At 40.8% G+C, this 72,089-nt stretch overlaps 1 protein-coding gene across 2 annotated transcripts; it reads left to right on the top strand.

The window, feature by feature from the left end:
• Positions 1-21,768: 21,768 nt before the first annotated feature.
• On the top strand, positions 21,769-69,685 carry Dipk2b (divergent protein kinase domain 2B). 2 transcript variants are annotated; one of them, XM_047535910.1, is made up of 5 exons: positions 21,769-22,101; positions 29,868-30,132; positions 60,431-60,604; positions 63,102-63,390; positions 64,599-69,685. In XM_047535910.1, exons 1-5 carry the CDS (start codon positions 21,866-21,868, stop codon positions 64,937-64,939), a joined length of 1,305 nt encoding a protein of 434 aa, XP_047391866.1. In that variant the 5' UTR covers positions 21,769-21,865; the 3' UTR covers positions 64,940-69,685. The 2 variants fall into 2 exon arrangements, with proteins under 2 accessions (XP_047391866.1, XP_047391867.1); XM_047535911.1 differs by having other exon boundaries at positions 64,603-64,935.
• Positions 69,686-72,089: the final 2,404 nt, after the last annotated feature.

Below are 72,089 nucleotides of genomic sequence, written 5' to 3'. Positions count from 1 at the left end.
AGGGATGACTGTTCCTCACTTCAAGTCTATGAAAGGTTTTCAGTGGGACTGCTTGAAATATTTGTTCCCCAGAACTTGGAGAAGAAACAATGGTCTTATGTCTAGTTCATGCCAAAGAATTCTCACAGAAAATAGGTGATAAGAGTTTACTGTTTTGGGTGCACCTCACACTCTCGAGTCTATGGGAACAGAAGATGGCATTGGAGACACAGCTGACACAAACCCATTAAATCTTGCTCAAGAGGACCCCTAAAAGGAGCAATAAAACCCCTACAGAGAGAATTTTAGTTTACTAAATTGAAGGTTGTGTTAGTCAGTTTTGTGTTACTATAATGAAATACTTGATACGATTAACTCATGAAGAGAAAAGGTTTATTTTAGCTCATACTTTTGGAGTTTCCAGTTCATGATAAGCCACTTCAGTTTGGATCTGTGGTGAGGCAGCATATCATGGCAGGACACATGGTGAAGCAAAACCATTCACCTCATGGCCAGGAAACAAAAGACAAAGAGGAAGGGACTGGCATCCCACAATCCCCTTTGAGGACATGTCCCCAGTGACGTAAGCACCTCCCACTAGGCCCTACCTAATAAACGTTATGACACCTCCCAATAACACCACCCTGAGGACCAAACCTTTAACACACAGGCCTTTGGGAAAGACTCAAACTCCTAACTATAGCAGGGGTAGAGAAAAATGTAGGGACTAAGGAAAATGTTACTCACTAACAGAAAGTACTAGTAACTGTGGGCATGGGACCTCCAAAGAGTTTCCCCTCCACCAACCAATGAATCAGCTTAAAAACCACCAGGCGAGTTTGGGAGACCTTAGTTAAAAGCCCCAGTGATTTAGAAAGGGACCAACTGAAAGGGAATTTTACATGTGTGTTTCTGTTTGCTGCCATCTCTACACTCCACTTAGGTGGTGTACCTTTTTATTAGGATCTCATCAACACAGAACATCTGCATTTAAGCACTTAGAAAAAAAATCACATTTTCAAAGGACGACCAGAGGTTGCCTGGGACTCATTCTGTTTTACAAGTACCTAGAAGGTAGGTAGAGCAGTCAGGGGGAGAGAAAACACAGACCTTTTCCTGGTGCTATCAGTATCCCTGCTGTTTATTCTCCAAAGCTCTTTGGTCAAGTTGGTGAAATCTCTCCACAAATGTAACTGAAAATCACTACTCCTAATGAAACCTACCTGCATTTCACCCAGATTGGAGTTTGGGGATATGTGAAGAACATTTTTCTACTGAAAAACATATATCCTCCTCTCTATATTCCCTCTTTTCACACAGTTCTGGAAGCTAGAAGTCCAAGATCAAGGTGTCAACAGGGTTGATTTCTTCTGAGGCCTCTTTCCTTAGCTTGTATATTGTAGTATTCTCACTGTGTCTTCACAGAGAAAGCCTATTCATTTCTCTTCAAGTTCATGGTCCATGACTAATAGAAATGCCATGGAGTGTGAAAGTTTTTTTTTTCAAATTATAGTATTGGCTAAACCTACAGGTGATAATAAGCCATGTCAGAAACATGTACTTATGACCATTAACCAGGGGAGTACCATGTTGTTTGTGTATCTGATAGTTTGGACCTGTAAGAAGCTGGTTGTGCAGTCCAATTTGCTCAACTTTTTCTCTTCCAGCAAAGGATCAAGATCAAGAACTCAGATTTGCTCCTCCTCAGCAAAAAACTGCCTCTCTTGATGACCTTACAAGCAAGGAAAAGAAAGTGCAGTTTAAAAATGTTTTGGAGCCAGGTGCTGTGGTGCCTGCCTGTTATACATTTATTTGCTAGTTTAAGGACAGCCTGGGCAACTTAATGAGATCCTATCTCGAAATAAAATTTTTAAAGGGCTAGGGGTGTGGTTCAGTACTAGAATATTTGTCTAGCATAAGCAAGTATCTGGGTTTAATTCCCAATCCTCCAAAAAAATTGCTTTGGGAATAAGAAGACTTCTGAAGAAAGCACGGAGGACACCCATCTAGGCTGACAACCTGCCCCTGAGGATTATATTCTAACCATCCTTGACAATTGTGCAGGGAGTGTACCTGTTGGCATTCATCTTTTTTGCCCAGTGAATGACCTTGCAACTAGAAAGCACTAATTGATCCATCTCATGTAGACCACAGAAAACTTTTTCCAGCCATGAGCAAAATATGAAAGTTCTTCCCTAGAGAGAAGCAGCCTGGTGCTATGAGACGTCACTAGAATTAGAACCCAGAGCCCTGGTTCAAATGCAGGTCAGGAACTTCAGAAGAAACCCAAAGCCCTGTAAACATTAAATGTTCCACCTCATATATACCGGTTAAAAAATAAATTGAACCCCAAATTGTAAAATAAAGAAAGAAGGATAACAAAATTCTAAATGATTTCACAATGACAACACCAACATTTTAAATATCAAATATCAAATTCTGCCCCAAAAGTTAACATGCCTGCTTTGCTGGTGCCATAAGCATATGTTTGGTCTGTTTTGGGTTACTAGTCTTACCAGTACTTATATCCCAGGATTTGTCATTCATTAATTCCAAATTCATCAACTCAGTTTTTTGGCCTCAGTTAAAATAGAAAAGGAAATTAAAATAACCTAGATACTTGCTAAGGTTTTTTCCAGCTCTAAAGTTCTTTAACTTCTCCTCTTGCATTAACTAGTCCTTTGTCTTTGGCCTGACACTGGAGGGTTTTCCAGGTATCTATTGTAGTACACACTATTGGCTTCTCACCTAAGCAGGCACTGTGGATGCCCACTGACTTGGCCCTTTATTCCCATGACTTGTCATAACTGATGACTTCCTACTTCAAACATGATAACACTTTGCCTGAGGTCTTCCTCTCTCCATCAGAGCTTTCTCAGCCTGCATTAAGTAGGCTAAAACTGCCATGGGGTTAATATCCCCAAGAGCAGCCCTCAACCAATGACTGGTGAGAGTTGACATAAATCAATATCCACATTTCTGGCCCTAGGTCAGGATAGCCCTGAAGTGTGTGCGCTACACTGGCTCCAGAATTCTCTAGTGTGATTGGACCCCAGTTGTCCACACTAGTAACTGACTTCCACAATTCACCATTTATTGGCTCCTTCCACTGCCCATCTCAGGTCCCTCTTCCCTTATCAGTATTTCCCAGATCACCTCTTAAATAATCTACCTTTATTCAAATCCTTGTTTCTGAATTTCTTCCTGGGAAACCCCAACCATAACACTAAACATTCCTTCATTACCCCTACTTTCTTCCTTCATAACCATACCTTGTTTTGAATTAACTAATCACCCTGCATTCTATCCCTTCCTCTAAGGATAAGGTCAAACCAACCACAGTAATCTCACTCTTCTTCCCAGTGATGGGATAGAATTTGATCCAACTCTAGCCTATGAGACCTAAAGGCAGGATTCTGGAAAATCAGTTTTTGTTCCAAAATAAAGACACAAAAATAAAGATGCTTCTTATTCTTCCACTGGAAATTTACATGTCTCAATAGAATGCCAAGAATTGCAGCCACTAACTTGTGACCAGGGAGTCAGCCTAAGGAAAACAGACTCACCAAGTCAAAATGAAGACTCACCAATGCAAAATGAAGAGATGACAAGATTCTACTTCCTTGGTGACATATTTGAGTCACTGAAGCCACTGAATCTCTGAACTGCTTACATGTAATAATAGATTTTGTTGTACTTAGACCAATTCCAGTGGGACTGGTCTGTAACTTGCAGTTAAGGATATCCTATCTGATATACCTTCTCAAAGATTTTAAGAAGTGAATCAAATAGTTTATTTTGAAACTCTTTCACTTGAGAAATTGAATCCTACATAATCTTTAGCAGATACCTAATAATAGAGACTGGCTCCATAAATCATGGTACTTATTATACATCCATGGAAAATCATTTTGGGGGAAAATGTTCAATGACATGGATAATTATTTCAGTGCATTTTAAGTGAAAAATTAAATATGGTATGAATATACTTAAAAATATTAATGTTAATAACCAGAACTGTACACAATTACATTATTCTTTTCTTTCTATTTTCCAAGTTTTTCTGCTTTTTACTTGTCAAAATGGTGTTCAAAAAATTAACCTGAAGCACTTTAAGTCTGCTTTCTCTTTCCTCCCTCTCTTGGGTAAAGGACCAAGTACCCAGCAGCAGAGAACTCATGTAAGGGCAGAAAGTGGCCAGGACTTTGTAACAAACCAAGTTTCAAAAGGTCAGCTTCATGAGCTGTTTGATGGCAAAATTGTCAAGATAATCATTTATCTTGCTTTTCAAGGGTTATGGGCAATGTGAAAAGGATTCCAACAGCCCAACAATCAAATCTATATCTGCCTTCCTGCCTTAGACACTCACCACTGGAGATGCTATAGGTACCAGCAGATCCACTGATTTCAGGAGAGGGAGTAAGGAGTTGAGGATTCTTCTATAAGCTAATTTACCAAAAAGGAAGTAGGGTTTCTTTGAAAGATGGAAGAAAAAAATATTCTAAAGGGAAGTCAGAAATAGATAGCAAAGAGGTTTTCTTTAATTTAATTTTAGGGACAGATCCATGTGCTACTGAGAAGAAAGTGTATTTGCTCATTGATGGATGGAATATTCTATATATGTCTGTTTAGTCTAAATTATTGATTGTGTTATTGAGTTCTGTGGTTTCTTTGTTCAGTTTTTGTTTAGAAGATCTGTCCAGTGGTAAGAGAGTTGTGTTAAAATCACCCAGTATTACTGTGTTGTGGTCTATTTGGTTCCTGAAATTGAGAAGGATTTGTTTGACGTACATAGATGCTCCATTGTTTGGGGCATAAATACTTACAATTGTTATTTCTTGTTGATCTGTGGTTCCCTTAAGCAGTATGAAATGTCCTTCCTTATCCCTCTGACTAATTTTGGCTTGAAGTCCACTTTATCTGATATGAGGATGGAAACCCCAGCTTTTTTGCTGAGTCTGTGTGCATGGTATTTTTTTTCCATCCTTTCACCTACAATCTGAGGATGTCTTTTAAAATCCTATCTTTATTTTATATGTTGGGAATTTTCATTATAATGTGCCTTGTTGTGGATCTGTTGTAATTTTGTACATTTGGTGTCCTGTAGCCTCTTGTATTTGATTTTCCATTTCATTATTCAGGTTTAAGAAATTTTCTGATATTATTTCATTGAATAGATTGTTCATTCCTTTGGTTTATATCTCTGTGCCTTCCTCAATCCCAATAATTCCTAAATTCGGTCTTTTCGTGTCATCCCATAATAATTCCTGGAGGTTCTGTTCATGATTTCTTATCATCTTCTCTGTATGGTCAACTTTATTTTCAAGATTAAATATTTTGTCTTTATTTTCTGAGGTTCTATCTTCCAAATGATCTAGTCTGTTGGTGATGCTTTATAATGAATTTTTAATTTGGCTTATTGTTTCCTTCATCTCAAGGATTTCTGTTTGTATTATTTTTTCAGAATCTCTATGTCTTTGTTGAAATGATCTTTTGCTTCCTTTCTTTGCTCTTTTAACTGTTTATCAGAGTCATCATTCATTACCTGCATTTGCTCTCTTATATCATCCTTTACTTGGTGGATCATTTAATTATGTACATTCTGAACTCCCTTTCTGACATTTCTTTTACCATGCTGTCAATGGATTCTATTAATATAGCATCTTGGTTTGTTTGAGTCACTTTCTTCCCTTGTTTTTCATGCTGTTCATGTTTCTTCCCCTCTAGCAGTGCAGATCTGAGGCATTACCATTTCCCCTTATAGGTTTATAATGTCCCTGTAGGTTTCTAATACCTCACCTTAAAGGGGGAGATCAATATTAGCAGCACACAATACAAACAATATGAAGTCTTAACTTCATATAATAGTCCCTATTAAGATATTAAGAGTATTAAGATAATAAATGGAGATGATGAGTTTGATTATTATCTACAGCATAAACAATAGGTTTGATTATGGCTCACAATTTCTCATTGTGGACAAAGAGGATGGGGAGGGGTATAGGATATAATGTTAATGAGACAAGAAGTGAGTATATAGAGGTACTAGATCATGGGAAGAGTGAAAGTGGAATCAAAAGAAGTCAGTTGTTAGCATGAGAAAAGGGAGAAAGGGAATCCAAAGAAACAGATAGTTAAGAGGAAAATAGAGTGAGAAAAATAATAAAAAATAGATAAGTAGTAATAATAATAATAAAATCTACAACAAAACTCTAATATACTATTCAAACCCCCTGGTCTTCAGTAGCCTGATGCATGAAAGGTACTTGATAATGCAGTGTCCCATGATGGGAGCTTCCCCAACTAAGGATGGTGGGGTCCAGGACTGGGATAATCCATAATGGCAGGTAGAAGCATCCCCACATGTTGGTAGATGGGAAGCTGCAGCACAGTGCTGAGTCTGTGGGTGGGGTGCAGTGGAGGTGGAGACCCGTGGGCTGGGCCTGGGTCTGGCCAGTGTGGTGTGGTGCTTAAGAATCTATTCTTAATCCATTTCCCGCTACACAATCCAAAGTTCCTCCATTCTTCCAATCCAAGAATAAATGTGAAAGTGCTTAATAAACTATAGAAGCCTCCACAGTGTAGACTATTATTAGTTATTTTTGAAGTCCTGGTCAGGAAAATTAAAAAGTAGAGAACTAGTGAACTAATTTAATATGAGCTGGATCCTCTAGGAAGCAGACACTGAGAAGAGAGCTGGAGGTTCATTGACAGGAGATGATTGCAAAAGCTAAAGGGGAAGGAAGCAGTTTGGGACAGGGAGAACCTCCAACCACATGCACATCTGACAAATCCTCGGACAACCCAACAGAGAGTTCTGGAGCAAAGATGACCCACTGAAGGACCCATGTTGAGTAGAGATGGCCAAAACCTAAGACTTCCACTGTGCTCAGTCATTGGCTGTGACTACCTAGAAAGAGCAGGGCCTCAGCTCAAAAACTGAGATGGATCCCAAAGTGCTAACAGAGACCATATCCATGGAGATCACTTACTTAATAAAACACACAAACAGTTAATTTTTTATATTTTCAGACTTTTAAAAATTATTATTGTGTTATAATTACACATAATAGTGTGATTTATTATGCCATATTAGCATATGCACATATCATAATTTGGTTAATTTTATTTCCCAGTACTTCTTTTCCCTTCCTTCCCCTTCTGATCTGCTTATCCTACTGTTCTCCATTCTATTATTGTTGTTGTTTTAATTAGCATGTTATAATTTTATAGATATATATGGGATTCATTGTGGTATATTCATACATGGAGATAGCATAATTTGGTAGATTTCATTTCCAAGTGGTTCCCCAAGTTCTCCCCTCCTCTTTCCCTCTCCATCCCCTTCCTCCAGTCTATTAATCTTCCCTCTATTTTTTAGCAGCTAATGTTTTAAGTTCAAAAGGACTATTGAGATTATTGTCTTTTTCCAATACTAGTTTCTCTTCCTCATTCCCAGCTTCAATCAATAGTGTTATATTTTCCTGGATGTCGGGATTTGAAATCTCTAAGTTTCCATGAATTCTTACTTCTCCCTCAATCCTTTCATTGACTCAGTTTTCAAGTCAAGCAGACTAGACTTCTTACCTCTCACATTTTTATCCCTTCATGTTCATTCTCATTGCCATGTCTCTGACCCTGGGCACTATTCCTTCAGACTAATCCCATACCATGGTATTCTAAATGTTCTTTACACGTTAATGCATCCCACACACTATCCACATTGACATTCCCTTACAAACCATTGTCCTGCCAACCATTGCCACCACAATGGGGCCCTTCATCTTTGCCCCCTTCTACCACCTTCCCATGTCTTCCACCCCTGGGATCAGATGAAGCAAAGTACTACCTTTACTGTACCTCTTCTAGGCTATTGGTCACCTTACAGATTTTTTTCAATGCTGATCCACATGTTTTCTTAATCTTCTAATGTTTCTAAAATTAAGAAGCACTTTACAATGAAGGTTAGAAGAAAACATTTCAGTCTCAGAGCTGAAGAAGTTATAAAAGGGTCCTTGCCACCTGTGAGTATGAGAATTCTGTAATGTGTAGAAGGGATCAGTTCATCTAATTGTTACCTCTGTCTATTAACTTTGGATCCTTAATTTTTACTTAACATGAGACACGTGCTAGAAACTGCTCTGGATGCTTAAGACAAAACAGACAAAAATCCAATGAAAAATACGTCATGAAGAACTGTTGCCAGGTTTTGTAAAATCTGTCACAGGGTCTGGTTGACTTTTAAGAGAAGCTCTTTAACTTCTAGTCACAACACAGGGGAAAAAATAAAACTGGTTCCAACCAAAAAGTATGTGCAGACAAAACCTGTTATATTTTGTGTGGCAGAAAAATGTTTTGAGACAGTAACCTGTGCTTTTGTTACCCTTGTACTTTCTTGTTCTGTCTCCCTATCCCCACTAATTTAAGCAGAATTGTCCTCTCTCTCACTTTCTCAGAGGAAGAATGCAGCAAGTCAGAAATTAGATATGGCCTATGAGAGAGCAGATCCAAGCCCCACTTCTTGTCAGTTCAATCAGCCCTCCATATCCAGGGTTTCTGCATGTGAAGATTTAACCAAAACCAACTGAAAATTGAAAAAAAAAATTTTAAAGCTGTATCTTCATAGCAGCACAATTCACAATAGCCAAACTGTGGAACTAGCCTTGGTGTCCATCAATGGATGAATGGATAAAGGAAAGGTGGTATATATACACAATGGACTTTTATCCCACCATAAAGAAAAATGAAATTATGCTGTTTGAAGGAAAATAAATGGAACTAGAGACCATCATGTTAAGCAAAGTAAATCAAACTCAGAAGGTTAAGGGTTGTGTGTTTTCTCTAATAGGCAGAAGCTAGAGAGAAAAAAGAAAATGAAGAGTGGAGGCAGGTATCGCATGAAAATCAAAGGGATATCAGTAGAGGAAAGGAACCAAGGGAGGGAGGAGGAGGGGAGGGAGGGGGAAAGTACTAGGGAGGAGTGATATTGGCCAAACTTACATTGTGTGCATGTATGATGTGTAACAACAAATCCCACATTATGTATAACTATAATGCATCAATAAATTTAAAAAATTGTATCTGCACTTTTTTCTTATTATTCCCTAAACAATACAGTGTAGCAACTATTTACATAGCATTTATTTTGTATTTGCTATCATAAGTAATCTAGACATGGTTTAAAGTACTCCAGAGAATATGTGTAGGTTATATGCAAATGCAATGCCATTTTATACAAGGAACTAGAAATTTTGGTATTTGCAGAGAATCCTGGAACCAATCCCCTATGGACATGGAGAGACAACTCTACTAGAAACACATGGGGAAGGAATTGACAAGGCTCCGAGAAAGGAAATGGCACTTAGATACATCTAAAAACATGGTGGGCCAAAGCACAAGTCCCAAGAGAAACTTGAAGGGATTGAGACACAGCTGGAACTGAATATGGCAGGCCAAGTGAAAGAAGTATAGTGGTCTCCTCCCTAGTACTTTTAGGCAACAGGGCCTCTGATATGGAACAGCCCCACCTGGTGGCTTCAAGTTGAGTAAATTCCCTGGAATCTCAATGAAATTCCAAAAAAGAATGAAGAAATTCAAGAGAACCATGCTGATAATTCCCATCAATTCAAAATGAAAAGCTTAAAATTGGAGTTATAAAGTAATATGTTCTGCATATTTGAACTTATAGACTGAAAATCTTACCTGCTATATTTATCATGTCATGAAATTAAAGGTGCCAAAGAGGTCAAGAGTCATGAGAATGTTATGAAAAACAATATAAACCTCAAAGAGAAAAGCAATTCAGAAAAATCTCAAGACCCTGTGAAACAAAATTGCAAATTTGGTCTTCATTCTATATGAAAAATCATAGGCAACCAGCATGGAAAAAAATCATAAAGACAAATTTATGCTATATTACTTTTTAAATGTATACTTGATACAGTCTATCTTATATTTTTCCTCAAAAATATTTTATTTAAATCCATGGTACATCTTAGAACTCATGGAATTTTGGAAATCAGGAAAAGTGCTGCCCTTCATTTCCAGGATTTTCAACTGTCAAAATCTTACCCATAGCAAACAAAATATTCAACAATAATGGATTTGTTTAGTAAACTGTGCTACACCTACCTAATGGAATGCAGCAGTTAAAAGTGGTCTCAGAGGATATTTAATGATATGAGAAAATGCTAAAGTTAAATAATTTAAAAAGAAACCGTGTGTGTGTGTGTGTGTGTGTGTGTGTGTGTGTGTGTGTGTGTAATCTACAGACCTACTTCCAAGGTGTATTCCAAACCCTTTAATTTCAAAGATTATTCTTTAATATAATAACCAAATGACTCACCTGCAGTGCCATCATATAAGCCTCATAAGGGAGATCTACCAGAGCCAAAGTGATAACCCATTTGGGTTTTTGTGGAAGTAAAGGCCTTCCTGTGCTGCAGGACTAAAATAAGGGCATTCCTGTGGAAGTTAGAACAGTTGATCACTGTTACACTGCTATGGTTTGAATGTGTCTCTCCAAAGATCATGCATTGATAACTTAATCCCCAAATTCATATGTTACTGATATTTTGAGATGCGAACTTTGAGATGTAATGAGCATTAAATGAAGTCATGAGTATGGGACCTCCATGATGGCATTAGTGGATTTATAAAAAGAGGAGGAAAAACCCCAACTAGCATACTTGCTCTGTGTGACACCACCCTCTGCCATGTTAGGACATGCAGACATGTTAGGACATGTTAGGACAGGCAGCTGAGAGTCCCTCACCAGATGCCTAACTGATGTCGACAGCATGCCTGTGAACTTCTTAGCCTCTAGAACCATGAGTCAGATAAACGCTTATTTCTTATAAATTGCCTGGTCTCAGGTATTTGTCATAGTAGCAGAAAATGGACTAAGACAATCACCCTCACCAGAGCCCTTTCCAATGACTCAGGCACTGAGTCAGTCCTTGCTGCAGTCACCCGCTACTATGTTGACCACAAACTCCATCCCAGGGTTTTTGGCTCACCTGCTGCTGAGCCCACATGCAGGGTCTAGAATAAGGTCTTGAAGGCCATAAGTATCAATAAATATTTTTCTACATTACATTAAACCTGGAATGGCATATCTAGCATTTTGTGCAGGGCTCTATAATTGACCCTGTATTCTTTATAGTAATTTTGTACTATTTATCAATAAATAGACATGAAATATCTCCAAAAGTTAAAACTAAAGCCAAACCTAAGGTATAGTTAAATGAGAAGTGGGGAGTATTGAGATCCTAAGTTAATAATACCTGATGAAACAGTTCATATGAAAAATAATTGGAAATTTTACTTTGATGAAAGTTTGTATGATACAAGAGGATAAGATGCAGCTACCAAATAAAGAAAATATAATCTTCAAATATATCAACAAAAATATAATCCCTGAATGAGGGTTGAAATCCAAGTCACATTTATCCTTTAAGATAATGGTCTATGCATACCTCATAGAAATAGAGAAAGCAATCATAAAAATCATTTGGAAGAATAAGAGACCATTTCTTTCTAGCCAAAGAAATCCTTAGCAGAAAGAGTAAAGCAGGAGGTATCACAATATCAGACCTTAAAGTATACTACAGAGCAATAGTAACAAAAACAACTTGATATTGGCACTAAAATAGGCAGGCAGACCAATGATACAGAATAGAAGACACAGAGATGAACCCACATAAATAGAGCTATCTCATACTAGACAAAGGAGCCAAAAACATTCAATGGAGAAAAGATAGCCTCTTCCAACAAATGGTGCTGGGAAAACTGGAAATCCATATGTAGCGAAATGAAATTAAACCCCTATCTATCACCCTGTACAAAACTCAACTCAAAATGGATCAAGGACCTCGGAATTAGACCAGAGACCTTGCACCAAACAGAAGAAAAGGTAGGCCCAAATCTTCATCATGTCAGCTTAGGACCAGACTTCCTTAACAAGACTCCCAATGCACAAGAAATAAAAGCAAGAATCAATAAATGGGATAGATTCAAACTAAAAAGCTTTTTCTCAGCAAAGGAAATAATCAATAACGTGAAGAGAGAGCCCACAGAGTGGGAGAAAATCTTTCCCACACTCATTTCAGATAGAGCACTAATCTCTAGAATTTACAAAGAATGCAAGAAATTTTACCCCCAAAATACAAATAACCCAATCAATAAATGGGCTAAGGAACTGAGTAGACACTTCACAGAAGATGATATACAAACGATCAACAAATATAATCTCTAGTAATTACAGAAATGCAAATCAAAACTACACTAAGATTCCATCTCACCCCAATTAGAATGGCAATTATCAAGAATACAAGCAACAACAGGTGTTGGCGAGGATGTGGGGAGAAAGGTACACTCATACATTGCTGGTGGGACTGCAAATTAGTGCAGCCACTCTGGAAAGCAGTGTGGAGACTCCTTGGAAAACTTGGAATGGAACTACCATTTGACCCAGCTATCCCACTCCTTGGCCTATACCCAAAGGACTTAAAATCAGCATACTACAGAGATACAGCCACATCAATGTTCATTGCTGCTCAATTCACCGTATCCAGATTATGGAACCAACCTAGATGCCCTTCAGTAGATGAATGGATAAAGAAACTGTGGTATATATACAGAATGGAATATTATTCAGCCACGAAGAAGAAAAAATTATGCATTTGCAGGTAAGTGGGTAGAGTTGGAGAATATCATGATAAGTAAAATAAGTCAATCCCAAAAAAACAAAGGTTGAATGTTTTCTCTGATAAGTGGATGGTGATACATAATGGAGGGTGGGAAGGGGTAAGGGAAGAATGGAGGAACTTTGGATTGTGTAGAGGGAATTGAGGGGTAGAGAGGGGGTGGGAGGAAGGAAAGATAACGGAATGAGAGAAACATCTTTATCCTATGTACATGTATGATTATACAAATGGTGTGACTCTACATTGTGTACAATCAGAAAAATAAAAAGTTGTACCCCATTTGTGTACAATGAATCAAAAAATTAATTAAAAAAAGATAGTGGTCTATGGGGTTTATCATTGTTCTCAACATGCATCATATTACCCAGAAGACTTATTAAAACACAGATTGCTGAGACCTACCACAGAGTTTCTGACTTAGTTGTTCTGGGTGGGACTCAAGAATTTGCATTTCTAACAAGTGCCACAAAAAGCTGATCCTGGGAACACACATTGGAAAACACTGGGTTAGAATGTTGTCAGAGAGGATACCATAGAATGGCAAATGTTCTAGAAGCCATGACATGAGGAAATGCTGAAAGAACTATGTATATTTAGCTTAGATATAAGTTACACGGTAACTTCCTAGGCATATTTGAAGGCTTATGTGACAGAACAAATGGACTTGTCAGTTGTAGTTCTAGGGTAAGATTAAAGCCAATAATTAGAAGTTATGAACAGTAAAATTTAGCTGGTTACAGTGGTGCACAACTGTAATCTTAGTGGTTCAGGAGGCTGAGGCAGGAGGTTCTCAAGTGTCCCCTGAAATGATCAAGCAGAAGCTAAACATGAGATTTAGAAAATGCTTAGAGAAGTGGTCCTCAAACTTAGTGTGTATCCAATTCCCTGGAGGGTTTGTTAAAATATATAATGATGGTTCTGACTCCAGAATTTCTGATTCAGCAGGTTTGGAATGGAGTCCAAGAATGTATATTTCTAACAAGCTCCCAGTGATGCCACGCTGCTGGTCCAGGGGCCACAATTTGAGTAGCTCTGATGTGCTACACATCTTCCTAAAATGGCTCCCAAGGATTCTCATCTCCTGGTATTTGTGTCCTTATGTAATTCTCTCCTCTTGTGTGTGAACTAGACCTAATGACTTGCTTCTAGCAGATAAAATGCAGCAAAAGCGATGGAATGTTACTATTCAGATTAGGCTCTAAAAGACTGAGAGAGACTTCTGCTTCCAGAAAGATAGTGTAGAAATGCTTTTTCCTACTCTTTTTGCAACAAAAGATGGATGTGTGTAAATTACACATAAGAAGACACTGAAGTGTAAAAGAAGACAGATGGGCTAGGGACCTTGAGATCCAAGGAATGATATCATTGCAAGTTCCCTGTGTTTATTTTTGCCTCATATATCCAAGTCTTGGTGCTGGAGAAGTTGTCAATGGAAGAGGAATGGTTTGGTTTGGTTTGATTTTCAATTTTTTTAATCTGGAGATTGTTTTAAATCCCCAGCAAATATCATGTCTCTTTAGAAAAAGGACTAAGAAAAGGGTAAACTAGAAGGACAAAAAAAAAATTGTGGCCTTACCCCCAACAGCCAGGCCAAGAAGAAAGTCTAGAGTTTCACCCTTGTCAGGTTATAACAAAGCACTCCAATCTCCTCTTCCATTAAGGTGGTATCAGAGAAGGCCAAGTCGGGAGCCAAGACTTTCATCTTCCCAGACAGCAGTAAAGCATACATACCCTCCCTTTACTATAATGAAGGCTATGTGGGGAACCTGGACCTCAACCCTTACCCAGTGGTAATGGAGAGTCCACTCTGTCTCCCTGCTAGGGTTGTATTAAGGTACACATAATAAAGAGTCAAGACTTTCACCACTGCTTTGTTGTAACACAGCCAGCATCCCCCTACTGTGTCAATGGAGATCACTTGACCACAGAGGGATGGTGGGAAAAGATACCCACTATTTTGAGGATGGAGATAAAAGTCAGGTCCACACTTTGCCTTAGACCCAAACACTAAACTTATTCAGTAAAACCCAATGCTGGGCAGATCCCCATAACCCCAGATTCCAGGCTGGTATTCATGGACTGAGCCTTCAAGCCCATCCCAGTACCGGGTCAATCCCGTAGTCCCAGGCTCCAGGTCTGTCTGGCAGACTCTGTCTCTGGGTCTTCCCATCACCAGGTAGATTATCAACCTATGGCTTCAGGTTCACTCAAGAACTAGGCCAACCCCCAGCCTAGGCTCCAGAATGCTGCCAGCACCTGGGGGCTACCAGGACCTTAGGCTTCAGGCCCATCACAACACGAGGCCAACCCCTGCAGTCTTAGTCATCAGGCTACACTCAAATTCAAACCCAGCCTCCAACTGGTCCCTGTGTATACAGGCTCCAGGTTCACTGGCATAAAAATAGACACATAGGCCAGAGGAACAGAACAAAGAGCCCTGAAATAAATCTGTGCACTTACAATCAAACTGGCTTTTTACAAAGATGCCAAGAGCACACAATGAGGAAAGAACAATCTCTTTGATAAATTATATTGAGACAACTGGATATCAACATGCATAAGATAGAATTAGACTCCTATCTCATACCATATGCAAAAATCAATAGAAAATGGATTAAAGACTTAAATGTTAAGACCTGAAAGTGTAAAAGTACTAGAAGAAAACAGAGGAAAATCTCCATGATATTGGTCTATTCAATGAATTTTTTTAATAGGAACCCCAAAACATAGGCTAGATAAAAGAAAATAGATAAATGGTTTGGCATTAAACTAAAAAGTTTATGTATTGCAAAGAAAACAATCAGCAGAATAAAAAGACAACTCACAGAATGGGAGTAAGTATTTGCAAACCATGTATCTCATAAGGGGATATATGCAAAATTCTTAAGAAACTCAAACAACTCAATAGTAAGAAAACATGCAATCTAATTAAAATGGGAAAGAATCTGACATTTCTCAAAAGAAGACATATAAATGGCCAACAGATACATGAAAAGATGTTCAACACCACCAATAACAGTGAATGCAAATTAAAACCACAATGAGATAGCACCTTAAACCTGTTAAGATAGCTATCATCAAAAATACAAAAGATAAGTGTTGCAAAAACTGTGGAGAAAACATTTGCACACTGTTGGTGGGGACAAACAAATTGGTATGGTCCTTTAGAAAAGAGCATGGAGGTTCCTCAAACTAAAAATATAAAAAATAACTATCATATAATCTAGCAAATCCACTTCTGGGTAAATGTTCAAAGGTGAGGAATTCAGTATGTCAAAGAGGCATCTACATTCCCATGTTTACTGAAGCAATATTCATTAGAACAACTTAAGTATACATTGTTTTAAGTTGAAAACAACTTAAGTATACATCAACTGAACATTACATAAGGAAAATGTGAGATAAATGACAGGTAGACAGAGACATGCTATTAAAAGGTTGACGTTTGTGACAATATGGATGAACCTAGAGGATGTTGTGCTAAGTTAAGTAAGCCAGGCACAGAAAGACATGTACTACAAGATCTCACTTATAGGGGCTGTGGTTGTGGCTCAGTGGTAGAGCACTTACTTATCACATGTGAGGCACTGGGTTGATCCTTACCACCACATAAAAATAAATAAATAAATAAAAGGTTAAAAAACTCACTTATATGTAGAATCTAAAAAAGTTTAACTCTTTTAAACAGAGAGTAGAATAGCAGTTACCAGAGGTGGGAGGTGAAGGGGGTTGAAGAGATATTGGTCAAATGATATGAATTTTCAGTTAGGTAGCAGGGATGAGTTCAAGAGATCTATTGTACAACATGATGATTCTAGTTAATAACATGTATTGTATTCTTGAAAATTGCTAAAAGAGTAGTCTTGAAGTTTTTTCACCACAAAACATAAGTATGGATATGTTAATTAGCTTAGTTAAGCCATCTCACAGTGTATACATATTTCAAATCATTGTGTGGAACCCAATAAATATGTACAATTTATATTTGTCAATTTAAATAAATTTTTAAAAATACAATATCCTTTATAGGACTAAAATGCTGAAATCCTCAAAACACTTATTTTTAAAAATTAGCCAGACTCAGTGGTGCATGTCTGCAATCCAAGCAGCTCAGGAGACTGAGGTAGCGGGATTGCAAGTTCAAGACCAGCCTCAGCAGCTTAGAGAGCCCTAAATAACTTGGCAATACTCATAGCAAAATAATTTTTTTAAAAAGACCTGTGGATGTGGCTCAGTGGTTAAGCACCTGTGGGTTCAATCGGTGGTTCCAAAAAATAAAATCAAAAACCTAAGTGGAGAGACACACAATGTTTATGAATTTCAAGACTCAACATACTAAGGAGCTTGTTTTAGTCAGTTTTTTCACCATTATGACTAAAAGACCCAAACAGAACAATTATAGAGAAGAAAAAGTTTATTTGGGGCTCATGGTTTCAGAGGTCTCAATGCATAGACAATAGGCTCCTTTCCTCAGGGCTCAAGGTGAGGCAGGACATCATGACAGAAGGGAAGCAGCTCACATGATGATCAGGAAGCAGAGAGAGAAATCTCCACTTACCAAGTACAAATATATACCCTAAAGCCACACCCCCAATGCCACATCCCCTCCAGTCACACCCCACCTGCCTTCAATTACTACTCAGTTAATCCCATCAGGTGACTAATTCACAGATTGGGTTAAAACTCTCATAACCCAATCATTTGTCCTCTAAAACTTCTTTTATTGTCTCAAACATGAGCTTTTGGAGGACACCTCACATCCAAACCATAACAGAGGTCAATTCTCAAAATTCATATACAGATTTAACCCAATTCCTATCAAAATGTAAGGAAGTTTTTTGGTAAATGTAGACAAGATTATTCTGAAATGTATATAGAAAATCAAATGAACTAGAAAAAAATCTAATATAATTTTGGAAAAGAAAATGGGAACAATCACTCTATTCAGTGTAAAAATTTATTAATATATTAATGTAGGTATGCCATACTCCCAAAAGTGCTATACAGATTATATAGATTTAATGCAATTCCTATTAAAATTCCAATGACATTCTTCATAGAAATAGAAAAGGCAGTCATAAAATTCATTTGGAAAAATAAAAGGCCCAGAAAAATCAAAGCAGTCCTTAGGGAGAAAAGTCAAACAGGAGGCATCACAATACCAGACCTCAAATTATACTGCAGAGCTATAGTAACAAAAACAGCATGGTATTGGCACCAAAACAGCAATGAAGGCCAATAGGACAGAATAGAAGACACAGAGACAAACCCACATAAATATAGTTATCTTGCACTACACAAAGGCACCATAAATATACATTGGAGAAAAAAATAACCTCTTCAATAAGCGGTGCTGGGAAAACTGGAAATCCATACATAGTAAAATGAAATTTAACCCCTATCTCTCACCCTGCACAAAACTCAGCTCAAAGTGGACCAAGGACCTAGGCATTAGACCAAAGACCCTGCACCTACTTGAAGAAAATGTTGGCTTAACTCTCTATCATGTCAGCTTAGGAACTGGCTTCCTCAACTACATTCCTAAAGAGCAAAAAGTCAAATCAAGAATCAATAAAAGGTATCATAGCAAAGGAAATCATCAAGAATGTGAAGAGAGAGCCTATAGAATGGGAGAAAGTCTTTGCCTACTGCACCTCAAATAGAGCATTAATCTCCACGATATATAAAAAACTCAAAAAGTTTAACACCACAAAAATAAATAATCCAATCAATAAATGGGCAAAGGAACTGACAGGTACTTCACAGAAGAAGAAATATGATTGGTTGACAAATATATGAAAAAATGTTCAACATCACTAGCAATTAGAGAAATGCAAATGAAAATTACACTGAGATTCCATCTCACTCCAGTCAGAATGCCAGTTATCAAGAATACAAGCAACAATAAATGTTGGCGAGGATGTGGGGAAAAAGGTACACTCATACATTGCTGGTGGGACTGCAAATTGGTGCAATCACTATGGAGAGCAGTATGGAGATTCCTCAGAACACTAGAAATGGAACCACCATTTGACCCAGTTACCCACTCCTTGGCTTATACCTAAAGGACTTAAAATCAGCATACTACAGTGACACAGCTACATCAATGTTTATTGAGGCTCAATTCACAATAGCTAAGCTATGGAAACAACCTAGGTGTCCTTCAACAGATGAATGGATAAAGAAACCATGATGTACATACACAATGGAATATTACTCAGCCTTAGAAAAGAATGAAATTATGACATTTGCTGGTAAATGGATAAAAACTGGAGACTGTTGTGCTAAGTGAAATAAGCAAATCCCAAAAACCCAAAGGCCAAGTGTTCTCTCTGATATCCATATGCTGACTCACAATAAGGGGGACGGAGAGTAGAATTTCAGTGGATTAGACAAAGTGGAATGAAGGAAAGGGAGGGGGATGGAAAAGACAGTAGAATGAATCAGACAGAATTTTCCTATGTTGATATATGAATATACCACCAGTGAAACTCCACATCATGTACTACCACAAGAATGGGATCCTAATTAGAATAAGTTATACTCCACGTATGTATCATATGTCAAAGTACGCTCTACTCTTGTGCATATCTAAAAAGAACAAATAAAAAAATGAAAGAAAATATAGGTATGATAATTAAGACTATGTGGTGTTGAGAGAAGAATAGGTACATAGATCAATGAGAACCCAGACATAGCCACATACAAGTACAGACAACTGATTTTTGACAGAGGTACAAAAGCAATACCAATGGAGGAAGAATAGCCTTTTCAACAAATGGTGGTGGAGCAAGAAATGAACTTCAACCTAACCTCATACAAAAATTAACTCCAAATAATCACAGATTAAATATAAAATATAAAACTATTAAGGCTTTATAAGAAACCATAGGAGAAAAATCTTCAGGACATAGAGCTAGCCACAGTTCTTACACTTGTTTTAAAAATGTAATTGGGAGGTCATTAGACTGGGGTAGCTCTGGCGCTTTAACTTTCTATAGGAATAAACCAAGGCCCAATGTAAACAGTAAATTGAAATTAGAAACTATTAATCAGAAACCACCAACTAACCTACAACTGGCCACTTGCCACTCTAACTAAGCAAAATTATTTTCTTTGTATTGCTTTTGCAAACACTTTATTAAATTTTTCCTTTGGTCCCTCCTGAGAAAGTGCTAGCCATCTGAGATCTGGTTCTACTTTGATCAATGAATTGCTGAATGCTCAAAGAAACTCTTTAGAATTTATTATACTTAAGTGTTTCTTTGGCCACACTTGAAACTGAAAGCATGATCCATAAGAGGGAAAACTGACAAATCAGATTTCAGCAAAATTCACAACTTTTTCTCTGCTTAAAATTCAAAAGAATGAAACTAGTTACTGCCTAGGAGAAAATATGTGCAAATTACATGTGTTTGTGAACTTTCTGTTACTGTAGCAGATACCTGAGAAAATAATCTTATAAAGATAAAAGGTTTCTTTGGGCTCAGAGTTTTGGAGGTTTCAGTCCATGGCTCTATTGCTTTGGGGTCTGTGATGAGGTAGGACATCATGGTAGGGAGCTCATGGTGAAATAAAACCTCACAGTGGGGAAGCAAAAGAGAGAGGAAGAGGAAGAGATCCACTATCCCACAATCTCCTTCAAGGGCTCAACCCCAAAGACCTAAAATCTCCCTCTAAAGCTTTACCTTTTAAATTTTCCATCACCATTCACTAGTACCACAGACTGGGGACCAAGCTTTTAACACATGGGCCTTTTGGATCCAAACTATAACACCACATATCCACAAAACAAATCTAGAATATATTTTAAAAGCTCAAAACCAACAATAAAAAACATATTTTAACTGAGGCTGTGGCTCAGTAGAGGAGCACTTGCCTAGCATGCATGATGAGGTCCTGGGTTCAATCCCTAGCAACATACAAAAATAATAATAATAATCTGACCAGACATTTTGCCAAAGAGGGTACACAGATGGCTAATAAGCACGTTTTTAATCACCAGAGAACTGCCTTTATCCTATTCTTCCCACTGATGTTTAGCAAATCTCATCACTTCTCTTGAGGCCATTCTTGTCCCCTGTCACCTCTCCTTTCCCCCTCTCCCAGTCCCATTTTTCTGTGCACTCTTATATTTTTAAACTGACCAGGCAATTGAGCTGTAACCCCTAGTAGGAAGTCAGGCAACCTGCCTTCCCTGATTTAGTGCTTTTAGGCTCTCTCTAGTGCCAAATTAGCTCTCTCATCTACTCCATGCTGTGAACCTTATCTTGGTATCCAGAGGAAGGCAATCCCAGGGCAGTTAAATCCTCCCAAGTCAGGCCAGGCGCTGAGAAGTGGCAAAGAAAAGAGGGGCTTTCAGGCCTGGGGGAGAGGGACCAACTCAGGTGGGTGTAGGCGGGGGGCTCTTTCTGGCACTTCCCTCATTACCCGATAGAGGCCACGAAGTTCTTTTCCCTCTCTTATTCTCAGGTCAGCAAGAGAAAATGGACGAACGCAAGGTTTTCCATTTCCTAAGCAGCAAAAAGCCTTGACCTTTTATATCAGTGTTAAATGTGCCACTTAATGGCCAGCAAATTAACCTCTAGTTATTTCACAGCTAAATATGGTAAAAATAGGGGAAATATGACTGGTTAAAGGACAGGACAAATTGTCCTGTGCAGAAAAGAACAAAAATTGATGTGTGTGTGTGTGTGTGTGTGTGTGTGTGTGTGTGTGTGTTTGTAATCCTCAGAATGAAAGCCGTGTAGAGGGTGGAGGCCATCAGGATTCTTTGAAACTCCCAGGTGGAACCTAGGTCGGACACACATCCTGCATGGACCTTTCCTGCCCAGCTGGGATATCCTGTGTTTGTCGAAAGGACCCACACGGGGAAACTGTGACCATTGTCCTTCCCGAAATCTGCCAGTGAGCCCCTCCCCAGGCTGAGGCAGCCGCCCCAGGCAGAGGAAGAGTAGCTCTGGAAACGTGTTATCAGCATCCTCCATGGACTTCCTCACCCCCTCCCCAGCCTCATTAGCCCCACGCTCCTCAGCATCCTCAAACAGAAACCTGGGAGGCCAGGATGGGGTCAGTGCCCTGAAACCAGCTGCCTCTGACAGCTTCCTCTCTGGTCAAGCCCTGCCTCTGTACAGCCCAGAGTGGGCAGCTGAGGCTGCAGGCACAGCCCAGAGCCCAGGATGGAACCCCGGCCAGGGCCTGAGGCTGCTGCCCTCTGCCTGGGCTGGCTGGTCCTATTGCTGTTGTGGATCTCAGCCCCGAGCTGTTCTTTCTCCTCGCCAGCTTCTCCCCCTCCTTCTCCGGTGCCCCGAGTCCGAACCAGCTACAATTTGGGAAGGACATTCCTCGGTCTTGATAAATGCAATGCCTGCATCGGGACATCTATTTGCAAGAAGTTCTTTAAAGAAGAAATAAGGTCAGAATCTCAATCAAATAACTCTGAGGGAAAAATTCTGTTCCCTTCATGTGAGATGTCCAGGAGTTTGTTGAAAATGAACTGGGATGGGATTTATAGGTGGGAGCTAAAATGAAGCCATTCAATGATAGTGGTGAGAGTTTGAAGTGGAGGTGGGTAGGAGGGCAAGGGCTGAAGCCAAATGACAGCTGTGAATGCTAATTTCCAAGTTGCTTTTAAAATGAAAGCTTAAAGTTTCCTTTTCTATGAATGGAGTAGCCTGGGGCTATTGAGTTTGCCAAGTTCATTTCTCATGGAGGGGGGGAATAAAATTTATAGAAAACCTAGTATGTGACAGACATTTTAAACCACCCTGGGTATTAGTGATTTGCACCCATTATTCAGATAATGAAGATTAAGTGACTTGCTCAAGGGCACCATCTAATAAGTGGCAAATCTGGGATTCAAGCCTGGACAACTTGTTCCAAAGTTTTAGAGCTGATTTCCTGTTTCGAGGAGTTGCCTTGATAAGGGGAAAATTGGAGATTTTTTGTGATACACATGGCTCTCACCAAAGAATGGTATGTGGAATTTGAGCCTATCAACACAGTCAATGCCCATTTATCAAGGCAAGATCTAGCAGGTGCTATAGTAACAGCCCCTATAACTCTGGTCACTGCACTCTATTGGGTCAGGAGAAGGGAGCCATGTTATAGATAATAATAAGATTTGATATGATTCAAGCTGGTATAGAGAACCTCCAGGAGTCCTCCAGAAGCTCCAGGAAGGGGACATTAATTCAAAATGTAGACTGTGGAAGGGCTTCTAGGGGCAGGGGATTTTGAGCAATATCTTAAAAACTGCGCTGAAATTTCCTGGGAGGGGAAATGTGGGAGGCAGAAGAAGTAGCTCAAGCAAAGGTCCAGAAGTGTGGGAAGGGGTGAGAGGTTCTTAAAGGCTGGAGCACAAAGTCTAGGTGGAGGTGTGGCAGAAAAGGAGGATGGAAGGATATGTGGGGCAGGGGGCCTTGAATGCCATGCCATGGAATTGAGACTTTAACCTGTAGGCCAGTGGTTCTCAACCTTTTCAGTATCAATGACCCTTTGTCATACACCCCTTTTTCTCCACCATCCCCCAAAGCCCTACTTTATGCTCATAAGATTCAGTGACCAAAGGCATAAACAATAATTTTATTATCAACCTGTATTAACCAAAGACAAGCTTGATTACTCAATTAAACTACTAAACAAATAATAAGAAACTGCCAATCAAAAATGTTTCACTTCTTTTGAGAGACCACTGATATTTTAGGAAGTTCATGTGAAGGTTTCCTATTAAACCTTTTTTTAGGGGATTTTCAAATGTTGAAAATCGAAAGAGCCACAATTGGGGCAACTCTGTAGCAGGCACTAGTGAGGGGAAGATGAATTTGTATTTGGGGAAGATCTCGTGGAGAGTAGCATGTAGGATGGACTGGCAGGAGCTGAGACAAGTCCAGAAGAGAGATCATCAGGACAAACGAGGGCAATAGGATACTAGAGTCATGTTTTGACCAACTCGTTGTGAAATAAAGATGAAGACACTGAACATGAACTCAAGGTTTACTAGGTAGGAAATGGGAAGAAAAAGAACAAGAATTCAGGTGAAATATATTTTAAGATAGAGGAGAGAGAAATTAAGGGATTCAACTGAAGATGAGCTCTAGGTTCCCATCCTCCTTATTCACCAAGTGGCAATAAATGAGATTTTTCTCACCAGGAAAGTACAGGCCAAATTCAGAAGGTATGTCCCTAAATGGGTTTGTGTTCATTAGAGTTCAGGATATTACTTCACCTTCCTCAGAATTCATTTTCCATGTGCTCCTGAAAGGGAAGTGTGCAGATACATGCAGGAAAACATCAGACAGGGCAGGTTTGGGGTTATAGTTATCCATACTTCATCCTCAGAGAGGCAGAAAAAAGGAAGTGAGTGGTTCTGAGAATGTGAATTTGTTTATAATCCTTCTCTCTACATTGTAAATTTTTCTGGTTATAAAAGTAGTATCTGTTTACTTTAGAATATTTAGAAATGATTGATTAAGGAAAACACAAAATAAAAGTCACATATAATTTCTCTCTCAAGAGATCACCCCTTAGAGTAAACATTTTATCGTATATCGCTACCACCCTTTTTCTAAGTATGAATGAAGAAATGTTTTCAACAAAACTATGATCTTACTATGTATAAGTCTTTTGGGAATTTTTATTTAACAATGTATGAAAAACACCTTTCTACGTATTTAAATACTTTTCTTCACAATTTGGTTTCTAATGGCTTCGCAAAGGTTAATTACATCAACTAACTATAATTTATTTAGCTAATCCATTGCCATGAGATAACTAGGATTTTTTTTCAATATTCAGTATTATATGCAGTGTTATGTTGAACATTCCTATGGCAAAATTTTGTGTACATTCTCAATTCCATGTGAAAAACTCTTAAAAGTGGAATTTCTGGATCAAAAAAAATATGTCAAATTTTTAGAAGATACATAATATGTATAGATATGTATAATATGTATAGATATGGATAATATACTGTAGAACATACATTTATGTTCTATAGTATATTAATATACAATATATAATAATTAATATTATATTATTATTGTATTATCCAAATGGCATATGTATTTGTGTGTGTATATATACACATATACATAAATGGAGACTTCTACATAAAGAGCCCCATTTCTTGCACACTCAGAAGTACTTAATATTACTTTTTTTTTTTTTTTTGGTACCAGAGATTGAACCCAGGGACACTTAAACACTGAGCCACTCGCCAGCTCTTTTTTAAGAAATTTTTGAGACAGGGTTTTGCTAAGTTACTTAGGCTAAGTTGCTGAGGCTGGCTTTGAACTTGCGATCCTTCTGTCTTAGCTTCCCAAGTCACTGGGATTACAGGTGTGCACCACCATTCCTGACACTATTTTTGTTTGCATTTTTCCTGAGTTGAGCTTTTTTTTAAGGTAAAGAATTTATAAATTCATACCCTCTGCCTCTCTCTTACGCTGTCTCTCGCGCGCACACTGGGAATCAAACCCAGGTCCTTGAGCATGCTAAGCACAAGTCTAACACTAAACTATATTCCCAGCCACCGCCTTTGCCTTGTTTTCTAATGGTATGCTTTTTCAATTTGTTCTTGTTGCTCTCCAAACATTTCTCCATTTTTAAAAATGATTACCATTATACCTCAAGAAAAAGTCCATCCCAAACTCTCAGACATTTGGCTGCAATGATCTAGCCAGACCAGCATGAGCACTGTAGCCCTGCTCCTCACTAAGGATGGGATGATGCTTCTATCTCTTCAATAGCAAATGACAGATGGCTTCTAAATGTGACTGGGTATGCGGAAGGCATATGACTGGTAGCTGAATAGCACCTTTCTTTGTTTCCCTTTTATCTGGCAAAAATTCTAGTGATATATCAGAGATTTCATTTACTCAACCATCAACCTTTGAAAATTTGAATGTTTTCTGTACCCATTTCCCATGCATTCCATGTTGACTTTTACCTCCTAAATTTAAAAGTTAGGGAAAACTAGGAAATTGAGTAAGCCTGATTGGCATACTTTTCCTACTGAAAATACAACTATATGTGAAATCCTGAGTGGTCCCATCAATGAGGAGGATCTACCAAGATCAAGTTGATCAGTACTGTGTCCAGGGGTGGGTACTTTTAGTGGCAGTATTTTAGAAATATTTAGGAGGCCCAAAAGAATGGCAGGGCTGGAACTGGGGCTCAGTGGTACAGTGCCTGCCTGGCACATGTGAGGCCCTGGGTTTGATCCTCAGCGTCACATGTAAATAAACAAATAAAATAAAGGTATTGTGTCCATCTACAACTAAAATTATATATTTTTTAAAAAGAGTATGATTTTTCCAAGGGTCACCAGTGGTTTGGTGAGACCAAAGCAAGCCTGTAAAGGGAACAGTAGACAATGGGACTAGAAAGAGAATTATAAACTGTGCTATGACTATACCCTGAGAGCTTTGGAAAGATGCTGGATTGTTTAAAGGTGTGGTGAAAAGCTGTAGGGTGAAGAAGAGTGAAAAGAGGCAAGAAATATTTAGAAAAACATGTCTAGCACAAGGCCTTGGGTTCAATCTCTAGCACCCCAAAAAAAAGTCTACATACAAAGGAAGAGGGCGTCTCATTCTAATTCCAAAGCCATTCCTCTACCCCACACACCCACCCTACTCTCCATGTTGAGAAGCTTGAGAGATTTACCTTTCTGCTTCCTTCCAGCTCTGAGAAGCTACGATCCTGCTTATCCAACTTTTAACACAGTGTGGAACCTAACTAGCACATCAATCATGCCCATGGTCTCATTGCAGAAGGATGATTGGAAAACTGTCTGTTTTGTGGCTTTCCAAATTCCAGGATACTAACATTGTAGTGACCAAAAAGCAAGGACTATTTTCTCACCTGAGTACTTCTATTCAATAAAGTAGGTGATCAGTATTGTAAGAATATACATTTTTCTCACTCAATGCAATAAATGTATTACTATTTTGAACAGAGGAGAAGCGAGGCCTGGGAACCTGTTGGTTTGTCTCAATTCATCCTTATGGAGTGACCTGAGCCATTGCTGACCCTGCACAGGCATTCATTGAAGGTTACCTGTCAGTCATGCTATCATCTGAGCAGAACCTACTCAGAGATAAGGCAGAAGAGGACGATGATCTAGTCCCACAGGGCAAGAAGTCACCTAATTGGATGAAAAGGAGCCCTGAGATCTGCCTCATCCTACCTAATTGTAATTTTTCAGACTAGTCATGTATATGTACTTCCTTCAATTTTTTCATCCTCAAGACAACATGGGAATAGGGGAAAGGGCAAAATAAACTTTCAGGACCTTGCTAGCTCTAACCCCTAACAAAGCTATCAATCTGTTCCCATGAGTTAATTTGTAAAATGGATGAAAGTAGAGAAAGCAACAGCAAAATGGTGAGGATCAAAAGCTCTGGAGCCTTGAATTTTACTTCCTTTTATTCCTAGTAGTGTGACCCTGGGCAAATGATAACCACTCTGTGCCTCCGTTTCCATATCTATATGGCTAACAATAGTTTCAGCCTCATAGGTTTATCGAAAGGATTAAATGAACTAATACACAAAGTATGTGGCAAAGTTACTGGCACACTTGTATTTCATAAGGGCATGTTACTATAATTGTGACAGAAAGATCATTTCTGCTGCTGCTTGATAAAGTCAATGACTCAAGAAACAGAGTATCAGGAGAAGAAAGAACTTTATTCACTGGTCAAAATATGAGAAAAGGGAATTCAGCGCACAAAACAGCTTCTCAACTCCAGGGAATTAAGGGCTATAAATATAGAATAAGAATAATGAAAAAAATGGAAAAAAAAGAATAATGAGGGAGAGAGATAGACTAATAAAGGGGAGGAATATTAGTGTTCATTCTGGGAATAGGTAGAAATCTTCCAGGAACTGGAGCGCCTCCTCTTTTCATTCCTTTCATGGCCTGGTGTTCCTGGTCATGGAGCTTGTTAGGTATCTTTAGCCTTGAAGGGAGACTAAGCAAGTCCAGGCCAGGTTAACCCTGTATTATAGTTCTGGATAAAATATTTTTTCAAACCATCAACACTTCTGAGTAGAATCTGACCCAAAGGTTAAGGCAGCAAAGGAGATAAACACAAATATGAAGGCAGAGTTGCCAAGCCTTTTCCTCCCATTCCAGTCACCCATTTGATGTCTGCAGGGCAAAGTGAAGAGTCAGTGTTTTCAGTAGAAGTGGCCTTCACATTCCTGAAAAGTAACCTAGGTAACCATTATCATCATAACTCACATGTCAGAGAGGTTATCTACAGCAAAGCTAGTGGGAGACTAAGAATGCATTGCCCAGCTGTGTGACCTCCAAAGCTAGTGATTTTTAAGTCAACTAAGCAAGTGAAGCTAGAGGGCTTATTTAGGTTTTTGCTCAGATACATCAACATTATCTAAAAGAGTCACCAAACTGTAAATCCTTAGTCCCAGGACTTTTGCAGGTTTCGAATTCCATGAGCAAGAAGAGCATCAGGAGACAGGCAAACAGCCCTGCCTATGGATCGTGATCCTCCCAGAGGGGATGATCATTTCCCAAGGTTGTCCTGAAACTTGCAGCAAAATCAACTCATTACAAGTTTACAATGTTTCGTCTTTAAAATATTTTTGTGGTAATGCTCTCAAACATATCTTTTGGTACCAGGAATTGAACCCAGGTATGCTTAACCACTGAGCCACATCCCCAACACATTTTATATTTTATTTTGAGTCAAGGTCTTGCTAAGTTGCTGGCTGGCTTTGAACTTGTGATCCTCCTACCCCAGCCTCCTGAGCCACTTGGGATAACAGGCATGTGCCACCACGCCCTGCTTGAATAGAATTCTTGATGTCTACTTCCACTGAAGTTTGTATTGTCGCATTACAGAAGTTACTTACTGACAGTTTCTGTTGGAGCACTATTCCAAATGAGAGAGACCCAGAACTCAACTGTATTCCTCAAGGACAGAGAGTCCTGGGCTCTCCTACTCCCTGCAAAAGTACCTTGACTGCTTTGCCCTTGGAAGTTTTTGTGTGGCTTTCTTCAACATCAAAACAGTAGTCTCTTAGGGTAAAGCTGCATCATATAAGTGAGAAAATAAAATAATCTAGGGTTTGGGGTTCACTGAAATGCCAATTCTTCCAAAATACCTTATCCTCAATTCATTATCATAGGGATGGCCAATAATGCCCAATAATAAGAATTTAAACATTCTCATTTAATTTAAATACATAACACATAACCTGATTTTCACTTGCAGTATGACCCTCGGTTATTAATAATAATGAAGGTAAACTTTTTCTGAGTGGTTTTTCATACATAAATCAAAAGGAGATTTAACATTCTTCCCTGATGGAAATGTCAGCACACAGCTGGAGAAATTATTATGGAGGAAAGGGTAAATGTTGGGCCTAGGAAATCAGTAGATGATAATAGGCCTGTGCCTCTCCCCTGAGGAGAATTAAAGAATGACCAGACCATTGAATAATTTCACACCTCCTGGAGCCCTAATAATTTTCAATTCAGTGACCTAATATTTAGCCGCCAAGGTTGCCTAAGACTTGGTTGGTGCTAATTACCTAATTCCACGGGGAAAAAAAGCAAAATTGATGGGGCTTCTTGAGGTTGGATATAGAGGATTGGTGATCTCCCCAGTGCAGGCCCAAGAGCCTCTTCAAGACCTATGGTTCCAAGACCTAGGCACTGATCAGAGGGTGGGTGGATTGAGCAACCAGTATGGGAAGCAGGGAGCATGGTAGAGTTTGCTGAACAGGCCAGAGTTTGCACCACTACTTGGCAAAATATTGTCTACCTTCAACAAAATACTTAAGCTCCATGAGCCTCAGTTTCTGCATCTGTAAAGTAAGGATGGAGTGTGAGGAGAATCAAAACTGTTAGCACGTGTAAAACTACAATCTTTACATGGAGTAGATGTTCAGAAGACCATAGCTCATCCATCTGTACCAGTGGACTGAGAAGGATATTCCAGCTGACCCACACTTTCCTCACCTTTTATTGACAATAACATATATACTTCCCTAAGTTTGAGGAAATAAAAGTAGTCCTCTCATCAAAAGAGTTTGGAACACTCAATCTAAGAAAAAGAAATGGATCAGATAGGCTGTTGTCCCCTGTCTCTCTGTCTTTGGCTCCATCAGCCTCCAGTTCACAGGCCAATCCTAAAAAGACTATTCTTCTCACAGGTTTGACAACACACTGGCTTCCCACCATGGACTGCCTCCTGGTGACTTGCCTTCTTACTCTGCAAATTACTCAGATGATTCCAAAACCTGGCGCCCTGTGGAGATCTTTAGGCTGGCCAGCAAATACCAAAATGAGATCTCAGACAGGAGAATCTGTGCATCGGTATCAGCCCCAAAGACCTGCAGCATTGAGCGTGTCTTGCGGAAAACAGGGAGATTCCAGAAATGGCTGCAAGCCAAGCGCCTCACTCCAGACCTGGTGCAGGTGAGTGTGTAGACTACGGGCAGGATGGGGTTGGAGAAACTGAGACAGAGAGAAAGAGAGATCCATTCCCATCTCACACCTCAGCCTGAAAAAAAGAAGTTGTGGTCTTTGTAAAGTGCAACAAAACACAGTTCCTGGCTTGTGAGAAGACAGGTATAAAATGTGATTTACTTGTAAGTCTCTTATCCCATTGTCATGCACCATTCTCTTTGATATGACCTTCAGTGATTATTTGAAAAGTAGTTCCTAGTTGCCACCTCTGGTCTAAAGATCTGATGGGATGACTCTCGTCAGCTATGTTAGTCAGCTCTCCATCACTGTGAGAAAAACAGCTTAAAGGAGGAAAGACTTATTTGGGTTCACCGTTTCAGAGGTTTCAGTCCGTGGTCACTCAACCCCATCACTATGGGTCTGTGATGAGGGAAAGCATCATGGTGGGGAGCATGCAACAGAACAGAGCTGCTCACCTCATCATGGCCAGGAAGAAAGGAGGGAGAGAGAGAAAAAAAGAGAGAGGTAGAAGTAGGGGACAGAGACAAGACATCCCCTTCCAGAGCACACCCCCAATCACCCACGTCTTCTAGCTAAGGTCCACCTTCAACAGCACCATCAACTAGGCATCAAATTTTCAACACATGAGCCTCTGGGATATTCCAGATCCAAACTGTAGTACCAACTCTTCCCCTCCAACAGGGTTTAACTCATCTGCAACTATCCTCTGACAGCCTTTACCAACCTCCTGGCTAGGTGAGCATAGAAGCTCCTGTACATATTCTCTTTCACAATACAGAGAGTGCACTTTGAAAATCAACTTCCTCTTCTGTTTCCCACTGTAAAGAAGAAAAAACCTCTATCATTACAGAAACAAACTCTGATAATGCAGCACCCTTTTCCCCTCTGAGATCACCCACTCCCACAACTATGCTGCCCTGGAAACTTTAACATATTGCTGGTGCCATCATGTCCTACATAGGTTTCTTCCTGCACTATCATCTCAAGTATCATCCTTCTTTGTTCAAACTGGCATAGACAAGGACCACCACACACAACCAGCTGAGCCCTTTGGGGAAGAAGATGCCACCTCCAAGGACTGAGGAGTCACTCACCTCCAGCACAGATGGGGAAGAAGAGGCTCACTCCAACCTCCCTGCCATCACAAGGCTGGAGGATTTGAACTGGGTCACAAGGTCGGAGGACTTGAACTAACCTTCTCATGGCAATGCTAAGTCTGCTTCTCACACTTTCTGGGCAACTAAGTCCTGTACATGGGCACCTCAGGCTGCCTGAATGAATTCTGAGAATTAACAGATCCTTCTTTGACCTCTTCAAGATGAAGGACAAGGAGCAAAGAATATTCACTGGCTCCTGGATGTAATCCATCCATGTAATAAGACCATCTGGTTTTGCTCTCAGGTTGTGTGGCATGATGGTTAATTTCGTGTGCTAACTTGATTGGGATATAGGATGTCCAGATATTCAAACAGTGTTCTGAGCATTTCTGTGAAGGTATTTTGGGATGGAATCTACATTGGAATAAGCAGACTGGATAAAGCAAATTGTAGGTTGTCCTCCCTAATGTGGTGGGCCTCCTCCAATCTGCCAAAGTCAGGTCAAGCAAAATGGCTGGTCCTCCCCCAAATAAGAGGGAACCCCTCCTGCCTACTGATTTCATTTAAACAGGGACATTGTTTTTCTCCTGCCTGCAGACTTGAACTAAAACATTGGCTCTTCCTGGGCCTCAACCCTGCTAGCCTTTGGACTAGAAGTATACCACCTGCTTTCCTGGGTCTTTAGTTTGTTTTAACTGCAGCTCTTAGGACTTGTCAGTGTCTATAATCATGCGAGCCAATTTCACATACACACATGCACACACACACACACACACACACCATTGGTTCTGTTTCTCTGGAGAACCCTAGTACTTGTGGAAACTGCTTTGAAATAAGGAGTCAGTTTGCTGGTATTAGGGCCATCATCTGACACAGAATAAATCTGAGTTTTCTAATGTGGTACTTTCACATTTGCACTATATGAATTTACTGGCATTGGGTGGGGAGAGAACAAATTAGAGGATGTCAATCTGTCCCCAGTCCAAGGGAGTAGTGACAGCATTCAACATAAAGGTCATAGAGTTGGTATATATATAGGAGACAGGAATTGGAAATTAAGGTAGAAGAACCTCATGGGGACTACTTAACATAGAACAGAACCAAGGGACAGAGGACAGATACCAAAGCCTATAACATGGTCAATAATCTAGATATAATCCCTCTGTGCCTCTCTTTCTGCCCTGCAGACAGACCCTCCATGCATTGACCTGGGTACCCACCCTATGCCATTCATAGGCTGGCCACAACTAGTACTGAGGTGTGGGAAAAAACAATCAGAGACCACCTTCACTTTACCTCAAACATGTGCTTAGGAGCAAGTAGAAGTCCCCAGGAAGGTCAAAACAGGTAGACAAGGAATTGTTTCGAAACCTCTTGAAAATCCCATCACCTCTTCCTCCTCCGTATTATCAAGTCCCACATTGAAGAGCACAATCCCTCAAGATGACAGTACTTCCACCTGGGACCTGGACAGCATAACAGAGAAAGGACGAGGGAACCTATGGTTGAGTCCTGCATCTACCACTAAAAGCTGTGGCAGAATGAGAAAGAGCAGAGACACAAAAGAACAGAGAGCTTCCGGTTCCTGTTCATCCATTCAGCAAGTTTCAACAACTGTGCTACATTTGGGGGACTCAAAGATGAATCAGACACAAACCCCACCTCCAGGAGCTTATGGCTCAGTGATGGAAACAGACAAGAGTGCAAATCACCACAAAACAATGTAGTTGATGTTATGGAGGTGAGGGGTAGACTACTGGCTTGGGTTCTTCATTCACTGACCACAGAATCTTGGATTTAAGCCCAGGTCTTTCTCATTCTGCTCTGAAATTCCTACTCCAAAAAAATGAGGAGGGAGGAGGTCTTGTGGATGATCTCCAAGACCCTGGAAGCTCTGATATTCTTTGACTTGATAAGACTCTGCTTCATTTATTTTACAAATACTGACCGGATGCCTACCATCACCAGACCACATGTGCTGGACACTTGAATTTTCTTGTTTCTCAAGTAGCAGCAAATAGTACCTTCTCTGCCTCATTCATTCATCCTAATGAGCATAATTATATGAAAATGCTTTAGAAAAAGTTCATCACTTTAAAAATGCACATCAGCATTCTCATAGTAAGTCCTTTCCTTTAAAATTTGCTTTACCTATTTTGCCATTTAAGTTTTCCTTCTTTCTGCCCCCAAATCATCCATTTATAACACCCTGTTGAGACAGTCTAAACTATAACCATTTTCACTTTACTTTGGCCTTCCCCTAAGGTATCTTTTCATCCCCATCAGATTTTTTTGCTTCCTTATTTAAAAACAGGAAAATATCAGCAGCCATTTTATAAGTTCTGAAAACCTCCTTTCTTCTATCCACCAAGTTCAAGATCCTCCCCATCCCCTCGTATTTGACACCATCTTCTCCTTCTCCTGCCCTCCTTTCTCCCCAAAGACTCTTTACTCTTCGGATGCCACAGCCTTCCCAGAGAGCTCTGCTACAACCTTTTCTACTCCCAGTTCTTATCCGGGCAACACTCAAACTCTTGTTCTTTTCTTCTTAGCAAAATTCACCCAATAGACCATTCCAAAAGGATCTGCCTTCACCAAAGGTGTATGATGGGGAGAACTTTCATCTATCTACCCAAGAGAATTGAAAGCAAATGATCAAACAAAAACTCATAAATGAATACTCAAAATAACATTATTCATAATAGCCAAAAGATGGGAACTACCCAAATGTCCATCAAATGATAGATAGATAAGTAAAATATGCTTTATTCATATAATGGAATATTATCCAGTCAGTAAAAGGAAAGAGATACTGACTCATGCTGCAACACGATGAACCTTGAAAACATGCTCAGTAAAATAAGACAGGTACAAAAGGCCACACATAATTCCATTTCTAGGAAATGTCCAGAATAGGTAGATCCATGGAGACAAGAAAGGCAGATTAGTGATCACTGGGAGCTAAAGGGAGGAGAGAGTTGAGAATGACTGCTTAATGGGTACAGGGTTCCTTTTGAGGGTGATGAAAAAGCTGTGGGATACAGTAGTGACAGTTGCACAACCTTGTAAGTGTACTAAAAGTCATTGAATTGTACATTTTAAAATAGTTAAACTGATAAAGTTTGTATTATGTCAATTTTAGCTCAGCAACAGAAGAAAAATATGTCATTTAGCATACTAGCCTATCCTGTGACTACATTCTCTTAGAGCTATGTAAGGGCAGATAACTTAATAATTCAATCCATGCCAAGATGTTAATAGCTAATAGAATTTCTCTCCATTTGAGAGCCAATATTGCAGGGTTTCTACCAGTCCATCCATGACCATCTCAAATCTTCCTAATACTGTTGGCCCTCTGTATTCCTGAGCTCCATATATGCAAGTTCAACCAACCACACAGCAAAAATATTTGGAAAAAAGTCACGTCTGTCCTAAACACATACAAATATTTTCATTATCATTATTCCCTAAGCAGTATAGTATAAGTATTTGCATAGCACTTAGATTATTGTAAGTAATCTAGAAATGATTCAAAGTATAAAGGTGGATGAACCTATAGGTTCCATGCAAACACTACATCATTTTGATGAAGGATTTGAGTGTCTATGGGTTTTGGTATTCATAGAGCATCCTGGAATCAAGCCCCTGCAGATACTGAAGTGCAGATACTGGGATACTGCAGGTACAGTACACCCCTGCACTTTTCCCCGACTAAGCCCAAATGTGGCCCCAGAATCCTTCTCTGTGGTATTCCAAATAAGCAGCTTCTGTTTTTTATTTCAGCTGGAATATGATGAAATCTCTGAATGACCATTCATCCCAGCTTGGCTAAATAGCTCTGCCCTACTTTTCTGATAATCCATCAGACATGACTTCCTGGTTTGAAAGTCATGATCATTGTATACTTATATGAGAGTTTCAGGGGCCAACTGGAGAGCCATTGTAGGCTAGATTGTAGGGAGATGTGCCTCACCCTTCAAGGTATACCAAATGGCCCAATGTCAGCTCAACCAACCAGTCAGGACAACCCTTGGGATTCTGTCGGTACTTGACTTAAGTGAGTTTTCCCTGATTTCCTCAAGAGCCACTTTCCAACAGGAATCTAAGACAAAGCCATCAATTATGTGTGTGTGTGTGTGTGTGTGTGTGTGTGTGTGTCTTGGTGTGTGTTGTGGGAAGGAAACTAACCGGCTTTTCTCAGAGTATTAGCAAGGCAGAGATGAGAAGAGAAAAAAATCATAGAAATGAAAGTAAATCGAAGTGAGGAAGCATCTGACTGTTTCAGGAACCTTAGAACCTTTACTATCAGTCCTCTTTATGAATAAATAAAATCAACTTGTATTTTTAAAAAAGGCCCAGCCCATCTCATGTAGATGGGAAGCTGAGTCAGGGTGTCTGGGTCTCCCCTCCTGCAGGGCCAAGTGCAATTTTGGCTTAAAAACACTTTGTCTTGAGCCACAGACGGTATGCTACAGCAGGGACTGCAGGACCAAGAATCAAGAAGGGGATGAAATAATGCAGGGTATGTGTCTGTACGTGTGCAGCACTTATGCTAATAAAACCATGACTTTTCTCCTCTAAAAGCTGCATTGTTCTGATGGGAATATCCCACAGCCTAAATTACTAGTTCAGAAATAGAACCACAGCCAAGAAAACCACTCAGAGTTTTTCATGATGTGCTTGTTTGCAAAACCACAAAGAAGGCTTCCTCTGCTATTATGCCAGGCGCAAAGGGGTAACCACCCTAGGCAGTCCATGGCTAATGAGAGGAAAACACATATCCTCCATCGTGCCCGCCTTCCATCCCCTCAAGTAAGATCCGATCCGCTTTTGACCTTGTGCTAAACACAGACTCGGTTACTCCCTCCTACGGGAATGGACTCGATGGCTGCGGAGCTTTTCCTCCCACTAGATGGCAGTGTAGAGCGTTCAAGCAGCTTTGTTTAAACAAGGACCGACTGTTGGCAATTTTATTTCCTGCGTCTCCATTATATCTTTAAATAGAATCGGGGCAATAAACAAATTAACTAAAATGCATTTTAGCCATTCAATCAAAATATAGGCTTATATGTAACTACAAAACAAAGGAAATTCATTTTTGCTTAAATTTAACTCAAGAACACTTAAGGGGCCTTTACAAGACCTATGCTAGGCACTAGGAGGGCATAGGGGTGACAAGATGACACCATACTAGATTCATTCTGGCACAAAATAGGTTGTGATAAAGTGTTTTAATGAAGATGAAAATTTTATATTGAATTCACAGCTACTTTTCAGACTATAAATATTTTAATTCCTCTCAGGCTATCAAGTCAAGGACCCTTTAAAAAATGTTCCATTTGCTTTTTAAAAACTAGCATGACTATGATGATGCTGAAAAAGAAAAACAGCTCACTGGTGGCTGTATCATTTTCATACCCATCTAACATTGAAGCAAAGATGAAATGACTACTAGGTCAAAGGAAATTTAAAAGACCAAAAGTGCATCTCCAATACCATGTGGGGCAATATTCCCAGTATGTCATCTAGACAATGACCTTCAGGATGGGAGCCCCATCAGAGGTACGTGATGACTATGAAATCATTAGACCTCACTCCCAGTGACCCTTGGGAAGTAGCCACTGTGCCGTGTTTGTTGTCCATAGAAAAGATAAAAGTAGAGACCTATTGTGGGATGGTTGCAAGTATCCCCACAGCCTACTTATTCCTTCCAATCATGGAATTGCTGACAGTCAAAACAACTAAGATTTTGAGTGGAATGTGTTTAGGGTTAAAACCATTGAGACTTATCACCTCTCATTTGTGGCAAGGAGATTATGTGTAACTTAACATATTCATTCTCAGGCCTCCATTGTCATAGACTCATAGAAAAGGGACTAATAGATCACCCAGTCTGTCTACTAAAATGACTTCTAAATCATTCTTGATGGATCTCATGAATGAAAAGGAGACAGTGAAAAGCTTTCCCAGTCTTGACACAAAAAAAAGCAGAGAAAGGAAAAAAAACAAGAGAATAATAGAGGAAATGTAGATACGAGACAGGTCACCAGGGGGCCCCTTCCAGATGATGCTTAAATGCAGAATAAAGGCAGTCCCCCAGCAAAAACATAACTGAAGGCTAAACAATCACCAAAACAGACCATTCAAGGCAGGCTTCAACTTTACAGAGTCTCAGCTTTCCCTGAACTTAGATGTTAGTCAACAAGGCCCCTTTTTAAAAAATTCAAGTTCTAACGATGAAATTCTTCCTTTGACATCTAACTATTCCTATTCTAATGAATAGCAGTCTCCCCTTATTTCATCTACCAGTCAATCATGGTCTAAAAATATTAAGTGAAAATTCTGGAAATAAGCCATTCATAAGTTTTGTTGTTGTTGTTGCTGTTGTTTTGTGGTACCAGGGATTGAACCCAGGGATGGTCAACCACTGAGTCACATCCCCAGCCCTTTTTTGTATTTTATTTAGAGACAGGGAATTACTGAGTTGCTTAGGGCCTCACTAAGTTGCTGAGGCTGTGTTTGAACTCGTGATCCTCCTGCCTCAGTCTCCCATACATCTGGGATTACAGGGGTGTGCCACTGCACCCAGTGACAATTCATAAGTTTTAAATAACTTTCATTATACTAAGCTGTTATAATTGTTCTATTTATTATTATTTTATTATTGTTAATCTCTTATTGTGCCTAATTTATAAATTAAAGTTTATATCATAGTTATGTATGTATAAGAAAAAAAATAAAGCTGGGCACAGTGGCAAATGCATGTGTTCCCCATAACTCAGGAGGCTGAGGCAGACAGATCCCAAGTTAGAGGCCAGACTCAGCAACTTAGGGAGACCCTGTCTCAATATAAATTTTTTTTTAAAAAAGGACTTGGGGTGTAGCTCAGAGATAGAATGCTCCTGGGTTCAATCCCCAGTACCAAAAGAGAAAAGAAAAGGAAAAAACATCATATATACACTCATATATACATATATATAAATACATATATATTTATAAATATACACATATGTATAAAATTTGGTAGTATTTATGGTTTCAGACATCCAAGGAACATCTTAGAATGTATCCCTTGCAGATAAAGGAAGACTACTGGACTAGTCTTCTAGATGAAACATTTTTGCTGTAAATGGGACTTGGCTCAGAGATCTCTGAAATTGGCTATGCTTCTATGTATGTCACATAATATGAAGTAAAGAAAAATTAAACTATATAATTATATAAAATATTTCTATAAATTCACTGGGAAGAATTAATGATAAAATAATTTATAAGTTCTAAAACCCCTCAATTATTTTTTAAAGTAGAAACTGTAAAGAACAGTCTATAATCAAAAGTCAATCACATTAGATATTAACAATAACAAAGAAAAAACTTACCAAACCAGAAATTTTAAAACATTTTCTTGAATCACAGAGCAAATAAGTTGTAATAATACGAAGAAAATAAAAATGAAGAAAACTCTATAATATTCTCCCAATTTATGATTCAGCCTTTGCCAAAGCATTGCTTAGAGGAAAATTGGAAATCAATCTAGTGTTGTGTTAGGCAGCAGTCAATACAAGTTTGGTCATTAATGTGGAAGAATAATAAAAAATACATAAAAATTTATGTTAATTTGGTCCTAACTCAGGGCCACTTATAGGAGTCATAATTTTTCCAATTGTGTTGGCTTTTCCCTCTAAGGATTATCAGGAGTTCTATGGAAGGCATGATTTGTAAACCTTTTCTGTGAATTAATGAGAATATTTATTCCTGGTTTATATATGAGAGCAGAACATAGAGTAATATATCAATTTGTCAAAGATCAAAATAGATTTCTACCCTACTATAATGTATAACTATGATGCACTAATAAAAACATTTTCTACTCACTGAACCATACACTTCATAGATTTCTGAAATAAACTTGAACTCTCACCAGTTCAAACCTTCAAACTATTTGTATCTTTTCTATAAAATAAAGAATCATCTATATGATCACACAGTGACCAGAAACTCACTACCTTCAGAAACAGCCTTTGCCTTCTTTGGACAGATGAGATCCTTAGAAAATTCATCTCCAATCTGTCTTCTTTTTTATTTTTATATGTTTTATTTATTTATTTAGAGATGGGACTCTATGTTGCCCAGGCAGATCTCAAACTCACAATCCTCCTGTTTCAGCCTCCAGAGTAGTTGGGATTTTTGGTGTGCACCATCACTTCTGGCTTCAAATCTGCCTTCTTATAACTTTCATTCATGGAAATTATTTCTACCCCTTGAAGTTGCACAAATTACATATGACATTTCTGCCTCCCATACCTTTGCCTCCTAAATCCTGGCTTCCGCAGTCTAATCAACCCAAATTTTATTTCCTATATGGTCATTCCCCTCATATTCAAACATATTAAACACTATGTCAATTAAAACCCATATGTGATTAGATTTTAGTTTATGAGAACAGAACATTTTATTTATCCCATTAAATATGGCCTTAGATTAAATCTATTACTCGAGCCTATTAGCTTGATGCTACTTTTCATAGCCTCTATAACCGAAGTACATATCATCTTCAATTTCAATGAACACAAATTTTACCTATGCCTTTTGTTGTTAATAAAAATATTAAATGGAACAAGACCAAAGAAAAAGCCTTATTAATCCATTAATTGTTAAGTAAACTCAGTTCATCAATTTTCAAATACCTTAATTTTCTAGCAAAGTCTTGCTTCCCCAGTCTCCTTTATGGTATGATTATGAGAATCACTGTTGAAAACCTCACTGAAGTCCATATATTCTCAGTCTATTGTATTTATCTTATTTAAAAATCAAATTACCAGGTCAAATAAAAATGTGAAGTTAGTGTGAGATGACGTGAGGAAAATTGGAAATCAATCTAGTGTCGTGTTAGGCTACTCTGTCTCTCCCTGGCTCCTCCTTTAACTTTTTGACTCCTGGGCCAGGGTTAGCTCCATACTGAATGAGCCCAGCTTCAGCAGGACACTGCACCATCAAGTCAGGAGCAATAAGAACTGACATGAGTTTCAGTCAGTTCATACACTCTAGCTTGTGTTTATGGGTTCAGTCTTGTCCTTGATCTCCCCCTACTTTGCTTCCACTTTCCCTTTCCTGCTGCCTGCCCTGTGGACTTCAAGCCTCCTGCATCAGGAGGAGAGCAGCCTTACAGAGACTGCTTAACTAGTTCCCAAGGTTGACATAAAGTCAAAACCCTGTAAAAGATTTTTAAATATCCTGGACTGGGAATGCAGCTCAGTGGTAGAATATATGCTTAGCATGAGTGAGAACCTAGGTTTAATCCCCAGCACTGCAAAATAATGATGATGATGATGATGGGAGCTGGAGGTGTAGTTCAGTGTAGTGCATGTTCAATCTCCAGCACCACACACACAAAAAGATCTGCTTCTCTGATAAAAATCTGACTAATACAGGTGGTGCTCTCCCAACAAAAGGGTCAGGGGGAAGAAGAGGCCTAGAAGCTCCTGTCCGGGCCAGCATGAGGGTTTTCCTGACAATCAAAATTCTTTCTGAACCTCCTGGACCACAGGACCTTTGCACAGAAGAAGTCACCGAGCTCCTTTGGATGGTTTTGCAAACTTGGATGCACAGATAAGTTGTCAGAAGCACTTGGTTTCCTATATTTTGATTAGAAAAACAAAAGAGAAAACCAGCAGCCCATAGAAAGAACTGGCCCAGTGGAAAATTATGACCAGCTTTAGCATACCTGAATCAAAATGACAGGCCATGAAATAATTTGTTTTACTCTGCATCAACTGCCCTGATTACCCTAACTGTCAGCTGAATTACCTGCCACAACGATTATTTCATCTTCCAGGGTGAAAGTCTTTGAACATCCTACAAATGCTTCAGTGGCAAAGCCCCAGGGGCCCTGGAATAGAAGAAGACATAGGTTAAAGTTGGAGGTGGGAGGAAAGAAAGAGAGCCTCTAATAGGAGAGGAAAGCCAACTACCACTTCCACCAGCAGAGTCATCCAAGATGTTGGCTATTCCATGGAAGCAATGACTATGATCGCCACCATGTCAGCCTCTGGATGTGAAGGATTTGATGGCAGGGGTACAGGAAGGCAAGGGAAAATAGCCCTGACTAGGGTTACTGCTACATAGACACCATGCATAACACTGAGGAGTCACCTACTTAACTGTGACAAGTCATGTCTCCAAAAGCAACCATTTTCTAGTAATCAGGGCTCAGTAGTTAAAAGGATCAGAAACCTCCTCAGACCAATTAAAGGAAAAAAGGGGTTATAGTGCTGGAAGTGCATCCATCCAGACCTCCTTGGAACTAGGAAATTGCAAGGCACCTCCTCAGTCCCAGAGTCACATTCCTTCCTAGCTCTGTCCCCATCTGGAAGTCTGCTCCATAACCCCTGGGAAGACTGGACCTCTCTGTGTTAGTCATGCTCCCTGCTCTTCCACCTGAAGTTACAGGTTCCTGGACCAAACACCAGCTGTCTGACTCAGCCTCTCAGGAATTGGGAGTTGGGACAGACACCCCAGTTAAGTGCACTGCAGAACATCAATCAGTTTGGGGACAAGAATTTGCTTCTTAAGCACCTCTTGTATGCCCACTGCCTACTAGTAGCTGTGAAGGTTAAAGTGTGATTATTAGAAGTTCCTGTCCCCAAATCACTGAACACCTAAGGAGAGATCTGATGAACATACAGCATGAAGCCTGTACAGCACAGACTGTAGGAAAGGGAAGAAAATAAGGGATGGGTGGTCCAGGAAAGGTGCTTGGAGGAGCTATAACCTGAACCTGAAGAGGAGGATGGGATTGGGAAAGTGTCAGTGGCAGATTTTCCACAGGCAGGGTGAAGATGTGGAAATGAGAATATGGTATGATTGTGGAAAGTAGTGAATGTCATGACCCTCCATTATAGTGTCAGAGAAAAGTGGGTAAAAGTTGTAGTGGCAGGACTAGGGTTGATTGGGGAACCAAACTTTGTTCTATAGAACAGTGGTTCTCAAACTTGCATCAGAATCCCCTGGAAAGCTTCTTAACACATATATTACTGGACCTCAGCCTCAGAAGTTCTCATTCAGCAGGTCTGGGACAGGGTCTGAGAATTTGTATTTCTAAAGAAAAGTGTCTTGAGGACAGTGGATCTTTTCACACATGCACTTAAAAGTAGACAAAGATCCAGAGAGGGGTCAGGAATGTTTGGTGGCAAAAGAAGGGTGGGACCACACCCACACAGGCTGATGGGGAAAGCAGAGTGGGGAGGACTGGTCCAAGAGATATGGCATCTGCCATATGCCAGATAATGCTCAGGGTTCCTGGAGATGTGAGGGTACATGGGATCTAATTCCTACACTTGAGGCATGGATTACCTGTCAGACCTGGAGAGAGAAGGCCCAAAAAAGATGCTGCAGGTTCAAAATAAGAAGGTACTAATGCCTGGCCTGGGACTCAGGCAGGCCTGAGTTTAGATCCTGGCTCCACCACTATATACACAACCCTGAATGTGTTCCTCAACTCCCTGGCATGCAGAATCCTCATTGTGGGTTGTCACAGTGCCTCCCACCATGAAAGTGAAAATTAACATGGAAACACGTGCCAGGCACAGAGTCCCATGCTCAGAGCAAGCATGCACCAATATAGCTATATTGTTTTATTATCATCATATCAAAAGTCATCTTTTCACACATTTGACCCTCTCAGCACTCTTGTGAGTATGGACCATAATCATTAAGGTGACCATCTGTTCAGATTTGCCTAAGATGAGCCCAGGGTAGGCCTGCTGTGCTGATTTCATTATTAAAAATCACTTCTTTCCCTTTCAAAATTATCCTGGTTCAGAAGATAAGTCATATGGTCCTCTTAATTATTATCCCTCAGTTTTACCTGAGGAAACTGAGGCACAGATAAATTAAACCTATCCCAGTTCATTCAGTTATCAAGTGACGGCTCAGATTTGAACTCAGGCAGCTCAATTATAAAGAATGTGCTTGTAACTACATCAGACTGCCTCCTGAAGGGGCAGTGAAAACCAATTTTTTGCTTTTGAAATTTGGGGTGAAGACTGTCCACCCATTCAGGCCAACACAATACAAGGTAGAATGAAGGGAAGCAGGCAATCAGCTTGGAGAGATGAAACACAGAGCTATTCAAGAATGCACGCATAGAAACAGGAGACCAGATAAAGTCACATGTGGAACTCGACACATTCGGGTGGCCTTTCATGACTCCTCTCCTGGGAACCCTCCCCAGCTATTGAAAAAGAACTTCTCGAGATAGTGAGAGACTTGGGACCAACTCAAAGCTCCCATTGGGGAGGCGTCCCGGATGGGGCGGTAGCCCTGGAACACAGGGAACTTTGGGAAGTAGAGTTGCTCGGCGAGACGCCCCTCCCCCCACTGGAGCAGTAAACACAGACAACTGGGATCATCGTAGAGGAGGCGGCTCAGCACAGCGCTTGGACTCAGAGCAACCACTGGGGCTCCAGGCGGCTGCCTGAGGAGGAGCTGCGTGGCGAGCTGTTTGAACTCAGAGCGAGCACTCCTGACACTGGGAGGTTGCCTGGAGGAAGAGGAGGAACGCAGCGGGTCACTTGGTCTAGGAGTGACTGCATCAGAGCCACAGGCGGTTGCCAGAGGAGGAGGCGAGTGGTGAGTTGATTGGACTAAAAGCGACCGCTCCTCAACACCGGTGGCCTGCCTGGAGGAGGAGCGCAGTGGGTCCCTTGGTCTCGGAGCCAATGCTCCTGAACACCCGGGGGGCTACCCCGAGGAGGAGGAGGAGGAACAGGGCGGGTCACTTGGACTTGGAGTGACTGCCTAGGGCTACGGGCAGTTGGTGGGAGGAGGAGACCCGAACTGAGTTGCTTGGGCTCCTAGTGACTGCGTCGGAAACCCGGCCGCTGTCCGGAGGAGGAGGTGTGTGGCGGGTCTCTAGGTCTCGGAGCTATTGTGCGGGGCTCCAGGTGGTGGCTCAGGGGAGGGGCTGCATAGCCAGGTGATTGGTGCAGAGCAGGGTCCCAGGAGCTAGGTGGCTTCTTGCTGGAGGAGCCGCACAGAGACGCGCCTAGGGGCGGAGCGAAGTTTCCAGGGTGGCGGGCAGATTCTCTGGGAGAGGCAGCCTAAGGAGACTCGCCTGCGAAGGGTGAGGATCCCAGGCCCAAACCGTAGGTCCGGGCCCCTGGGATCGTTGCAGAGGAAGACAGCCCAGCCCAGGCAGTAGTTGTAGATTGAGGGGAACCTCTAGGAGGGGAACTGACCAGCGAGACGTCCCCACCGAGTGAGTCTTCCCTGCCGGGTGAGGTTTTCCCACAGGGACGGTAAAACCAGAGACACAGGCACAAACAGGCCTTGCCTCAGCCCGCAGCCTAGTTCCCCATTGGATGACCATTGGTAAACAAGTGGAGGCACCTCTGCCCACTAGCAGGGAATATACGCCACCTGAGGGTCACCACACCTAGAGAGGCAGCTTCTTCGTGGACCTCTGCATTATCAACCTCCTCCAAGACTTCAGGCTACTTAAGGATAAGAGGGGATATACTAGCAATCTTCAGGAACATTATAAGTCAATAGAGGAAATCTGCAATATTTTAATGACCCACTGATTCCTGAACAATATGAGAAAACAAGGGAAGAAAATGCCCCAAACAAATAAAATCCAATGACAGCATGGCAGAAGAAATGACAGAAAGGGAGTTCAGAATGTACATAATTAAAATGATTAGGGAAGCAAACGATGAGATAAAAGAGCAAATGCAGGCATTGAATGATCACACCAATCGACAGTTAACAGAGCAAATTCAGGAAGCAAAAGATCATTTCAATAAAGAGTTAGAGATATTGAAAAAAAACCAAACAGAAATCCTTGAAATGAAGGAAACAATAAACCAAATTAAGAACTCCATAGAAAGCATAACCAATAGGATAGAACAGCTGGAAGATAGAACTTCAGATATTGAAGACAAAATATTTAACCTCGAAAGCAAAGTGGAACAAACAGAGAAGATGGTAAGAAATCATGAACAGAATCTGCAAGAACTATGGGATATCATGAAAAGGCCAAATTTGAGAATTATTGGGATTGAGGAAGGCTTAGAGAAACAAACCAAAGGAACGAACAATCTATTCAATTAAATAATATCAGAAAATTTCCAAATCTGAAGAATGCAATGGAAAATCTAGTCCAAGAGGCTTATAGGACTCCAAATACACAAAATTACAACAGACCCACACCAAGGCACATTATAATGAAAATACCTAACATACAAAATAAAGACAGAATTATAAAGGCTGTGAGAGAAAAGAACCACATTATATTCAGGGGGAAACCAATACGGATATCAGCAGATTTTTCAATCCAGACCCTAAAAGCTAGAAGGGCCTGGAACAACATTTTTCAAGCTCTGAAAGAAAATGGATGCCAACCAAGAATCTTATACCCAGCAAAACTACCTTCAAATTTGACAATGAAATAAAATCATTCCATGATAAACAAAAGCTAAAAGAATTTACAAAAAGAAAGCCAGCATTACAGAATATTCTCAGCAAAATATTTCATGAGGAAGAGATAAAAAACAAAGAAGCATATCAGCAAAGGGAGGAATTACCCTAAAGGAACTGTCAAATAAAGAGGAACCAAGATGTGTCAAAAAATAAATAAATAAATAAATAAATAAATAAATAAATAAATAAATTTTAAATATGAACCAAATGACTGGGAATACAAATCATATCTCAATAATAACCCTGAATGTTAATGGCCTGAATTCATCAATCAAAAGACATAGACTGGCAGATTGGATTAAAAAGAAAGATCCAACAATATGTTGCCTGCAAGAGACTCACCTCATAGAAAAAGATACCCATAGACTAAAGGTGAAAGGATGGGGAAAAATATACCATGCACATGGACTCAGCAAAAAAGCTGGAGTATCCATCCTCATTTCAGATAATGTGGACTTGAAGCCAATGTTAGTCAGAAGGGATAAAGAAGGACATTTCATACTGCTTAAGGGAAGCATAAATGAGCAAGATATAACAATCATAAACATCTATGCCCCAAACAGTGGCTCATCCATGTATGTTAAACAAATTCTTCTCAATTTCAGAAAACAAATAGACCATAACACAATAATACTAGGGATTTTTTTTTATTGTAAACAAATGGGATACATGTTGTTTCTCTGTCTGTACATGGCGTAAAGGCATACCATTTGTGTAATCATAAATTTACATAGGGTAATGTTGTTTGATTCATTCTGCCATTTTCCCCTCCCCCCAACCCCTCCCACCCCTCCCCTCCATCTATACAGTCCTTCCTTCCTCCATTCCTGCCCCCCTCCCTAAACCCAACTCCAACACCAACACTAACCCTTCCCACCCCCCATTATGTGTCATCATCCACTTATTAGTGATATCATTCTTCCTTTGGTTTTTTGAGATTGGCTTATCTCACTTAGCATGATATTCTCCAGTTTCATCCATTTGCCTGCAAATGCCATAATTTTATCATTCTTTATGGCTGAGTAATAATCCATTGTATATATATACCACAGTTTCTTTATCCATTCATCAATTGAAGGACATCTAGGTTGGTTCCACAATGTGGCTATTGTGAACTGAGCAGCTATGAACATTGATGTGGCTGTATCTCTGTAATATGCTGATTTTAAGTCCTTTGGGTATAGGCCAAGGAGTGGGATAGCTGCGTCAAATGGTGGTTCCATTCCAAGTTTTCTAAGGAATCTCCATACTGCTTTCCAGAGTGGCTGCACTACTTTGCAGCCCCACCAGCAATGTAAGAGTGTACCTTTCTCCCCACATCCTCGCCAACACCTGTTGTTGCTTGTATTCTTGATAATTGCCATTCTAATTGGGGTGAGATGGAATCTTAGGGTGGTTTTGATTTTCATTTCTTTTATTACTAGAGATGTTGAACATTTTTCCATATGTTTGTTGATTGCTTGTAGATCTTCTTCTGTGAAGTGTCTGTTCATTTCCTTAGACCATTTGTCGATTGGACTATTTGCATTCTTGGTGTAGAGTTTTTTGAGTTCTTTATAGATTCTGGAGATTAGTGCTCTATCTGAAGTATGAATGGCAAAGATTTTCTCCCACTCTGTAGGCTCTTTCTTCGCATTGCTGATAGTTTCCTTTGCTGAGAGAAAGCTTTTTAGTTTGAATCTATCCCAGTTATTAATTCTTGCTTTTATTTCTTGTGCTATGGGAGTCCTGTTGAGGAAGTCTGGTCCTAAGCCGACATGTTGAAGCTCTGGACCTACTTTTTCTTCTATAAGATGCAAGGTCTCTGGTCTGATTCCGAGATCCTTAATCCATTTTGAGTTTAGTTTCGTGCATGGTGAGAGATATGGGTTTAGTTTCATTCTGTTGCATATGGATTTCCAATTCTCCCAGCACCATTTGTTGAAGAGGCTATCTTTTCTCCATTGCATATTTTTGGCCCCTTTGTTTAGTATGAGAAAATTGTATTTCTTTGGGTTTGTGTCCGTGTCCTCTATTCTGTACCATTGATCCACCTTTCTATTTTGGTACCAATACCATGCCGTTTTTGTTACTATTGCTTTGTAGTAGAGTTGAAGATCTGGTATTGCGATACCCCCTGCTTCACTCTTTCTGCCAAGGATTGCTTTAGCTATTCTGGGTTTTTTATTCTTCCAGATGAATTTCATAATTGCTTGCTCTATTTCTGTAAGGTACGTCATTGGGATTTTAATTGGAATTGCATTGAATCTGTATAGCACTTTTGGTAGTATAGCCATTTTGACAATATTAATTCTTCCTATCCAAGAACATGGGAGATCTTTCCATCTTCAAAGGTTTTCTCGAATTTCTTTCTTTAGTGTTCTGTAGTTCTGAGTGTAGAGGTCTTTCATCTCTTTTGTGAGATTGATTCCCAAGTATTTTATTTTTTTCGAAGCTATTGTGAATGGGGTAGTTTTCCTAATTTCTCTTTCTGAAGATTCATCGCTTATGTATAAAAATGCCTTAGATTTATGTGCATTGATCTTATATCCTGCTACTTTACTGAATTCACTTATGAGTTCTAAAAGTTTTCTGGTGGAATTTCCTGGTTCCTCTAAGTATACCATCATATCATCAGAAAATAGGGATAGATTGAGTTCTTCTTTTCCTATTCGTATCCCTTTAATTTCTTTGGTCTGTCTATTTGCTCTGGCTAGAGTTTTAAGGACGATGTTGAATAGAAGTGGTGAAAGAGGGCATCCCTGCCTTGTTCCAGTTATTAGAGGGAATGCTTTCAGTTTTTCACCATTTAGAATGATATTAGCCATGGGTTTAGCGTAGATGGCCTTTACAATGTTAAGGAATGTTCCCACTATCCCTATTTTTTCTAGTGTTTTGAGCATGAAGGGGTGCTGTATTTTATCAAATGCTTTTTCTGCATCTATCGAAATAATCATGTGATTCTTGACTTTAAGTCTATTGATATGGTGAATGACATTTATTGATTTCCTGATGTTGAACCAACCTTGCATCCCTGGGATGAAACCCACTTGATCATGGTGCACTATCTTTTTAATATGTTTTTGTATGTGATTTGCTAAAATTTTGTTGAGAATTTTTGCGTCGATGTTCATTAAGGATATTGGTCTAAAATTTTCTTTCCTTGATGTGTCTCTGTGTGGTTTAGGAATCAGGGTAATATTGGCTTCATAGAATGAGTTTGGGAGAGTTCCCTCCTCTTCTATTTTCTGGAATACTTTGAGAAGTATTGGAATGAGCTCTTCTTTAAAAGTTTTGTAGAACTTGGCTGAGAACCCACCTGGTCCTGGACTTTTCTTTGTTGGAAGGCTTTTGATGACTTCTTCTATTTCATTACTTGAAATTGGTCTATTTAAATTGTGTATGTCCTCCTCGTTCAGTTTAGGCAATTCATATGTCTCTAGAAATCTGTTGATGTCTTCAAAATTTTCTATTTTGTTGGAGTATAGATTTTCAAAATTGCTTCTGATTATGTTTTGTATTTCAGTCGTGTCTGTTTTGATATTTCCTTGTTCATTCCGAATTTTAGTGATTTGGGTTTTCTCTCGTCTTCTCTTTGTTAGTGTGGCTAAAGGTTTATCAATTTGTTTATTTTTTCGAAGAACCAACTATTTATTTTGTCAATTTTTTGTATTGTTTCTTTCGTTTCAATTTCGTTGATTTCAGCTCTGAGTTAAACTATTTCCTGTCTTCTACTACTTTTGGTGTTGATCTGTTCTTCTTTTTCTAGGGCTTTGAGCTGTAGTGTTAGGTCATTTATTTGTTGAGTTTTACTTCTTTTATTAAATGTGCTCCATGAAATAAATCTTCCTCTAAGTACTGCTTTCATAGTGTCCCAGATATTTTGATATGATGTTTCTTTGTTCTCGTTTACATCTAAGAATTTTTTAATTTCCTTCCTAATATCTTCTGTTATCCATTCATCATATAGTAGCATATTGTTTAATCTCCAGGTGTTGGAGTAGTTTCTGTTTTTTACTCTTTCATTTATTTCTAACTTCAATCCATTATGATCTGATAGAATACAAGGTAGTGTCTCTATCTTCTTGTATTTGCTGACATTAGCTTTGTGGCATAATATATGGTCTATTTTAGAGAAGGATCCATGTGCTGCTGAGAAGAAAGTGTATTCGCTCTTGGTTGAGTGGTATATTCTATAAATGTCTGTTAAGTCTAAATTATTGATTGTGTTATTGAGATCTATGGTTTCTTTGTTCAATTTTTGTTTGGAAGATCTGTCCAGTGGTGAGAGAGACGTATTAAAATCACCTAGTATTATTGTGTTATGGTCTATTTGGTTTCTAAAATTGAGAAGGATTTGTTTAACATACATGGATGAGCCACTGTTTGGGGCATAGATGTTTATGATTGTTATATCTTGCTGATTTATGCTTCCCTTAAGCAGTATGAAATGTCCTTCTTTATCCCTTCTGACTAACATTGGCTTCAAGTCCACATTATCTGAAATGAGGATGGATACTCCAGTTTTTTTGCTGAGTCCATGTGCATGGTATGTTTTTCCCCATCCTTTCACCTTTAGTCTATGGGTGAGTCTCTTGCAGGCAACATATTGTTGGATCTTTCTTTTTAATCCAATCTGCCAGTCTATGTCTTTTGATTGATGAATTCAGGCCATTAACATTCAGGGTTATTATTGAGATATGATTTGTATTCCCAGTCATTTGGTTCATATTTAAAATTTTTGACACATCTTGGTTCCTCCTTTATTTGACAGTTCCTTTAGGATAATTCCTCCCTTTGCTGATTTGCTTCTTTGTTTTTCATCTCTTCCTCATGAAATATTTTGCTGAGAATGTTCTGTAATGCTGGCTTTCTTTTTGTAAATTCTTTTAGCTTTTGTTTATCATGGAATGATTTTATTTCATCGTCAAATTTGAAGGTAAGTTTTGCTGGGTATAAGATTCTTGGTTGGCATCCATTTCCTTTCAGAGCTTGAAAAATGTTATTCCAGGCCCTTCTAGCTTTTAGGGTCTGGATTGAAAAATCTGCTGATATCCGTATTGGCTTCCCCCGAATGTAATTTGGTTCTTTTCTCTCACAGCCTTTAAAATTCTGTCTTTATTTTGTATGTTAGGTATTTTCATTATAATGTGCCTTGGTGTGGGTCTGTTGTAATTTTGTGTATTTGGAGTCCTATAAGCCTCTTGAACTTGATTTTCCATTTCATTCTTCAGATTTGAGAAATTTTCTGATATTATTTCTTCAAATAGATTGTTCATTCCTTTGGTTTGTTTCTCTAAGCCTTCCTCAATCCCAATAATTCTCAAATTTGGCCTTTTCATGATATCCCATAGTTCTTGGAGATTCTGTTCATGATTTCTCACCATCTTCTCTGTTCAACTTTGTTTTCGAGGTTAAATATTTTGTCTTCAATATCTGAAGTTCTATCTTCCAGCTGTTCTATCCTATTGGTTATGCTTTCTATGGAGTTCTTAATTTGGTTTATTGTTTCCTTCATTTCAAGGATTTCTGTTTGGTTTTTTTTCAATATCTCTAACTCTTTATTGAAATGATCTTTTGCTTCCTGAATTTGCTCTGTTAACTGTCAATTGGTGCGATCGTTCAATGCCTGCATTTGCTCTTTCATCTCATCGTTTGCTTCCCTAATCATTTTAATTATGTACATTCTGAACTCCCTTTCTGTCATTTCTTCTGCCATGCTGTCGTTGGATTTTATTGATGTAACATCTAGATTTGTTTGGGGCATTTTCTTCCCTTGTTTTCTCATATTGTTCAGGAATCAGTGGGTCATTAAGATATTGCAGATTTCCTCTATCAACTTATAGTGTCCCTGAAGATTGCTAGTATATCCTCTCTTATCCTTTAGTAGCCTGAAGTCTTGGAGGAGGTTGATAATGCAGAGCTCCACGAAGAAACTGCCTCTCTAGAGGTGGTGACCCTCAGGTGGCGTATATTCCCTGCTGGTGGGCAGAGGTGCCTCCACTTGTTGACCAATGGTCATCCAATGGGGAACTAGACTGCGGGCTGAGGCAAGGCCTGTTTGTGCCTGTGTCTCTGGTTTTACCGTATCTGTGGGAAAACCTCCCCTGGCCGGGAAGACTCACTCGGTGGGGACGTCTTGCTGGTCAGTTGCCCTCCTAGAGGTTCCCCTCAATCTACAACTACCACCTGGGCTGGGCTCTCTTCCTCTGCAACGATCCCAGGGGCCTGGACCTACGTCCTGGGCCTGGGAGCCTCACCCTTTGCAGGCGAGTCTCCTTAGGCTGCCTCTCCTCAGAGAATCTGCCCGCAGTCCTGGAAACTTCGCTCTGCCCCCAGGCGTGTCTCTGTGCGGCTCTTCCAGCAAGAAGCCACCTTGCTCCTGTGACCCTGCTCTGCACCAATCGCCTGGCTATGCGGTCCCTCCTCTGAGCCACCACCTGGAGCCCCGTACAATAGCTCCGAAACCCAGAAACCCTCCACACACCTCCTCCTCTGGACAGCCGCCCGGTTTCTGACGCAGTCACTAGGAGTCCAAACAACTCAGTTCGGGTCTCCTCCTCCCGCCAACCACCCGTAGCCCTAGGCAGTCACTCCAAGTCCAAGTGACCCGCCCTGTTCCTCCTCCTCCTCCTCGGGGTAGCCCCCCGGGTGTTCAGGAGCGGTGGCTCCGAGACCAAGCGACTCACCATGCTCCTCCTCCAGGCAGGCCACCGGTGTTCAGGAGCGGTCGCTCTTAGTCCAATCAACTCACCACTCGCCTCCTCCTCTGGCAACCACCTGCGGCCCTGATGCAGTCACTCCCAGACTAAGCATCCTACCACTCTCCTCCTCCAGGCAGGCCACCAGTGTTCTGGAGCAGTTGTTCTGAGTTCAAACAGCTCGCCATGCAGCTCCTCAACTGGCAACTGCCTGTGGCTCTGATGCAGTCACTCCTAGACCAAGTGTCCCGCCGCGCTCCTCCTCTTCCTCCGGGCATTCCCCCGGTGTTCAGGAGCGCTCGCTCTGAGTTCAAACAGCTCACCACGCAGTTCCTCCTCTGGCCACCGCCTGTGGCTCTGATGCAGTCACTCCTAGACCAAGCGACCCGCCGAGCTTCTCCTCTTCCTCCGGGCAACCCTCCGGTGTTCAGAAGTGGTCATTCTGGGTCTAAACAGCTTGCCACGCAGCTCCTCCTCAGGCAGCTGCCCGGAGCCCCAGTGGTTGCTCGAGTCCAAGCGCTGTGGTGAGCCGCCTCCTCCACGATGATCCCAGGTGTCCATGTTTACCGCTCCAGCAGGGGGAGGGACATCTCGCCGAGCAACTCCACTTCACAAATTCCCTGTGTTCCGGGGCTACCGCCCCATCCGGGATGCCTTCCCAACAGGAGAGACTCACCCGGTGGCTTTGAGTTGGTCCCAAGTCTCTCACTATCTCCTCTTTTGTATCTTGCGTCCTGGAGCAACATGAAATGCAGCCGCCCTCTAGTCTGCCATCTTGGCCCATCCAATACTAGGGATTTTAACAAGCCTCTCTACCACTGGACAGATCTTCCAAACAAAAATTGAACAAAGAAACCATAGATCTCAATAACACAATCAATAATTTAGACTTAACAGACATTTATAGAATATACCACTCAACCAAGAGCGAATACACTTTCTTCTCAGCAGCACATGGATCCTTCTCTAAAATAGACCATATATTATGCCACAAAGCTAATGTTAGCAAATACAAGAAGATGGAGACACTACCTTGTATTCTATCAGATCATAATGGATTGAAGTTAGAAATAAATGAAAGAGTAAAAAACAGAAACTACTCCAACACCTGGAGATTAAACAATATGCTATTATATGATGAATGGATAACAGAAGATATTAGGAAGGAAATTTAAAAATTCTTAGAGGTAATGAGAACAAAGAAACATCATATCAAAATCTCTGGGACACTATGAAAGCAGTACTTAGAGGAAGATTTATTTCATGGAGTGCATTTAATAAAAGAAGTAAAACTCAACAAATAAATGACCTAACACTACAGCTCAAAGCCCTAGAAAAAGAAGAACAGACCAACACCAAAAGTAGTAGAAGACAGGAAATAGTTTAACTCAGAGCTGAAATCAACGAAATTGAAACGAAAGAAACAATACAAAAAATTGACAAAATAAATAGTTGGTTCTTCGAAAAAATAAACAAAATTGATAAACCTTTAGCCACACTAACAAAGAGAAGATGAGAGAAAACCCAAATCACAAAAATTCGGAATGAACAAGGAAATATCACAACAGACATGAGGGAAATACAAAACATAATTAGAAGCTATTTTGAAAATCTATACTCCAAGAAAATAGAAAATTTCGAAGACATCAACAGGTTTCTAGAGACATGTGAATTGCCTAAACTGAACTGGGAGAAAATACACAAATTAAATAGACCAATTTCAAGTAATGAAATAGAAGAAGTCATCAATAGCCTACCAACAAAGAAAAGTCCAGGACCAGATGGGTTCTCAGCCGAGTTCTACAAAACCTTTAAAGAAGAGCTCATTCCAATACTTCTCAAAGTATTCCATAAAATAGAAGAGGAGGGAACCCTCCCAAACTCATTCTATGAAGCCAATATTACCCTGATACCTAAACCAGACAGAGACACATCGAGGAAAGAAAATTTCAGACCAATATCCTTAATGAACATCGACGCAAAAATTCTCAACAAAATTTTAGCAAATCGCATACAAAAACATATTAAAAAGATAGTGCACCATGATCAAGTGGGTTTCATCCCAGGGATGCAAGGTTGGTTCAACATCAGGAAATCAATAAATGTCATTCACCATATCAATAGACTTAAAGTCAAGAACCACATGATTATTTCGATAGATGCAGAAAAAGCATTTGATAAAATACAGCACCCCTTCATGCTCAAAACACTAGAAAAAATAGGGATAGTGGGAACATTCCTTAACATTGTAAAGGCCATCTATGCTAAGCCCATGGCTAATATCATTCTAAATGGTGAAAAACTGAAAGCATTCCCTCTAATAACTGGAACAAGGCAGGGATGCCCTCTTTCACCACTTCTTTTCAATATCGTCCTTAAAACTCTAGCCAGAGCAATTAGACAGACCAAAGAAATTAAAGGGATACGAATAGGAAAAGAAGAACTCAATCTATCCCTATTTGCTGATGATATGATTGTATACTTAGAGGAACCAGGAAATTCCACCAGAAAACTTTTAGATCTCATAAGTGAATTCAGTAAAGTAGCGGGATATAAGATCAATGCACATAAATCTAAGGCATTTTTATACATAAGCAATGAATCTTCAGAAAGAGAAATCAGGAAAACTACCCCATTCACAATAGCTTCGAAAAAAATAAAATACTTGGGAATCAATCTCACAAAAGAGGTGAAAGACCTCTACACTCAGAACTACAGAACACTAAAGAAAGAAATTAAAGAAAACCTTAGAAGATGGAAAGATCTCCCATGTTCTTGGATAGGAAGAATTAATATTGTCAAAATGGCCATACTACCAAAAGTGCTATACAGATTCAATGCAATTCCAATTAAAATCCCAATGACGTACCTTACAGAAATAGAGCAAGCAATTATGAAATTCATCTGGAAGAATAAAAAACCCAGAATAGCTAAAGCAATCCTTGGCAGAAAGAGTGAAGCAGGGGGTATCGCAATACCAGATCTTCAACTCTACTACAAAGCAATAGTAACAAAAACGGCATGGTATTGGTACCAAAATAGAAAGGTGGATCAATGGTACAGAATAGAGGACACGGACACAAACCCAAAGAAATACAATTTTCTCATACTAGACAAAGGTTCCAACAATATGCAATGGAGAAAAGATAGCCTCTTCAACAAATGGTGCTGGGAGAATTGGAAATCCATATGCAACAGAATGAAACTAAACCCATATCTCTCACCATGCATGAAACTAAACTCAAAATGGATTAAGGATCTCAGAATCAGACCAGAGACCTTGCATCTTATAGAAGAAAAAGTAGGTCCAGAGCTTCAACATGTCGGCTTAGGACCAGACTTCCTCAACAGGACTCCCATAGCACAAGAAATAAAAGCAAGAATTAATAACTGGGATAGATTCAAACTAAAAAGCTTTCTCTCAGCAAAGGAAACTATCAGCAATGCGAAGAAAGAGCCTACAGAGTGGGAGAAAATCTTTGCCAATCATACTTCAGATAGAGTGCTAATCTCCAGAATCTATAAAGAACTCAAAAAACTCTACACCAAGAATGCAAATAATCCAATCGACAAATGGGCTAAGGAAATGAATAGACACTTCACAGAAGAAGATCTACAAGCAATCAACAAACATATGGAAAAATGTTCAACATCTCTAGTAATAAGAGAAATGCAAATCAAAACCACCCTAAGATTCCATCTCACCCCAATTAGAATGGCGATTATCAAGAATACAAGCAACAACAGGTGTTGGCGAGGATGTGGGGAAAAAGGTACACTCATACATTTCTGCTGGGGCTACAAATTAGTGCAGCCACTCTGGAAAGCAGTATGGAGACTCCTTAGAAAACTTGGATTGGAACCACCATTTGACCCAGCTATCCCACTCCTTGGCCTGTACCCAAAGGACTTAAAATCAGCATATTACAGAGATACAGCCACATCAGTGTTCATAACTGCTCAGTTCACAATAGCCACATTGTGGAACCAACCTAGATGTCCTTCAATTGATGAATGGATAAAGAAACTGTGGTATATATATTCAATGGAATATTACTCAGCCATAAAGAATGATAAAATTATGGCATTTGCAAGCAAATGGATGAAACTGGAGAATATCATGCTAAGTGAGATAAGCCAATCTCAAAAAACCAATGGACGAATGATATCACTAATAAGTGGATGATGACACATAATGGGGGGTGGGAGGGGTTAGTGTTAGGGTTAGGGAGGGGGGTCAAGAATGGAGGAAGGAAGGACTGTATAGAGGGAAAAGAGGGGTGGGAGGGGTGGAGGGGAAGGGAAAAAATAACAGAATGAATCAAACAACATTACTCTATGTAAATTTATGATTACACAAATGGTATGCCTTTATGCCATGTACAAACAGAGAAACATCATGTATCCCATATGTTTACAATAAAAAAGAAAGAAAAAGAAAAAGAACTTCTCTCAACCCCTCTGCTCCTGAAAGACCATTCCATCAGGGCTCAACTCAGAACCTCAGCAGAGTACCCAGAATCTAAACAAATAGGAGCTCTGCCCAAGGAAAGGATGTCACCCAAAGTTAGAGAATCTATCTTACATAGAAATGAACTCTGTGAGAGAACTTCCAGTGCAAAGGAAACTTTCCATATCTCTCACCCCACCAGAGGTGTTTAGTTTTTAATTGAATGTGGTTTTGACATCTGTTCAACCCTCTTGAATATACTGTGCACTCTGACATGATCCAAGGCAAATTCCAAATTCTACACTCACTCCTGGCTCATTTTCTCTTCTCTGTTTCTACCCTTTCTTTGTTGAAAGACTTTCCACTGTTGACTGAATATCTGAGTTTCAGGGAACCTGAATTGATCAACCTAGGTGAATGGTAGCACTGAGAAACTTCCCAAGAGAGGAGAGAACTATCATAAACCTGCCAGATCTTACAAACTTCAAAGCAAAATTGAAATGATTTAGGAATTATCTACTTTACAGCTTTCCCTCCCTCCTCTAGTACCTGAAATGATGGGCTAAAAAAGTGAGCTCTGCTTATAAAACAACTTGACTGAGGGTTACAAGGACATTTTTGGATGTCTAAACTATTGAAATCATCCATGTGGTTTCTCCACGTAGTGGCAGACACTTGTAGAATGGAATTTAACATGCCAAAACACCTCACATTGTGTCTGAGTTTCAGAGGAAAAAATAATGAAAAAGAACTTTGGTAAAAGAAAAAAGTATCTTCATTGGAGTAGGAAAAAGAACTAGAAGAAGTTTCTCTTAATATCAAACAAAATGGGAGTTTTCCCAATTTTGAATACAATGCAGCTTGAAGAAATGTTCAGTAACTTTTGGCTTAATTATCCATAACAACTGAGACAGTTATTGAACTGTCATTGTTTTAATTACAGCACAATGATTAACTATGATACATGATTAACCTCGGTTCTGTCTCACAAGCATATTCAACAACTAAATCATGCAAAAGGTGTTCAGGCATGTAATCAGAAAGTGGTTTTATTAGCACTAGAACTTTCTCTTCTTCTCTCTGGATACTAGGAGAGCTTGAAAACTATTCAGGTCACTCAAAGTAAAACTTTATTTGTTTGAGATTTCCTTCAGCTTTCCAAATCTAGCCTGCGAAGGTGACTTTCCTACACAGTTGACTTCCTATTTTAGAGGGCAAAGCCATCCTTCTGATCTTAGATTTCCTAAGAGCAGTTTATATTTTTTTTCTTCCACACATTTATTTCCAGAGGAGCAAATATTCAAATATGTCAATAGTGATGAGTCTTTCTTTTTTGAATATTTGCTTTTGAAAACAACCAAGTCAAATGATTAATATGGAAAATGAACTTGAGCATAATTTGACTGTACAGAGGCCCAGGATATTGGATGCTTTAAAAGAAGGTTCACACACACATTACACACATTATCTTCCTTACCATTCCTGTGAGGTAGGGAAAAAAGCACTATCATTCCCCTTTACAGAGGCAGAAGTTGAATTTCAGTTTGTACAGGACTTCTGATCCTAACCCATTGCCCTTCCTCCATGACTTGATAAAATCACATTTCTCTGGGCTGGTGGCTGCTTGACTTCTCTGAGGACAAGAGGCAAAGACTTATAGAGCCTACTCTCTGGAAAAGGGATTTGTGATAATGCCATCTATCTTAGTCTGTTTTCTGTTGCTATACCTGAATACCACAGACCAATTTATAAAGAATGGAGACTTATTTAGTTCAAAGTTCTGGAAGCTGGAAAGTCCAAGAGTGTGATCTAGCATCTGGTGAAAGCCTCCATGCTCCATCGTGACAAGATGGGAGACATTACGTGATGAGGCAGAGCAAGTGTGCTAGATCAGGTCTCTCTTCCTCTTTTTAAGAATAAAGCCACTAATGCCATCATGGGTGCCCACTCTCGTGACCTTATCAAATCCTAATTACCTTCCAAAAGTCCACCTCCAAATGAATTTGGGGATTAAGTTTTTAACCAAGAACTTTTGAGGAGTCATCCAAACTATAGCACCATCACTGACTCAAACTTGGCACAGAAGCTTCCAGGACCTGAGCTCTGGCATCCAGCAACCAAGCATCTGTTGCTTCAGCCCCTCTCTCATGGACCAAAATCACCCTGGCTCATGGAATCTCTACTTCTTTCCATATCTCTATCCTTTCCCAGATGGATCTCAAATCTAAATTCCAAAAGGGAGTCAGAATAATTGACTTAACTCTTCACCCATAAACCATTAAGTAGAGCCTTTCACACCAAGTACTCCCTATTCATCAAAAATGACCTCACCCTGTTTCCCTAAGCAGGTGATTATGGAGGGGAGCTTCAACTAGAAGGGCATGGAGAGTGCCATGGCAGTGATGGTGTTCATACTGATGACCATGATGGTGACAGTGATTTGTGCCATATATTGAGTGCAGAGCATGTGCCTCTCACCATGCCAAGCTTTCTGTGTGCGTATTCTGTGAAGCTTGTAAACCAAGTCTGTGTTCAAGTCTCAAAGAGATAGCAAAATAGGCAGTAGTAGGGAATTCTAACAACTTCTCCAGTCCTTCTACCATGCTAAACTGGACTATTCACTAGTGTGACTTCTCACATCTTTTGCCGGCCGAAATGACCAAAAGGGTAATCTTAGTATCTTTCCCCATCCCTGTCCCAGCATATAAAGTCCAAAAGGGAGACATATAGGATTCCAGCTCTCCTTTGTTCTTGTCACCCTGAGGTGCAGCATTGGGATCACAGTTAAATGGACTCAATACACAGCCCTTGGATGGTCAGTGCCCATCCAAGGCAACCTGGCACCCATGATTCTTCTTGAAGGCATCATGGCTGTCTGGAAGAGAGCTTCAAACCTTCTGAGAAGACAGAGGTGGCTCCATGATGTGATTTGAGAGGTCGGTAACCCCATCTCTCCTCTAGGTATCTATGATTCTCTCCTGAGTGACTGTATTGTATTGAATTGTATTATTTTAGATGGGATCTCATTCTGTTGCCCAGGCTGGCCTGGAACTCCTAGTCTCAAGTGATCTTCCTGCCTCAGCCTCCTAAGTAGTTGGGCTTACATGCGTATCCCACAAGCCCAGCCATTCCTAGATTTTGAAGGTTACCTAGGTTTCTAGATCAACATTATTATAGTGTGATTACTCCCTTTAGAAGGATAACTCATTGAGTTTCATTGGCCAAACCCTTCTAGGGAGAGATGACAGTTGTCTGAGGAGTGATGGGGAAGCCGTCACCAAGTGTCCTTATTCTACCATGAAGAATACACAACCATTTCAAATTGCATCCAAGATAATGGAAGAGGTCTGCTAAGAGTCTTCTTCCACCAGCTCCCCCAGGTGTGCTCTATCCCATATCCCATATCCCCTGCCTCAGGGACCACCCCCTCCTCCTCCTGATCAGCACCATCCCCCACCTCTTGGGGGTGTCTCCCCACTACCAGTGCAGCTCACCAACCCCAAGGTCTCCTGAACCAGCAGAACCTGCCTGGACCCTAGGAGCATTCAACTTCTGGTATCTCTCCCACATACCTACAGGGACTACCCAGCCCCCTCCTGCGCTGCCCTTCACAGAGACTCCTGGACCGTGTGGTCCGGCGCTATGCTGAGGTGGCTGATGCTGGCAGCATCTTCATGGACCACTTTACCGACCGTGACAAGCTGCGTCTGCTCTACACACTCGCCGTCAATGCTCACCCCATCCTCCTACAGGTATGCTAGGTTGAATGTTCAAACCCTTTTACAGAATGCCCTGGGGCCACCGGCCTGTGTTAGTCCTTTCGTGACATTTGGTAATTACTGGTTGGCTTCTGTAGTGTAAAAGTGCTGCAGCTGCTGTAGAGGAAAGAGGTGTGGGAGTGCAGGGCTGGTTGTGAGTAGGAGGGTGACAGTAGGTATCTTTACTGCTTGAGGCAGCCATGAAGGGTTTTGTGAAGGAGGGAAACTTTGGGCTGTACCTCAAAGATCAGTAAGATTTGAGCAGGCACAGAAGGTGGGGAGATAGCCAAAGAGTGGCTTGTTCAGAGATATACTCTGCAGCTAGGCTTGGAAAAAATAGGGGGATGCTCAAATAAATAAGAATACATTAGGGCCTGAGGATATACTGGTCAAAAAGATAGGTATGGTGGCTCTTGCCTTCATGAACTTCTAGTTCAATGGCAGGCACAGACACTTACCTATAAATAAACATCCACAGGACATGTGAAGCCCAATCTTCCTGACCCCAAAAGCTAGGATATGGAAGTCACATAATGAACAGAGAGGAAACAAGGAAGGAGGGAGGAGCAGGAAAAGGAATAAAAGAAGGAGGAAAGGAGGAGAGAGAATACAGGAGGGGGGAAAGCAGAGAAAAGAAGGAAGAGGAAGGGGAGGAGATACAGGTAGAGGAGAAAGGCACCACAGCAAAGATAATTCATAAATATTGCCCAAAGGGATGATGGGATATCAGAATACATAATGATGACTCTCTTTTATTGAGTACCTGCTATGTGCTGGATATTGTGTTGAATGTTTGATATCATTATGTCAGTTAATGCTCACAACGACCTTTCAAGAATATTGTCTGCTTTTCTAGATGAAGTTAAGTGGGCCCCAGAGATATGAGGTGATTTGATTAAAGTCACTTACACGGTGTCTCAATGCAACCCAAACTCAGAACTCTCTGATGTCAGAGGCCATGCCTTTTCTGCTAAAACTTGCTGTTTACATTGGCATTTTAAATATTAGAGGCAGAATAGAGGAATTGCTGATTGTCCTGCACTCTTTAATCCCATTGTTCTAACCTTGGTTGGTGACAACAGCAGACCCTGTCTACACCTGGGCTTGGCTTCTGAGAGGCCTGGCTGGGACCATGGGGGCTAGGACTTTCCACTCAACCCTGAGCTCTGCCAGAAAGAGCATGACCTGGAACCTAATAATGGGTTTGTTGCTACACATTTAGACAATGACAGTAGGTCCAGGACCTCCTATAAAAGCACATAGTAAGAAAGGTCCCCTCCAGTCAGAGGAAACTCAGAGCAAATGGCATGGGTTTTTCATAACGTGAAATAAAATAAGCAGAAGGTGATAGAAGATTATGACATTGGGGATGACTATTACTGTTTGACTTTTTGTTTACTTGTTTCACTTTTTTTTCAGTGCTGGGGATTGAGCCCAGGGCCTCATGCATGCTAGGCAAGCACTGTACCACTGAGCTATACCCCCAGCCCAACTTCGTTTCTTTAAGAAGGAAAACAAGGGGAAAAGTGTTTTTTTGTTATTTCCTCCATAGTTTAAAAAAAATGCCATTCTAGATACAGCTGCTTTAATAAATGATCAAGAAAAGACCAGCCAGGACTTCCTTCTGCTTTTCATCTCACAGATGTGCAAGTTGAGAGTTCTTAAGAGGAGTCAGGCTGTCCTATGCTTCCTTAGGCCAGTGTTAGGCTGTCTGGAAGGGTCCAATTAGTTGAGGAGCATCTATGAGTGTGTAGGTAGCTCAGTCAGGCAGATTCTCCCAGGGTTGGCTGGAGAGAAAGTTAGAGCCAGTGCAGGGCTTCTTTCTCCAAACCTGAATTGCCCAAGGGCCACAATCATGATTTTTGTCCTATCCCAGAACTAGGGACCTGCACTGTTATTTTTATTTATTTTTTAGAGATCTCAGTCTTGCCCAGGCTGGCCTCAAACTCCTGGGCTCAAGTGATCCTCCTGCCTCAGCCTCCCAAGTAGCTGGGATGCTCTCACCTGGCTTACACTGTTTCTTTGAATCAACATTAAGCTGACCCTCCATTGTTTTTTCCATAGTCTCTTCCTAAGTAGTGTTATCTGTGAAATCTCAAAACTTAGTCATATTTTTTCAACAATACAATTGTTAGACATATTCCTCTGAATCCTGAATACCATCAAAAATCTCTGCAGGTCCATTAACATTCTCATACCCTGCTTGGAAGAAACAGTTAAAATACAATCCACTACACAGAAATGAGAACAGCTTCCTTTTCGAATCTTTCCATCAATGACAGAATTTAAAAGGTGGGGGTGGGATACAGGGGTACTGCCATGTTCCAAGAGTATAAAAAAGATGGAGAAACACTTTGCTGGTATATTTTGAGACCAGGGATGCCTGTGTGAGGCTGATTTTTCTGTGTTCTCTCAGTGAGAGGTTGAGAGAGAGCTGTCTCCATGAGATTTTTATCTCATTCTCTAAAGCCTGTTCCTTCCGGCTTGGCAGATCTTCCCTGGGGCTGAGGGATGGCCGCTGCCCAAGTACCTGGGCTCCTGTGGCAGATTCCTTGTCAGCACCAGTACCAGACCACTACAGGAATTCTACGGTGCACCCCCAGACCAGGCAGCTGACCTCGCCTACCAGCTTCTTGGTGTCCTGGAGTCCCTGAGGAGCAACGATTTGAACTATTTCTTCTACTTCACCCATGTCGATGCAGGCATGTTTGGCATCTTTAACAACGGGCATCTGTTCATCCGGGATGCCAGCGCACTGGGCGTCATCGACAAGCAGGAAGGTACCCAGCATGGGCCTGACTGAGCAGCTGTCAAGGGGGATGTCAGGGTGACAGAAGCTAAGGAGGGGTGACCTAGGGTCACACTATTGGGCCTTTCCAGTCTCCATGTGTCACAGTGAGAGCAAGTCAAGTTTGGGGGATATTAGATGTTATATAAAATGTCCCTTACTCCCATTTGGATTTTGGCTCTAGCTCCAGCTCCAAAGTGGAAATGCATTTGACCTTGTCCACGAGGGGCATTGTCCACAGTGGCTCAACCCCAACTACACCCTTCCAAGGCAGTGCTATTGTACAGTTGGGTCTATGAGGCCGAGGTACCTGCCTTGGCCCTACTCACACATAGACTTCCCGGGCCCATCTTCCCCTCAGAGCCTTTCTTAGCAGATGCTTTTAACCTTTATCTGAAACTTAAATATCTGGCTGGTTCACTGATGCATTTCGCAATCCATATTGGCACATCTGCTTTTTATAAAGTTTTCAAATTAAAAAGCATAGAACTGAGTGAGATGTACTAGTGACTCATGTTTTTCACTAGGTACAAAGGCTCACCCAGCATTCTAGAGTCCTTTAAACATCCCAATTTCCCATGGTGGCCACGTTTATTGAATCCAATAATAGGACAAAGAATTTTCTTTTTCCACTTATGATTTTGTTTATATGAGGAAGTCTGAAAAGAGAAAAATTTAAACCACACTTACTCATTTTCTGATGTCCCTTTATTAGGAAAAATCAAATAAGAAGAAACAAGAGTGATTCTAGAATATTCAGGATATGTAAATCACTAGACTAATATCTGCCCCATTACAATCATTGAATGCATATTCTGGATTACCTGTTTTTCATCCTGACTTCATATTTTAAAAGGGCAAATGAAAGCAGTCCTAATAATTTCTTGAGTTCCCTAGTTCAGTAGTGATGGGAGAATACCAATATGGATGTGACTCCTTATTCCTACCAAAAATAGAACCTATACCAATTTCTGGTGGGATAAGTGGGTTTTCCATGTTCAGGTATCAGTCTGTTTTAGCACAGAGAGTTCCTCCCATGTTGTTTTCAGAAGGGGCCATTGTGTCCCTGAACCATAAATCTCCTGGTGACAGGAAAATGCTAGGAGATTAAACCACTTCACCCAGAAATTCTAATTAGTGGTGCCCTCCCCCCAAAAGAACAGGCTGTAGAGTGTGTGATCTTCTCCTCTTCTTTTCTAGGCAGCCAAGCAGCCACCAGAGCAGGAGAAGATAAAGACATTTTTAGCTGTCTGGTTTCTGGCTGCCAAGCCCAGCTGCCCTCCTGCAATATGGTTCCTGAGAAGCAGAGCCTTGTGCTGGTCTGTCAGCAGTTGCTGCCTCGACTTCTCCAGGGGAAGTTCCCCTCCCCTGTGCAAGAGGAGATAGACAATGCTCTTGCTCAGTGTGGCAAGGGTGCCAGCCCCGATCCAGAAGTCCTTGGGGCTGCCACTCGGCTGAAGGACATCTTGAGGCTCCTGAGAACCTGTGATCCCAGATTTGCCTACCGCTACCCAGACTGCAAGTACAATGATAAGTTCTGAGGAGCTGGATTCTAGCTGACTAGAGGGGACAACACACTTGGCTGCCAGGTCAAACAAAGCATCTCTATGTTAAACATTAGTAGAAATGCATGTTCATTTCCCAGGAGCTAAAGAACACTCAACTCAGGAGGGCAGTTGTGAAAAATGTGATTGCCCCTCCTGGCTGGGACGTCATGGCAGAGCCCAGGATGGGTATCAGAAAACCTGGGTTTGGACACTTACTCCATGTCTTTGAACCTCAGTTTCCTCTGTTCCCCACCAGAGTTTGATAAGGGTGAAAGAAGAGATGTGAGAGGTCTGGGACACACATGCTCACTACCCCCAGCCCAGGTGATGACAAAGTATGTTCCAGAAACACACACAGGTGGACTGAGTGAGAAAGAGTTATGCAAGTCAGGCTGGCATGGAGAGAAGGCAGGATGAAGGTGAGGCTCTGGACTACCAGAATTTTAGATTTGTACAAGGGGACCGACTTCCTGCTCCCTTTTCCTCCTACTGTGCTTCCCACACCACTGTGGGGGAGGAGACTGCGGGCCAAGGGGACATGCCCACCATTGCCTGCTCCTGAGTCATACTTTGGGTGCCTGGAACTCCCTACTCCTACATAGGAGGTACCACATGGTGTGGGGAGGAGCCAAGACTAAGAAGAGAAGGGGACAGGCAGGCCAATGTGTTAGTCCCATTCCTCTAAGTAGGTATCAGGACAGAATTCTATGGGTGAGAACTTTCTTAGGGAAAGTGCCTGTGGGAAAGGCAAGAGGAGGAAGCAAAGAACTGAGGGGACTGTCAAGTCATGCTGCAGTATGACCCCCAGAAATGGAGAGAAGGCCATTGAAGAAAGGTTGTCAGGGCATCCTCGCGACCAAGTCAGTCACTAGACAAATCCCGCGTCTCCCACGAATGGACCCCTCCTTAGTACCTCTGCATACTCAGTCACTGGCAGAAGCAGGCTATGAATGTGTAACCTCAGTCCAACCACAAAGATGGACTTCACAGCACAGCAGCTGGGGTACCACGTGGGTACTGCTTTCTAGAACATTTTCAACATAGCCACAACTGGGAACCAGAGTGAGCTGTCTCCACACTATGTGCTCCAGAGCACAACTCTAAGGAGTCAGAATTTTCATTCAAACTTGGCCTCACAAGCCATTATAAAATTATTTTTTTTCTAAATCAGCCAATGGAACACAGTTTACTCAACAGTTAGTTCACTTTATTATACCTTTTAAATTGAGCATTTAGCCACATGAGATGTGGACCTCCATGTATGCAAAAGTAGTAGGGTTCTTCTAGGCCTTCTCCCAGCCTCCCTGCCAGCCTTCTACCCCCAGGGACCTTTCAGTCTACCTCCTCTTTTCTACCTCTGAATCAGCATCTTTAAAGTCAGAAGACTTGGCTTAACATGACTCACTATGCAGATGGAGAAACTGAGGCCCTGGGAGGAAGAGTGATTTGCTGGGAAAGTTCCAGAATCCCTGCTACCAACCCATGCCTTCTTGCATTCCCCATCAACCTCTGACTCTCACCCTGTGCTATTCAAATCTAGTTCTTTCACTTACATTTAAAGATGGGCCCCAAAAGTCTTATTTTGTCATGTGCTATGTTGCCCTTTGGGTTTGCCATCTGACTGCTCCAGACACAGCCACATGGCAACCATGATAGTGAGGATGACAGGCCAAGCTTGTGGAAGAATGGGCTTCAGTCGCCTGAGAATCTGAAATGACTGCCTTTCAGCTTGTTCTGGAGGGTCAAGTCTGACCACCCTTCCCACCTGTGCAGCCACAGTCCCTTCTCCCTGCTGACCTGAGTGCACTGTGCCCTCCTAGCCATTATCCTGTCCAGAGTCCAGGAAAAGGGTCACAGCCTCCAGACACTTCAGAATTCCACTGACGAATAAGGGTGGCCACAGAGACCCTCCAACACCCACCCACCTCTCTAGTTGCAGGAGTTTTCCATTGCAAAATGCTTCCATATGATGAGTGACTTTTAGTGAGGTCCCCAGAGAATACAGAAATGGACCCTTTCATGGGGGGTGAAGGAAACCTTCCTCTAACCCCTCTATCATATATCTGCCCACCTGCACAGACCTCCAGACCTTTCCTTCAGACCAGTCTCTTGAGACTCCGAAGAATTTCCCTTTGAAACCATCATGTAACCCTTGGAGCTGCTGAATCTTAGACAATACAGACTCAGATCCCTCCTGAATTAGGAGAAAGAGATCTTGGTGCCCTGCTTGACTGAGTCCCAGGAGGGAGCAAAGAAAAAAACCACCCAAACACCCTCAGGGGGCTGTTGAGAGATTGTTTTAAGTACAAATTATAATCAAACTCTGTATTTGTGCAGCTGTGTTCACATCCGCAGTACAAGCCAAGAGCTAATGAAGGCAGGACAGATAGATATTACACAGAAGCTATGTATGCTTTAGAATGGCCTAGAAATGGTTTTCCAACAAGTGAATTTTTGCAGGTTCAGGAGGTCACAGAGTCCCTTTTCTCATATGCTTTCAGGACAGAGCAGATGTGTTGCTCTTGTCAACATGCCTAAAAATCACAGGCCCCACTCAGGCATTGCCTTCAGGAGATATGTCCCACACTCTCCCTATGCCACTGCAGACCATCTCTGTCACTCCCTCCCTGTAGCAAACACAGAGCAGAGTTGTCCAGTTCCCCTCCCTACTTCAAGGAACAAATGTCTGCCTATCTGTTGACCCTTTTTGGCTCTATCTCAACTGCCCTGCAACTTCATTCAAGGTTACACCCTTCCTAAGGCATAATCCATATCCAGTGACTGGGCTTGCTGAGATGTGATAGCACAGCCATGTTGGTTCACTGAGCAGCCACTCTGACAGGCAATTCTCATTCCAAAACTCTCCACTGAGCTAGCCAAGATTCTACTGAGCCTATGTCACAGTCTAACTTCCCTCTGCCCATCCTGATTCCTCTGTATTCTTTTAACAGGTGTCCATCCCTCTTAAACATCTTATACCCTGTAGTGGCTGAATGGTGGCCCCCAGAAAGATATGTCCACACATTTTAGCTAGCAAAGATTTTTTTCCCATTCTGTGGGTTTTATCTTCACATTCCTAATTGTTTCCTTTGCTGTGCAGAAGGCTTTTAATTTGATACTGTACCACTTATTAACTCTTGACATCATATTTCTTCAGCTATAGGGGTCATATTGAGAAAGTTGTTCCTGTGCCTAAAAGCTGGAGTGTGGAACCTATGTTTTCTTCTAGGAGTTGCATAATTTCTGGTCTAATTCTGAGGTTTCAATCCATTTTTAGTTGATTTTTCCTAATCCCAAGAACCTGTGATGGTCACTATACATGGGAAAATATGTGATTAAATTAAGGATCTTGAAAGGAGGGGATTATCTCAGATTATCCAGTTAGACCCTAAATGCCATCCCATGTAATCTTATAAAAGAGAGGCAAAGGGAATTTTGATACAGAAGAGGAGGGGCAGTGTGAAGATGGAGGCCAAGGCTGGGGCAATATGACCACAAGTCAAGGAACTCTAGCAGCCACCAGAAGAAGAGGCAAGGAATAGATTTGCCTCCAGAATCTCCAGAGGAAGTGAGGTCCTGCTGGCACCTTGATTTAAGCTCAGTGAAACTGATTTCAGATTTCTGACCTCCAGAATTGTGAGAGAATAAATTTCCATTGTTTTGAGCCACCCATCTTGCAGTAATTTGTTATAGCACCAACAGGAAACCAACATAAACCCCCAAATCCATCTTCGTGTCTGCTTCCAGAGAACTCAACCTACAACGCTCTTCAATTCCAACCTAGTGTCATTGATTCAAATGCAAATCAAGAACACTCAGTGTCAAACATAAGGAAAATTTGGGGGAGTATGTGATGCATTCATATTCAGGGTTGAGGGCTATCTTCTCCCACTTACAAACCAATGTTCACTTGAAGACCCTATGTGGGTCCTACCTTGACCCAAAGCCTTCCCTGACAGATCAGCCCTGAAAGGTCACTTTCTGAACCTCATCTCAACTCCTGGACCACAGTTCTATGTCCCACTTGGGACTAATCCCAAGAGTATACCAGAAAGATCTGTGTCCCACCCTCTCATCCAACTAGAAGCTTCCTGAACATGATGGTGATGTGGAGCACTTAATATTCTCCATAGCAACACAGGGCTAGACAAAGCAGATGCTTGGAAAATGTTCTTACTGAGGACAATAACTGTGTTCTTCTGCTCTATTGGCGTGGTGGTATTCGTACACCATACTGGCCATACTGGATGGAGCCACTTCCCCAGGAACAGTGCATTCCCCCCAACAGCTAGGAGACAGGTGAGTCAACACTCAAGTGACTTCAGTCAGAACAAAAGTATCATCATGTATTCTCAGTCCCCTGGAATTTTATAGACAAAATTAGAGTATCTTTCTGGGTTAGATCAGTCAATGCCTTTTAGCCTACAGAACTGGTTACATGATTTGTTGGGCCCAGAGCAAAATGAAAATGCAAGGTCCCCTATTCAAAAATAATAATTGCAAGATAAGACAATAGAGCATGAAGTTAAACTCAGACTCTCTAAACACAGGTTTCAGGCTTACACTGGGCATTGAGTGCTCTTGGCATTTTCTGGGATCTCATCTGACTTCCACACTCCAGGGGAGCAGGCATGGGACCTCAGGTGATGTATAAAATATGTAACAACTACCATGGCAAAGACCTATGAGAACAGACTCTACTGGCTGCAGCCATCAGGAGGTCTCACCACAACCCCAGGGGCAAGTCCTCCTTTTCACAGGAGGAAACTAGTTTCAGTGATTTACTCAAAGTGACAATTTTTAGGTCTCCTGCTTTCCCAGTCCTCTACTATAGCATTTGACATCTGCCTATAAGCAATTCCATGAACCTGAACATTTCCTCTAGTAAAATAAATATTTTGCTGGATTTGTGTTCTTTGGGGGACGATCTAGAGCTCTGGAATCATACAGACCTGGTATCAACTCATAACTATACTGGTTACTATGTAACCTTTGGCAGGTTAGTGACCCTTTCTGAGCCTTACTTTCTACATGTATAGAGTGAGGAGAAAAAGATTTACTCTGGGGACATTGCCCTGTTTAAATGACACAATGTCTCTCAAGACCCTGGGCATTCTATATTTGAAGGCAAATGTAGCTAAAAAGCTGAGGGTCTCCCAGTAGAAGGGATTCCTTGTGCAGTCAACACAACACAGAAGCAAAAGAAAAGGACCCTGATCCCTGCCCCAAGTCTTTATTCCAACCCACAGAAGCCACCAGGATGCCTCAGGATGCTAGGCAGTCTGATTGCAGACATTTTTGTATTTGTATCTGAAGAGTGGAGATTCTCTCTCTCTCTCCCCCCCCCCCTTTCTGATCATCACGATGTGAGCTGCTTCCCTCTGCGACTCTCTTCCACCATGATGTTTAGCCTCACCTCAAGCCCCAATCACTTCCCACATCAATCGTCAATGGCAGGTAGGTAGCCATTTACATACCTCCCCAGCCTGGCCCTCCACCAGGCTCAGAAGAGAATCCTCCTTAACCAGGTAATGTTGGGAGCTGAAGAAGCCTATCCATGCTCACTACATGAAGAGAAATGAGGAACACATCTTGGCCTATTGAAAGCTCTGGCCACACTTCTGACTCATGGTGATGTGGCTATTCTCTCCACTTTGAGCCACATATATTGGCACATATGAGCTTGCATGTATATAAGGAAACTTACTGATCAGTCTGCAGCTCTTCATGATATTAAGACTATTTTTAGGCCATGTAGAAGGGTCAACACACAGGCAGTGGCCCCTGTATTTGCAGACATAATGGCCCTCCAAGAAGGAAGCTCAGAGAAAATGGCCAGCAAAGGTGGACTAGGCAACCTGTGGAAGCCCCCCGACACACACACACACCATTAGAGCTCTTCGGAGTGGCAGACAAGGAGACTGGAGCACTCCTGACCTACTTGAGTGACCAGAGTGACCATAAGCCTAGACTTTGACCCTAGGGCCAGTGTGGCATCAGAGAGGGAGCACAGGCTGTGGAAGCAGACATGTCCAACTTTGGATCCTGCACCAATCCCTCTGGCAAAAGTCAGTGCATCCAAGTTATTCATTGCAGTAATGGTGTTCGCTGCAATTGAGTAATGAATAAGCAAATCATTTGCAATGGATATGCAAAGTTATTCATTGTAATTGCAAAATATTGGAAGCAACCTAAATCTCTGTACATAGGATAGAGATTTGAATGAACTATTCCATGCACACCATGGAGTGTGATGCAGCTGAACAAATTAATGAGGAAGCACTCTATGAACTGATATGGAGTTATCCATAGGATGCAGTGCTAAATGGGAAAGAAGCAAAGCGCAAAAGGGTATTTACAGGATGTTGCCTCTCATGTAGGAAAGAAGGGAATAAAGAAAACTTTTATGTTTCTGCTCACTTCTAGTCTTCTGAATTGGATGCTGTCAGGATGTGGGGATAATTTTATGATTGCATAGCTCAAGAAATTTCAAAGATAGGTCAGAATGAATGAGACATGGCTAAATCTACAATTTGCAAGGCAGCAAACACCCCATATTTGGAGTGTTTGGTCATTTTTATTTGAATGATGTTCATGTTTTTGTTTGTGTTCAGACATGAGTGTCTTTGTTTTGTCTTGATCCTTCTTTGTTACAGAGTAGCCTTGTTCGATGCTGGCATTCTGAGAAATTGTTTATGTTCAAGGAAAACATGAAGGCTGAGCTTTGAGGGCCAGGCCAGTTGTGAGCAACACTGAGGGAAAGTCCTAACTGACAATGCCATGCCAGTTCCAACTGTTGTAGATGCTTGTCTCTTTCTCAGTGGGACAACTCGGTGGGTAAAATTCAAGTAAGGTCCATAGATTAGCAAATAGCATTTTATCAGTGTTGATTCCTTAGTGTCTGTTATGGTTTGAATACGAGGTGTCCCCCAAAAGCTCATGTGTGAGACAATGCAAGAAGGTTCAGAGGAGAAATGATTGGGTTGTAAGAATCTTAACCTAATCAATGAATTAATCCCCTGGTAGGGATTAACTGAGTGGTAACTGGAGTGGTAGGGTGTGGCTGAAGGAGTGGGGGAATTGTGGGCATGACTTTAGGGTATATATTTTGTATCTGAAGAGTGGATATTCTCTCTCTCTCTCC

Source organism: Sciurus carolinensis, chromosome X (assembly GCF_902686445.1).
Source record: "Sciurus carolinensis chromosome X, mSciCar1.2, whole genome shotgun sequence".
NCBI classification, from domain to species: Eukaryota; Metazoa; Chordata; class Mammalia; order Rodentia; family Sciuridae; genus Sciurus; species Sciurus carolinensis.
Note: the sequence above shows the minus strand (reverse complement) of the source record. Positions and strands in the feature narration are given on the sequence as shown.

Coding starts and splice junctions, on each gene's coding strand:
- Dipk2b (XM_047535910.1), top strand. CDS start 21,866: ATGGAACCCCGGCCAGGGCCTGAGGCTGCTGCCCTCTGCCTGGGCTGG. Junction 30,133..60,430: donor TCACTCCAGACCTGGTGCAG/GTGAGTGTGTAG, acceptor ACATACCTACAG/GGACTACCCAGCCCCCTCCT. Junction 60,605..63,101: donor CTCACCCCATCCTCCTACAG/GTATGCTAGGTT, acceptor CCGGCTTGGCAG/ATCTTCCCTGGGGCTGAGGG.